Source organism: Rhamphochromis longiceps, linkage group LG10 (assembly GCF_057381845.1).
Source record: "Rhamphochromis longiceps isolate RC_006_pf linkage group LG10, R_longiceps_female_GT1.1, whole genome shotgun sequence".
In the NCBI taxonomy this organism is placed as follows: Eukaryota; Metazoa; Chordata; class Actinopteri; order Cichliformes; family Cichlidae; genus Rhamphochromis; species Rhamphochromis longiceps.
The window spans coordinates 24904077-24974082 of NC_140566.1; the positions used below are offsets into that span (position 1 = coordinate 24904077).

Genomic DNA, 70006 nt, shown 5'->3' on the forward strand with positions numbered 1-70006 from the left:
TGTATTCAGAAAACACAGGGGATGGTGGAGGACTTGGAGGCAGTGGAACCTCATGAGGCAGTGGGCTGATACACCTTGAATCACTGTATTCAGAAAACACAGGGGACAGTGGAGGACTTGGAAGCAGTGGTACCTCATGAGGCAGTGGGCTGATACACCTTGAATCACTGTATTCAGAAAACACAGGGGACGGTGGAGGACTTGGAGGCAGTGGAACCTCATGAGGCAGTGGGCTGATACACCTTGAATCAGTGTATTCAGAAAACACAGGGGATGGTGGAGGACTTGGAGGCAGTGGAACCTCATGAGGCAGTGGGCTGATACACCTTGAATCACTGTATTCAGAAAACACAGGGGACAGTGGAGGACTTGGAAGCAGTGGTACCTCATGAGGCAGTGGGCTGATACACCTTGAATCACTGTATTCAGAAAACACAGGGGACGGTGGAGGACTTGGAGGCAGTGGAACCTCATGAGGCAGTGGGCTGATACACCTTGAATCAGTGTATTCAGCAAACACAGGGGACGGTGGAGGACTTGGAGGCAGTGGTACCTCATGAGGCAGTGGGCTGATACACCTTGAATCACTGTATTCAGCAAACACAGAGGACAGTGGAGGACTTGGAGGCAGTGGAACCTCATGAGGCAGTGGGCTGATACACCTTGAATCACTGTATTCAGCAAACACAGGGGACGGTGGAGGACTTGGAGGCAGTGGTACCTCATGAGGCAGTGGGCTGATACACCTTGAATCACTGTATTCAGCAAACACAGGGGACGGTGGAGGACTTGGAAGCAGTGGAATATTAGCCAGGAGGCTGAGAGGCATCAAATCAGACCTCTTGTGTTTTAGAGAATGAGGTGAAGCATATTTCTTTTCAAACGGTGGATGACATGGAGGCAGTGGAACATCATGAAGCGTCAGCCTAATGAGCTTAAGCATTAACTCTTCCTCTTCATCACCTACAGACCACACTGTTGAACTTGGATTCTTTCCACAGGGACCAAATGCTTCAACAGGTGGAGGACTTGGAGGGAGTGGAACCTCATGAGGCAGAGGGCTGACACACTTTGGATTCATGTATTCAGCACACACAGGGGATGGTGGAGGACTTGGAGGCAGTGGAATATTAGCCAGGACACTGAGAGGCATCAAATAAGACCTCTCGTGTTCAAGGAAACGAAGGGAAGCATACTTCTTTTCAGAAGGTGGAGGACGCGGAGGCAATGGAACATCATAAGGCAGCCCGCTGATACACTTTTGATCAGTATTGTCATCATTTACAGGGGATGATGGAGGACTTGGAGGCAGGGAAAGATCCCACGTCATCAGCCTCATACGTTTAGGAGGCGGTAAGATCCCCACATCCTGGAAGCAGTACTTGCTGCACACATAACAAGAAAAGTCAGCAGCTGATTATTTTTGCAACATATGATGGAAACAGATGTTTTAATGTCCTTTTTTTTTTAAATTGAAAAGCAAACATACCTGTCACTGCTGACATCTGAGCTGCTTTGTGAGTTAAACCTCTTAAGATGTGGATTTTCCTTTAAAAAGTTACATATTATTATTGTTGTTGTATTTTTCATTAAGAATTCACATGATTTAATGTTTAGAAACAGACACAGTGAAGAGTAACTTACCACAGCTCGAGCCATTTTAGGCGTCTGTCAGGAGAAAGATCCACACAGGATTTGGTTTCTCTGTGTAACATTACAGGACAGTTGCCATACATTTTCAAGTCAGTTTCAACAATGTATATCCAATCAAACTGTATCATTACAGCATTGTTTAGGTGATTAAATACGAAAGAAATGAAGATAAAAACAGGAACAGCTGGCAATCAAGGTAAAACAACCTTATGATCAGGTCTTAATCATTATTGTTTAAAAGTAAATCTTTCAATCCTTACTTCAGTGACTTGTTTGAAGTTTCTGTGCTTGCTGTCGCAGTTTTGTGTCAAATAGTTGTAGTTTTTGAACAAAGTTTGCAAAGACTCCAATGTTGTGTCTGTTCAGAACCAGTGTAATGAGGAGACTGAGTGCAGGTTTGGAATTGTCAGTTACAGAAGAATGCAGCAATGTTTGAATTTGAATTTGTTATTCTTATTGTTTTAACAACAATAACTACCAGGATCATGCCATAGCAACACAGTGATGCCCAATCAAATGTCAGATACAAGGGATCTGACATTACACATCCAACAGGACAGTAAAGCAATGGGCATCAATGCAACAAGTCAGGCCTTAAAAAATACCTGAGTTATATAACAGCACACTGACAGTGTCTCATACAAATGATACTCTGATCAGGAAGTGATTTTTTTTTTCTTTTTTAAATTAAATAATCTTTCATTTAAAAACATAATAATTTTTGAGCAGTGTATTTAAATTTCTAATAATAATGTAATTTTAAAAATTACATTATTATTTTAATTTTTGCATTTTTGATTATTTTTTCTCCTTCAGTACTTTTTTCATATTTCACTTTGCTCTCACTCATGCTTGGTTATATTTATGTGCATGTCATCTGTATATGGTAAAGTGCTTTGTTACGTCCTACAGAGCAGGAGCTTTTCTGGGGGCTTGTCTTCTCCTGTTTTTTTGCTTATTTGTTGGCTTGTTTTGTTTTTTCCTATAAGCTACAGTCCAATTAGCCCGTCTTGAATCAGTGGAAGCTTGAGAAGTGACAAAACCCCATCCTTCACCTCTGTCTCAGCCAGTGGAAGCTGGTAGAAATCATGCTGGACGTTAGAGAGAACGAGAACCCCCCAATGCATTGCAATGTTTTGCTTATCCTCAGAAAATGTCTTTGGAAAAATTTAATAAAAATTATTTTAATTATATCTTCTAATCCTTTTCCATGGCAGATAGGTTGAATTCTCAGTCAACAGGTACAAAGAATTTAAGGGAGATGCTGATTTTTTGCGGACTAGGTCACTTCATGGAATGTACAGATGAGTGTGAATGAAATATAATAGTTTTGTAAATTGTATTTTACATTTAAACACATGAAAAAACAGAAAAGTGCTGAGGGATACTCTGATATTCATGAGAAGTGAGAAAATGTACGTGTATTGAAGAAAATGAAAAACTATATTAAGAAAACCTGGACAAAACAAAGAAATGAACAACTAAAAAAAAGAGTGCTGGCTCAATATAGATGAGATTACATAACTTCTGGGGAATAAAAGGATGTGGTTTCAACTACAGTGTTCTGTGGTCTAAGTAATGTTGTGAGAGTGAGTTTGAAGAAATTATGTGCAAGTAAAATCTTCACCCATTAAACTCTGCTGTTCTATTTCTTTTCTTTCTCAGTTACTTCCTTCAACCCAACAAGTGACAGATGACAGATGTTTTCCTTCATGAACTTGAAAGAAAAAAAATGTGGTAATTTTTTTATTCCACTGATAAACAAAAACTGACATGAAGAGCTGTCACTGATGGTTGATGCCATTTAAGTCTTTAAAGAATTAGTTATCAACTGGAATATCTATTTTTATACAGGAAAAGCACACTTTACCAAAATGTACTTAAGGCCATGTTGCACTAAAGATGGAAAAAACAGGCAAATGTAAAACACACTGTCAGTTTATCATTACTGTTTGTATCTAATATGAAACCTTCACACTGTTAGTTAATAGAAATGCTTTTGGCCCCATCATGTGGTCAGTGCTGATCACTGCATTAAATGCAAATCAAGCTTCATCTTGTCTCAAATTGTTCTTTCCCTGTACTATCCAACATTATAGATGTCGACATATTGACACAGAGAAATTGATAATAATAAAGTAATACAAATAAAGAAAATGTTTAAAAAAAAGAAGAAGAAGACGAAAAAATCAACTTGTGTATTAAGGAAAAGGCAGCATTATTCTGTTTATCTCTTGTGCTTGCTTTTGTTGTAATGTTTTTTATGGTAAAACACACAAACACAGCATGAGGAAAACAAAATCTTTATTGTACTTCAAAAATGGGACATAATGACAAATGTCACTTTTCAAATGTCTTTTTTATACATATCAACAAATATTCTTATTACTGCTGCATTTGTGTCACATAGAATATTTTAAAATGTTACTTAGTCAATTAGAGCTATTTCCACAATGAAACAGGCTAATGTGTAAAGTCATTACAAGCTGCCTCATGTGCCCTTCATGTTTTTTGTATTGTTGCTTGATAAGAATATGTGAGCATTTACTATTATGGATCATCTACTATGATTCGTAATAGTGAACAAACAAGCCATTGTTATGCATGGTACCGATACTGTAGTTGCACACTGACCTCTGTGCAACGGCAGCAGTTGTTTAGCAGTTTAGCAGCTCAGTGACCACACGACCTTGTGGTTTCTAAGGTTGTGACAATCAACGCAGTGAAGACCAGCTATGATGCTTGAGGCACAGCTCACATCTTCTCAACAAAACACAATGTAAGCAAAGCACCAACACTATTGAAAAAAGGCTTTGTTTAATCCGAAATTTTGATTGGGGCTTTTACAATATTGTCAATATTGTTGTTGTTATTTACTTGATATATGTCAGTATGCTTAAAAAAGGTGAATGAAGATGAGCCCAGAGAAAAGAAGGCAATACCTTTCTTATTACATGAAGAATACCTCTTCATGTAATAAGAAAGTAACATCAATTGCAGATGTCTTACTTTGATAGGAATCATCATTGTAGAGTTTCAGCTAAGTTGAGGTCAGATATAATGTTTTGCGCAAAAGTTAAAGTTTTCCTGTGACTTGAGTGATGTTTTCTTTGTATAGAAGTTTAGAGTTAAAAATGTTATCTGCAGCAACATCTGAAAGAAGTAACACAAGGAATGTAAATGTGGTGTAGTCACATACTGTTACTATTGCATTTATCTGGGACTCTCCACCATTTGTCCTTAGAAATGAAGAAGCTTCTCGAATGCTTTTTTATGTCCTGCAATGTACATTTGTCAATATAATCTGCATCACAAAAGTTTGTGAAAAGAAGCAAAAGGAAGTATCAGTTAACAGCCTGGTGTGAAAACCACATTAGATTAAAGTCACAACTCTTTCTTTTTTTAGTGTGTCGGCTAAAGACACACTGACATGTATGTTCTGAAGTACTGCGTGGGAGACAGCACGAACCTGTGATCTTCATCTCAGGATTTAGGTCAAAAGATAGAGAAAAGTCTGTTCACACACATTTATGTATAAACATTTGCTACCACAGGAGTGAAACAAAAATCACATGTAAAATGTGACAGCTGCAACTGATGGCTTGTCTTTTTTCTCAGCAGCTTCAGAAAATCAGCCATTTCTGTGCACATAGTTACAGATTTGTCTCCACATTTACAAATCATTTACTTTTAAATCTGAGTGAATTTCACAAGATCTTGCAGATCACGTGCTCTGCATTTTCCTGCTTTTAGTTAACTGTAAAAACTTTGGCTCCACCATGTGATGAGTGCTGATACTATGCGTTTTTACATTTACTACTAAAGGTTACAGCTTTTACTAGATCATCACAGAATTATCACTAATCACCAAATAATACATGTAAAGGAAAACACCGATTCTTGTTTAATGTAAGGGTTATTATAGCGTTGTCCCTTTCTACATTATGCTTGACTTAAACGTAATGGTTTGTATGATTGAGATACATACAGAGAATAAATGTAACACTTTGAGACAGATTTATGTAAAACATGAGGAGAGCACAGATTTTATTGTAGTTAAAAATTGGCATGGGATCACAAAACCTGACAAATATTACTGGAAATCTAAATGTTGGTCAACAAGCTTCAAAGCATTTATTATCATTGCATTTGAAAAGACAATGAATTTTAATTGCATCACCAGGTTGCCGACCAAACACACATTGTTATACTTGTCTCACAAAGTCCATTTACTGACTTTTTCATACATGTCAAGCATATAACATAAATTATTGATGAATTTATGTCACTTTACACAAGCTATTCATATCAATCACACTTTTCATTAAAATACTGCTTAGAAGAACTGCCTGCAGGGGAGTTTGTGCCCTTCATGTTTTTGTATTGCTTGATGTCTCTGTTGGTTCTCAGTCATCCAAAACACAAGCCGAGCAACAAAGCATATGCTGTGCAGTACAGAGAACTCTACATTGGAGAAGCCGCATAGCCACTCGACAAATACGTGACACAACATAGAAGAGCCACCACGACAGGTCAAGACTCAGCTGTACCTCTGCACCTAAAGGACAAAGTCACTCTTTCAGGGATACCAATGTTCATATTTTGGACTGAAAAGACAGATGGTTGGTTTGAAAGAGGAGCAAAAGAGACCATCTATGTCCACTGTGAACGACCACCTTTGAACAGAGCGAGCAGCTTATGACACCAACTGTCAGCTACCCACAATGCAGTCCTGAGATCCCTCAATAGGTCACATGATAGGGTAAAGGTCTTTCAGTGGTTTCATCCAAAACCTCTGATGGTAATGGCCCACGCCTTTTTACACACTATGGCTAATGTCATGTCGCAGATGATTAATAGTGGGTCAATGATCACCTCCTAAGGGTTAGATAACTGGGACTTTCCACCTGATGAGAGGTAAAACGTCTTCAAAAAAATTTAAAGCTTCTTTTCATGATCTTAGATCTCTTAAGTCTCTGATTAACAGCTGTGAACAAACAAGCCAGTGTTTTATGCATTATACAGTTTTCCTTTCTCGATGACGTCTGTGCAGTTTAGGTAATGTCACATGGTTTAGAGGTTTAGCAGCTCAGTGAATACAGGATATAGTTTGTGGTTTTAATGTCATGACAACACAGAAAAAAGTAACCATGATGCTTCACTGTGTTTTTATCTCAAACAAAAGGCACAGCTCACGTCTGCTGAACACAACACAAGGAAAGCACCATCACTGACCAAAGCCTTTTATTCAATCTCCAAGGCTAAATGTAAAATGTTGGTTGGAACTTTTACAGGGTTGTTGTAGTTTATTTAAATTATGTTAAATAAAATGTAGTTCGAATATTAAGTATTAAGTATTTAATTTAATTTAATTTAATATCTCATTATATTAAATGCCTTCTAAATTCCTTTTTTATCCCTTTATGTTTTCTTCAAAATTAAAGTAATCCAGTGAGTACTTGTAAAATATGTTTCCCTTTACATTAACTGCACAGCTGGAACTGCTAAACTGGCATAGTTTTATTAGCTACTTGACCAAAAGTCAACGTTAACTTTCATCTTGATTTGAAATAGGTGGTGTTTCTCTTGTTTCTCTTCCATCCTGCTTCAGTCTAACATCTGAGTAGACAACATCCTCTTCAGCATCATCTGAAAGAAGTAGAAAGAGAAATCTGTGTCTTGTGTAATCAAAGGAGATTAATATTGTACATCAAAAACCTGTAGCAAGAAAGTTTTCACAAACATTCACCATGACACAATATTTGTAGCTTTGGCTCTGTACATTACCACAGTGGATTTTAAATCAAACAAAAAACTGTGATTGAAATAAAGCATTTAGTTTTAATTACCTTTAATTTAAGGCATTAGGCCCAAAATTGGATAATTATTAGGGGTGGCAATTTAACGCGATAATTGTGATTAATTAATTAGAAAAAAAAGGGGGGAAACGTATTTATTCACACTTTGCATTTCAAGCAAAGAGGAACTTTTGTTAATGTTGGATTTCCTGGTATACCAATTACACTGATACACACATCAGAGCTACGAGGAATCAGAAGAAAGCATGTTGCTAGGACTGATCGGAGGCAAATTTCATTTCAAAAGACTACCTGACAGAAGCCTTGAAAAAAGCGTGGTTTTGTGCAAACTGTGCAAAAACCTTATGGTACCATCTAAATGCAAAATATGTTGCAGCGAGCACAGAAACTGTGGGAGCTGCTAGCTCCAGCAGTGTCAGTTTGAGTATCAACAATTTAACCTTAACTTGATGAAATGACTGGCTTCAGGACCAAAATTAGCAAGTCAACATCAGACAAACTTACAAGTTCTCTCGCAAAATGGCTTGCTCTGGACTGTAGACCACTATCAGTGGTAGAAGATAGGGGGTTAGAAAATTTGCTACAGTTAGCATCAGGTGATCTAACTTTCCAGCTACTTTTACTTGAAGACTATTTCAAGTAAAATTCAACAGCTTCATGACACTGAAAATCAAACAAAATTAGATGCATTACAGACAGCCCTGCTAATGTGGAAGAACTACACCAGGAGCAAACAAGACTGGGGCAACAGAAAGAGCCACTTATACAGGATGTTTCCACACGGTGGAATTCAACAGTGGATATGGTTTCTTGTCTACTAAAAAATCAAGAGGTTGTTTTTGCTGCTTTGGACAAACAAAAGCACAAGCTAGTGATTTTAACTCCATCAGAGCTGGTAAACCACAGTCCTTGAGCCATGCAGGTAAATAAAACTATTTAACTTATTGTTACTGTTTCTTCAAAAAGATCCATAGTTAACAGTTATTGTGTAGATTAATAATTACTTTCTTGAGCTGTCTACTACAGATTTGTGACTGAGCTTCTTGGAGGTGAGACATATGTCTCATGTTCAGTGGTTTTACCTGCTTTCTGCCACCTGCATCACACCGTGGAGGTCTCCAATTATGACTCAAACTACATGGTGAAATTTAAGACTGCCTTCACAAAGGACCTATCCCAACGTGTAGCTACACTCAACCATCAGTGGCTCAAGATAGCTACTGTTTTTGACCCACGCTTTAAGGATTTCAAGTGTGTTGCGAGGGGAGAGTGAGAAGAGGTTTGAACCAGCCTTGAGGCCCTGCTGCAGGAATAGTGTAAAGATGCCACCACAAAGGAGCCAGCAAAGACAAAGTGCCTCCTCCTCTCTTCATTGTCTTTAGACTCTGATTCAGATGAAGAAGCCCTGAGTAACAGGGCCCTGAGTCTGTACAGAGCAGAATCCACCATCAGCGACAGAAAGACTGCCTGCTGCAGTGGTGGTCAGTCAAGCAGGGACCCACCCACAGCTGTCTGTCCTGGCCCACAAGTATCCTGCCACTTCTGTCCCATGTGAGAGACTGTTCTCACTTGCAGGTCACACGTTTCTACCTTATTTTTTTAAGAAGAAAAACTGCACTTTATCTTGAAATTTTTATTATTATTATTATTTAAAGACAATACCACTTTGAAAATGTATGTAAAGGACTTAAAATAGCACTTTCTTTTTAAGTCTGCCCAATTTTGGCCAGGGATATTATTTTTTGTTTCTCTGTTTTGAATTTAAATGCAGTTTAAACCCTATTTTTTCTTTCCAGAAATTAAAAGAGGTGGAGTTTACAATGTTAATGTCCATGTCTATTATTTGATTTGGTCACCTAATAAAACCCCTTTAAATGAAAAAGTATGCCGCCTTGGGGCAAATTTTCTTGTGCAATTAAATGCGATTAATCAAGATTAATTACAAAGCCTCTAATCAATGAATTACACAATAGATGGAAAAGTAGCATCATGACCAAGTTCTGTTTCTATTTTATTTCTGGAAAAATGAAGCAGACATCATATCTAAAGTCATAACAAAGCTCTAAATTTGTATTTTATAGCTTTTTGATGTAATTTTAAATATAATGCTCAAGTAGATGTCAGTATAAGTAAAGGAGGCCATCATTCTGTGGAAAAAGCACAGAAATAAACCAGAGAGATGGCAAAACATTTAGGAGTGGCCAAACAACTTTGTACATTCTTAAAAATGTACAAGGTTGAGCTGCAGTTGCCATCTCAAATATACCATTCTTCTTCTATCCAAGAGATATTCTCTGACCCCCACCTTGATCCCAACTGTGATGTGTCACTCCAAAGAACACGTCCCTGCTCTAGAGTTCAATGGTGGTGTGCTTTACACAACTGCTTGCAACACTTTGCATCAACACTTTGCACTGGGGCTTGGAAACCCATTCCATGAAGCTCTCTATGCACTTTTCCTGAGCTAAGCTAAAGGCCATGGGTTGAAGGCAGTCTTACTGCAAGACTGAAGTATAAAACTGATCCTTACACTTTAAATCATTTTAGTTTTCTAGTAAATTTTGGTTCTCTGAAAACGAGAGACTGGAAAAAAAAAAAACCTCCACTGGCCAGTGGTACCCTCAGCGTCAAGGTAGATAGACCTATGTTCTAACTTTCCAAACACGTCACTTTGTTCTCAAAAGTTATGATTTTTTTTGTAGATACACGAAAGATATCAATTGCTTTATTCTCGAGTTATCACAATGATAAACCCACCTGCCCACTGCTTGTCAGGATGACAACAATAACCCATCAGCCTTTTACAGCTGAGGAGAAAATGACTGTAATTACTAAACATTTAATAAAAAGTTTTGTAAAACTCATTGAATTAAAGGTGAAAATCAGCATTTCAATCACATATTGATTATTTTACTAAAATTTTACTAAAATCCCTTGTGGTCCTGTACAGAAGCAATACAAATAATGGCGCTTACTGTAAAGGTTTTATAACAATTTGACATACATTCATGTGTGATACTCACTGAGATAAAATTGATAGCAGCAATATAGTTAATTTAAAATATTACCTTCATTAACAGTCATAGTGCCAGTCTTTTGGAATTTCCGGACACCAAGAAACACAGCCAGAATGAGTAGAATGGCAATGCTTCCTACCACAGCCACAGTCACGACACAGTGGTCAGAAATATTACCTAGAAATTGAATACATTAAGAAGAATGTACTGAGATAATGGGGATATAATGGCCTCAAGTCACTTGCAATTTATGCTTCAGTATCTATAAGGTAATTGGTCTATAGACATATAAGATTGATTTTTTTTAACTCAAATAAATAACTTAATTAGAACAATGCCTATGAATACATAAACTAAACAAAATAATTAAAAATATAAAATAAATGAATATCTAAGTAGAACATTTTTTTATATTACCTGTACATCTTATAAGGTGGATGATGGTTTGTTGTCTGCTTATATTGTTCTGGACAATACACATTAGCTTTCCCAGCAGTTGACCATGTAAGCTGATGGTAACATTTGAAATGTTGTGGTTTTCTGAAATGTTGGGTTGGGTTTTTATCAACAAGTTATCATCTAATAAGAAGATGAACTCTACGTCATCTCCTTCAGAGGAGCAGCTGACTTTCCTTTGTTCTGGCGACGAACACACCTGAGATACAGCTGGTTTTGACACAGGAGCTGAAAGACAAACATGTGGTCACATATGTATGCAGTACGAATTGCAATTTAACATCCACTGCCAGCTCTGCAAACTATCATATATGTCTTCAGAAACTCTGTTTTTAGTGGTACCTGGTAAGTTATTCTAGTTTTTACAAAACTGAATTTTGCAAAAAAAAATAATTATCTTTGAGAGACTTTGTCAGCATAGATAACTTTTAAAAACAGATCTATGCTACTTTTGAAAAATGTTACAGGTTATTTATGTCTTTGATTATCCAAAGATATATTTTAGCTTTACAACACATTTAACATGTTCATTTCTATTACATATATTTTACATTACCTGTACAGCTTGTAAGGTGGGTGATATTTTGTTTTCTGCTGACATTGTTTTGAGCAACACATGTCAGGTTTTCCATCAGTTGACCAGGTAAGTTAATGGTAACATTTGAAACGCTGTTGTTTTCTGTACCGTTGGCTGTAGTCTGTATCAACAACTTATCATCCAAAGACAAAATGAACTCTACTTCATCTCCTTCAGAGAAACAGCTGACTGTCATCTGGTTTGGTGACAAACACATCTGCATAACAGCTGGTTCTGACACAGGAGCTGAAAAAAACAAACGCATAGTCACATATAGACACAGTATCAACTGCAATATGACATTCACTGCTACTCTAAGGAGTGTAAATACATATCAATACAGGCTTTATGTAAGTGCTTACTCATAGCTTACTTATATAAAATGTGTGCATAAAATGAATGATAATTTTATAACTCACTTACTAATATATAACCAGCAATAAGAACAACGATAAATGCAGTCTATAAACTGTTCATGTAACTACCTGCTTTTTAAATTTCTGGTTTTAGCTCTAAACCACATTTTGACATGTACATTGTTATTACACAGATGTTATTCAATAAGTCAATAAGTTGTTGGTCTTACCGAGTATATGTAGATGGATGTTAACTGTGTGCAATAACACACCGTCAGTAGAACTGTATGTTTCCATGCTGTACTCTCCAGAGTCATGTTTTGTTGCTTTGTTGAGCTTCAATGTTCCATTTGTGGAGACTGTAGTACGATTCTTGTATTTTTCATTGAGACTAATTAATGTATCATTTATTAAGGTTAAAATTTTTTCTGTACTCTTTTTCAAGCTTGTCTTCATATGTGGTTTAGTAGGTATGTAAAAAACGAGTGGTTCTCCTAAAACTCCAAAACACGTCTGGGGTCCAGGTTCAGTTAGATTGCATTCTGAAGACCCTGGTAAGAAAATGAATAAACAAATGTATACAAAGAGGGAAATTAATAACTATCATGTAATTGTACTAAACAGAAATCCATAAACTTTGTATCTATGTAGCCGATTAATAGTTACTGACAAAATCCATGTGTATGGAATTTGAGCAATAGTATTAATGACACTGTTGTCTGATGTACTGTTGTACAGCACTATATCAAAGAGAAATGTTCTCTCATCAGACAAAACATTTAAATGCTTTAACCTCGTAGGACATATGTGGACATCATTCAACATTTGGGTTGTCTAGACCAAAATGCTGAATTTTACTCTACAAGGCCTGATATCCACTTACGAGGACATTAGACTGCCACTGAACTATTAAAATTTAAAACGAAGGTCCTCATCTGTGGATCTCATTTTTGTCAAAAAAAAAAAAAATCAGGTAAAAAATAAAAATCTGGTAATTCTTTGTTTTTACATTCATCGGGTCCCAATCAGCCCAAATAGCAAAGAGAAATTAAAAATGCATGCCATGAAAGAGTTCTTAGGAGGTTAATAATGACTTAACATTGTAGATTTGTTTTGTTCTTCTACGTACTGTTTAATAGTTGAAGTGTACCTTGTGCCACAGCGGTCATTGCTGGAGCTGCGATGATCATGTAGATCAAAATCATCTTCTGTTTGGACAGAATCAGATTATTTTGCATGTGTAGTGTACTATCAAACGTGTGGATTATCTACATATTGGATAAATAGAAACTATTCTTACTTTGGAAAATAATGCAACAACTATTGACATACTAGACATTTGCATGCTTTTTAACTAATGTCGCCATAACAACAGTCACTCACCACATTTAAAAGAAGATCACTTCTTACTCTCTGGCATGTGAATTCACCACTGGCACCTGGATGGTATATTTCTGGTCTTTTTTCCCTTTCATGAAGAAAATCGAGGAAGACATTATTTGCCTTCAGCACAACCAGACGACTAGACTCAACGTAAATATTAAATAAACTTGTTTTTATATAGCACTTTTCCACTTGAGCACTCAAAGAACTTTACAACATGTTTCATACACACACAATTTTTACTATCTTACAGTTGCACACACATTCCAACTCTGACAAACACACTGGGAGAAACTTGGGGTTCGGTATCTTGTCCAAGGATACTCTGCAGACTGGAGCATTCACCAATGTTCCAATTAGGAGATGGCCTGTGCTACAGCTAATCCCGTGAGAGCAGTTACCAAGCTTTATGTCACATTCAATGGGTGTTCATGTTAGCCCACAATGAATTAACAGGAGTCACTCTCTGACATTAATCAACAATGCTGCTTCTTGCTTTTGTTTGTGCACTTTTTATTTGCATGTACCAAGACAAGAATGCACATGAACATGATGATGAGAACTGGATGATTAACGGTGATGGGGTTAGTTGTCTTATTGAAACATTTCATACCAAGAAATAGGGCCAAAACCAGAAGTAGAATGGAAATGCTTGTCACCGCAACCACATTCACAACAGAGAGGTGAGAAACTGTATCTAGAAGATATAAAAAACAACATTAATAAGGAACTGAGATAATGCACTCTCATTTAGAGGGCTACACGACCTCAAGCCCAAGATGCATACTTGAATTTGGTGCATAATACTGTAAACTTCTATAACCTAAAAATGCAAGCTAGATCATTTTCTTTCTTTTTTTCTGTAAAATGAATCAAAGCACACACTTATACCAAATAGCTACAACAAAATACACAAAACAAAAAAATATATATTTTAAAAGATATTCAGATAAAATAAAATGTCATGACTCTATCTGTACAGCTTCTAAGGCGGATGACTCTTTGTTCTCTGCTGACATTGTTTTGAACAATACATGTCAACATTCCCATCAGCTGACCATGTAAGCTGGTGGCAATGTTTAAAACGTTGTGTTTGTCTGTTTTCTTGGGTCTGGTCTGTATCAATGAGTTATCATGCAACAACAAAGTGAACTCTACTTCATCTCATTCAGAGAAGCAGCTCACTGTCTTCTGTTCTGGTGACAAACACGTCTGTGATATAGCCGGTTTTGACACAGGGGCTGAAAAACAGATATATAGTCTCTTGAAAATGTGATACCAATTGGAAACTGTTGGCTATATATTTATTTCATTTGTATTTAATTTCCAGTAAAAGAAACTCTTAAACAAATTACTACTTTAGAGACATTAGCTAATAAACCTAACAAAGTAGGTTTGAGAGGTGTCTAAGGTAAAAAGACCATACAACACAGCAGTCGTATATGTCATCAATGCCAACCTTTTTTGTGCCACGGACCGGCTTATGTCCGACAGCCTTTAATTCAAAATCCTGCTCCTCACATACAAGGTCTTAAATAATCAGGCCCCATCTTATCTTAACGACCTTGTAGTACCATATCACCCTATTAGAGCACTTCGCTCTCGCTCTGCAGGCCTACTTGTTGTTCCTAGAGTATTTAAAAGTAGAATGGGAGGGAGAGTCTTCAGTTTTCAGGCCCCTCTTCTGTGGAACCAGCTTCCAGTTTGGATTCGGGAGACAGACACTATTGCTACTTTCAAGATTAGGCTTAAAACTTTCCTTTTTGCTAAAGCATATAGTTAGGGCTGGACCAGGTGACCTTGAATCCTCCCTTAGTTATGCTGCAATAGACGTTGGCTGCCGGGGATTCCCATGATGCATTGAGTTTTTCCTTTCCAGTCACCTTTCTCACTCACTATGTATTAACAGACCTCTCTGTATTGAATCATATCTGTTATTAACCTCTGTCTCTCTTCCACAGCATGTCTTTTATCCTGTCTTCCTTCTCTCACCCCAACCGGTCGCAGCAGATGGCCGTCCCTTCCTGAGCCTGGTTCTGCCGGAGGTTTCTTCCTGTTAAAAGGGAGTTTTTCCTTCCCACTGTCGCCAAAGTGCTTGCTCATAGGGGGTCATATGATTGTTGGGTTTTTCTCTGTATCTATGAAGAGACTTTTGTTGTGATTTGGCGCTATATAAATTGAATTGAATTGAAAGGTATGGAGAGAAAAGATCCAAACAATGCTACCTTGTCAGATCTTTCTGCTCAGAGTCTGTGTTTGATTGCATATTATTTTTTGATTTGAAATCTAATGTTGTGGTGTACCAACAAAATTACAAAAAACTGTCATTTTCTAACAAATTATGAACCAAACTATTTGTGGTTATACTTTCAGCAACATTACCTTCTAGCATTTACCTTCTGAAATTCCTACATCACATACAATATGCCCGCGGCAGGATATTAATGACAATATAAATAAAAAATAAATAAATATAAACTAAAATTGGTGTCTTCTGAAACTGTACTTGAAAGACTCCTATCAATTGTGAATTATAGTTTAAAAACCTACATTAATGAAATATTGTACATTTATTATTCTACCTATGCAGTGACAACAAAATTCTTAAAATACATTGAACCAACAATGCATCAGCTATGTGTTGTGCAGTAAGAGTTGTCTTATGCCCTAGGAGTATAAGAGGGGGTTCATGTCCTGCATGTACACTCAGCAACATAGTCTGCATTAACAAAGTCTGTTAAAAGAAACAAACAGGAAGTTTCACAGTAGACAAAAAACAATGCATGATAGAATCTATTTAAGCCACAACTTGTTCCATTCTCACTGTCCTCACACAGTAGCAAACTAGGGTGTGTATTTTTAACTACATAGATACAAAACAACACGAGAGCTACACAGAATGAAAGAGATGTGGTTACAGTACGTTATATGGAATACTTTTTAGCACGCAAGTTCCTTATGTGGTGGACAGACTGTCAGGGTAGGCACTGGCGATACTGACTTTTAGCTTTGAAGCAACGCTATTTACAAGTCTAGTATCTAAAGGGGGAAAAAACACCATTATCAAAAGGGGAAATAGAGGGTAAATTCACAAAAATGCCCTTGTTTGATTATTACAAGATCAGGCTCTATGATAGCTAGTATATATGTGGCCCCAGGACACCCTAGTTGTCAACTGTTGGTAGACAAACTGGACTACACTGGGAAAAGTAAACCTAAACAAATACTGGAACATGAAGCCTGGACATGGAACACTTAAACGTAAATACCTGAACATAATGCACGAAGAACAGACAACACGATATGAAGAAGAGACAACCCGATAGTGAACAAGGGTAAACTCACATAACAAATACACAGAGGGGTGACAAGGGAAGTGGAAACACATGGGCAACACAGCAGAAATGAATTAGGGGAGACGAGACAGGAGGAAACAAAACTGAACACACTGAACATAGGGCATGACGCTGTCAAAGTAAAACTAGAAACACTAAGACACAAACTAAAATACCCAGTGACAGGGGGCCGGAAAAAAAGGCATGCACAGGGGAACAAGACAGGCTGGGGAGACAATGGGAGGAAACACAGAGAGGTAAACACATTAAAGAGGATGAGACATGGAAGGAGGGAGAGAAATAGGGAGAGAGAAAAGACGGGCTTGGGAGAACATACATAAATGCACATGACAGACATGGAATGAGTATAATGAGACAATGAAAAAGTTTCCTCTACTCCACTGAGAGTGCTTGTGGCCTGGCCTTAGGTCTTTGAGCCAGGCTGGGCCCAACATGAAAATGGCAAGCCCTACTCTAAGCCTTCAGTCACAGAAGAGAATGTCGGTCTTCAGTGCTTTGTGCACCTGTCAGGGGCAGAGGCCCATGTGGTCAGTGCTTGTATGGCCAGCAAACAGGAGCCCAAAAGTTTGTTAGTCCACCAGGAAAACACCCGGCATGCCAGTTCGGCCCTGAATGTCAATAAACTGTTCAGAATCAATCTATCGTAAGTCTAAAATCAGCTAACTGAGAGTAAACAGAAATCAAAACTTGACTGCTCGCGTTCATAGAATTATAAATACACTGTCTTGTCAGTAAATGTAGAAAGCATGTGCAAGTAGGACCTGTGATATGCCCACAGTGGAGCATTACTAAATGAATTCAGACCATAAACTTACAAAACTATGTGGCATGAAGTACCATTAAAGCTTTTTTCTCCCAAGTCATGCATAGTACATCAAAGTTTGGTAGAACATGCTAACAGGAAGTTTCACATTAGACATGAAAACCGTAGACGTGTTTGTGTGCTTAAACCACAACTTGTTCCATTTTCACTATCTCTGCTTCAGAAACAGGAATGACTTGGGTGTTTATTTTTATCTCTGAAGATACAATACAGCACAGATCTACTAAGTTTGAATGACTAAAAAAAATTAAAAAGCATGTGCAGAGTTTACTTTTGAACATTAACGCTCCTTATGTTATGGGCAGTTAGACTAGGGATGCAAACATAAGAACACAACAGTAAAAGGAAGCAAAGTGCTGTAAATTCACAAGAATGCCTTTTATTAATACAACATCAGCCTGTCATCTAGCAACATGTAGAATCCCCGTTTTTTCAAGTATAAAAAAACTCTTTTTGTTTCAAAAATACAAATGAAGGTTTAGCAAATTTATAGAAGCTACATACATGCATACGTGGAAAAAGAACTTCCTTGCAAAAACAGATCTTATAACAAAGAAGTAATTTCTTGAAACATTTGGTAATTTTCAGTTTACAAATTAGAATTAACCAAATAAGGATTTGGGATAAAGTTTATAAAGGTTTTATTCTTTTACTAATTCTTTTTACTAATTATTTTGATCATTTCATTTGTTTGAAACAGAAGCTTTACAGAATATTAACAGTTGTGAACATTAACTATTTCAGCTGTTATTGAGGACAGGAGCTGTTTCTGTCCATAGCTGTGTTGTGTGAAGTTATGTGCAAGCTGGAAGTGTCAAAGATTACACTGTTTGTTGCAAATGAATATTGTAAATTGATTGTAATATCCTAATACATGTCCACAACAATAAACATTATTCATCCTTGTTACCCATTTTAGTTGTTTAAATTGCTAAATTTTAGAGTAATTACCAATAACAAAACAAAATTTAGAAAAAAAAACAAAAAACACCCATGCATCTTCTTAACTACTTAAACACTTCAGGGTCAGGGCTGGATCCTTTCCCAGCTGATTTTCCCAAGTTGGTTTTATTTCATTTGTTATTTCTGATCACTCTAACATCTGTGTAGATAACATCACTGCCAAAGTTACCTAGAGGGGAAATAAACAAAAAAGTGTATTGTGCTTTGGATGAAGCTATGTTGTTTAAAAAGAAAAAAAAATCCCAGCAAGGCTTTAAATACTTTACTTACCTTCATCAACTGTTGTTGGTCTTGTTTTCTTGGAAAAACGTTTTACAACCACAATCAAAACTACAATAAAAAACAGCATGATGACACTGGTTATCACAGCCACTGTCAATGTTGTAACAGAACCTAGAATGCAAAAGCAAATGTCAAACAATATTGAATATCATGACGAATTTTGAAATACCAAAATGCTTCTTAAATATTTCCAATTAGTAGCTTTTCCTATCCATTTCTTCAACATACAGTAACATCTGAAGTCACAGGAGATGTGTACTAACTTTTTCCCGCAAGAATTCACAAGCGACAACCAAAACCATATGGTAAATGATTTATTTTACTGCATATAAATTCAAATCCAATTTCCCTTTGAAAGAAAATATGTAGTGTTGTCTCAGAAAATCTTACGTTTAAATACTCTACCACTGCAGGCTGCCAGGGGAATAACGATTTCATCTCTGCTGACATTATTCCAAACTTCGCACATAAAGTTTCCAGTCAGCTTTCCATCTAAGATGATGGTAACATTTGGAAACTCGGCTGTCCAAATGGTTAGGGACTGGTTGTGGTCATTGCTTTGTATAAGTATCTGACCATCCAAACTCAAAATTAATTGTACTCCATCTCCCTCAGAGAAGCAGCTGATCTTCATCTGTTCTGGTGACAAACATGTCTGAGACAATGTTGGCTTTGACACTGGAGCTGGAAGACATGTAATCATATTTTGTAAGCAGTGTACAACACAAACATAACGCATATCGTATAAGTTAATGTGCACTGTATTTTTTAAGTCACAAAAAAGATTTATAGGAAAATATCAAGTATTAAGAAAAATATACATTTAATTTATCTCACATTTGGGGAAATCTTTTTTTAAAACAGCAATGTAAGTTATAATAATAATAATAATAATAATAATAATAATAATAATAATAATAATAATAATAATAATAATAACAATAAGCAAATATGAATAACATTCTAGGGTTGAAAATTTGAATTTCCAGATTTAATTTAGTTATATGTATACAGCATCAAATCACAATAGCAGTTGCCTCAAGGTGCTTTATATTGTAAGGTAAAGACAATAATATAATAATGCAAAGATATGTTACAATTAGTGCCATAAGGGTTTTGTCTTGACTTCATTTTTGCAGAATATCGAGATTCTGATGTTCAGTTGAGAGGGACTCTGTATTTTGTTACTTAAGTTCTAGTTTTTAGTTCTTGTTTAATTTAGTTCTCTTAGGCTTTCCTGGGAACTCACGTTGTGTCCTCCCTGTGAGTTCCCAGTGTGTTGTCTATCATGTCTGTTTATGAATGTCACGTTCGGTGTGGCTATGACAGTCTCTTGTCCGGTGTGTGTTATGTTTAATTTTGCTTCCTCTGTCTTGTTATTTCTTGTTATGTCTAGTTTGCTCCAATTGTGTTCCCATGTGTCTTCACTTCTCTGTATCATCCTTCTCTGTATTATAATGGCTCAGTCTCCCTTGTGTCTTGTCGGATCATTAAGTCACTTTCTCCCTGTCTTCTAGCATCTGTCTTCCTGTTTTCTAGCAGCTCTAGTTATAGTTTTCCAGTTTATTTTTCTTAGTGGTTTTCTAGCTCCCTTTGCTTTTGTTTGATTGCCTAAGTTTCGTTCTGGACATCAGCCTTAATAAATTTGGTTCGTGAGTCTGCATTTTGGGTCGTTTATTTCACTACTCACAATCTGTGTTTCCGCAGATCATGACAAGTTTAAAGTCTTAAAACCTTTAAAAAGTTTCAAGGGTTTCTTGTTCACCAATTCACAAAATAAAATGCATTATTTGCTATTGTTTGTTTCGGTTGGAAGCATGCATAGATTTTTTACCTAAACTTCATTAATCTTTAAAGTTCAAGTTTATTGAATTTGTTGACAGTAAAAAGACAAAGGATTTCGACAGTTTGATTTAATCACATAAAATACCCCCTTTTTTATTCCTTGACAGGGATCAAATGCCAAAAGAATACCAGTAGTATTCTCTCTTGCCTCTGGCATTGACACTTTTTTGCATCAAGAATTAATTAAGATTTACATTTCTTGTCAATAACATGAACTAATACTCTCTAAAAGACAGAACTCAAATATGAACCTGCAGCCTTTGCTCCCCCCATATTCAGTATAACAGACCATTCTCAAATTTTGATTTAGTATTCAGGTTTTCTCTCAAATATTGTTTTACTGTATCCTGCATATATATTTAGGTTACTTTTTAAATCTGTGCAGTGAAGTGTAAAGCAGTAAAGTATTTTTGCTTTTGCAGATTTGAAGATTAAAGCAATAACGAATTTTAATCGAATTAAGATTTAATCTAGTCATATATATATATATTCACACACACACACACGCACATATATATATATATATATATATATATATATATATATATATATATATATATATTCAATTAAAAAATTAAAAATGACTATACAATTAATGTACTAGGTTTACAATATCTGCTTTTTTATCTTTTAATAAAACAAAGCCATTCATGTAAATTAATAATAATGATTAACTTGAGTTTGAAGCAAACAAAAGAATAAAATAAAAACCTACCATGTATTTTTAGACATACATTCGCTTTTTTCAGTAACTTTCCATTAGAGTCATGTTCTTCCAACTGGTAATATCCAGAGTGTTTCTTCATGGCTTTGCCCAGTTTCAGTGTTCCATTATTGATCCTATTTGGTTGATTTACATATTCATGATCTAAAAACACAGTCTCATGATTGTCAGTTTTTAAAACCCTGTGTTTGTTATCCTTCACGATTACAATTGAAGTATCAGTTTTATATGACACATGAAAAATTAGCGACTGTCCTACGGCTCCAAAACAACAATGGGTTCCAGGAGATTCCGAGAAAATGCATTCAACTGATCCTAAAAGAAACAAAAACACAAAAAATTTTCTATGTAAGGATTGTATGGATTAAAACGAAACTGATTCTATAAAAAAAAACCTGGTACAAATTTACAAATTCAATCAGTATTTCTGTATTGAAAACAGAGTACAATATACCTTTTGCCAGGGCTGTTGTTGCCAGAATTGCGATGTTGATGTAAATGAAAATCATTGTTTCTGTAACACAGAGGTCAACTTTTAGAATCATGTCACATTTTTTTGGAAGGTATGCCTGCCCTAGTTTATTCTACAGATTCTACTTCAACTTATTCTATTGATCACTTTGAGAATAAAGTGAAAATTTCTAGATTAAAGTCAAAATTCTATTTTGAGAAAAAAGATAAAATGTGGAGACTAAGACAAACTGCTACGCCTGCTATATCCTCTATAAAATGCCTTGTGTAGATGAGTTAGTAAAATCCTACTTCATAATCTGTTTTTGGTCATAAAATTATTTCTCTTTTAGCACATAACCAAAGTGTGGTGATAAGTATGACAGAAAGAGGAAAAAACACACAAACGTGGAAGAGTTGAATGAATTTATAACAAATTAAATGCCTCCCAATGGACAGATGCAGGAATATCGATGACTGCAACCTCATGCAATGAAGAGGATGTACGTTGTATCACAATACACTATAAGACGGCTGATCAATTTGTTTCACTAATTCATCTGCACAAGGCATTTTGTAGAATGTATATAGCAGTCATGGCATTTTGTCCTGAAACACCTGTAATCACCAAATTTGACTTTTTTTCTCAAAATAGAATTTCAACTTTGATCTTGAAATTCAACTTTATTCTCAAAATGATCAATAATATTAGTTTATTCTTAACAAATGCCCTAATTGTTCTTTGTATTATTTAAACATTTGCCACACTGCATAAAAGGTTGATTTCACAAATTAAAAGTTATACAGTCTCTATGAAATAGTATACATGGATTATTATTTATAATTTAATTAAATAAATTTTTACAGATTTTTAGTTAGTTTTAATCAATATCAGACTGCATGGATTAAAATTATAAGCTTTCACTTACCGCATTCAAAAGGGGATGTTTTCTATATGGCAGTGTAAGACTGCACTGTGAATGTTTTACAAGCAGAAGGCTGATCATTACAGATGGGCGGATCAATCTAAATATCAATAGTATTGATACCAATGCTGGTATTGGTATTGGATTGATAGTAGCATGATAGAATCAATACTTTGTTTCTATCCTCTAAGTTCAGTATGTTGCCAACCTAACTGCGTAAATTATTTATGGGGAAATACAAAGAAATATTGTATGTGTAAACCTCGTTGTACTGAATGTGATCTCAATTTGATTTATAGAAGAGTTGTTTAGAAATAGGCACATTTATATTTTAGGTTTCCACAAAACCCAGTTTCAAAAGTATAACCAATTATTGTGAATAGTAAAAGTCACTGTGATTTAGTGATCATTAAAATGTGTTCAGAATTTGCTAATCGATCATGAATCAACTCATAGGTCATAACACACTGCTCTCCTCTACATTAACTTTTTTTCTAAGTTAAAAGTGTTGTTTTTGGCATTGTGTGGGGAATACTGGCCCCACATTTAGTTGGTATCTGATCGATACCAAAATTTAAAGTTATCCTCTTTTCTTCTTCTCTGATAAGAATTAAGGAAGGAGCTTTTGCACTGGTTCCCACAACTGTACAGTACAAATTGGTCATACATGCTTTAGTTTTTAGCCCCTTTTGTCAGACCACAAAAGGTGGCTATATTTGCTATGTGTCTATTTAGGAAAGCTGCAAAGCCGAACCTCACTCAATCATGTTTGTGGTGCTGGTGTTTTCTGCCATTATCAGACCAAAAGTATGGCTTCACATTTGGTTAATTATACTAACAGGGTTTTCAAAAGTTTTATGCTCCTTTTGTTTTGTTTATTTGTTCTGTTCTTGTTGTTGGAGGTTTTTTTTATCTATTTTTTTTTTTTTGTGTGCGCTCAGGGGGACCGATATTGTTCTAAGCCAGGTAGCTTTAACTAGTAGTTCAACAATTCAGGTCCTTAGGAGAAACAAGATATAGACGGTTATTGTGACAATCTTGATCTAAGAACAACACAAACATATAAATTATTTGACTTTTTGTGAATGCTGTATTTTTATGCATGAAATTATTTTTAGCTTTCACACAATCTAAAAGGATCCAGAAAGCTACAGTTTTATTTTATTTTATAGATATTTCTTTCATTTATTTATTTATTTTCACAAATTGTGATACTAGATTAGTGAAGTTATACAATGTTATGTATTTTCTTTGGTGACACTGGTGTATTTTTGTTTTACCTTTTAATTTTCATAAGGGCTGGCATTTCTGATGACCATATTTGTTTCTAAAGAACAGCTTGCTTATTGATGCTATTATTGTGACCTTTATTTTATTAAAATCCCCTCTGGATTCAAAATGTTTGATAAAAATTGTGGAGTGTGGGCATTACAGTTTTCCTCTTCTTCTCCAAAAGGCAGTGTGAGTGTTTGGGGCTTGCCAGCAAAAGACAAAAAAAACATCACTCATATAATTGTTCAAGTTTCTCACCGACAACAAAGGCAATAACAAATTAAGCCAAGTGTGAGACTGACAGTTAAAAACCACAGCTCTTTTTCTGTTTCCGTCACTGTCTCATCTGTAGCTTTTAATGTGAAACTCTCAGGGGAAACTTCTGAGTGGGGAAACCATACGGCATAGGGCCGTGGGTTGGACTCGAACCCAGGCCGAGTCCAACCCACAGGCTGTGTGTGTCTCTGTCTATCTGTTATTCTGCTGTGACGGATACGTGTATGCTGCCTCTTTCCCAAAGTCAGATATAGGTTACACCTCCTGCAACACTTCATTGGATAAGCAGCTGAAAAAATGGACGTCCTCCAGAACTCTTTATCAAAGAAAAAAAACAAGTTGTTAATGCAATCCCACAACTGTCAATAATTTCCGCCATTTATTCTCAATCTTTTGTCTCAATCTAATGTTGACATTCCTTACACCTCACTGCATATAACGTACTGATTACCACATATAGCAATCAGAGTCCTTTCTATTTCAGCTTGATTAAACAAAAGCTAACTTGTTTTACATGTGTCAAACAGGTGAAAATGCTCTGGTTGCTTAAATTTGTGTTTTTGTTTATGGGCCACTTTGCAACCAACTTATCCACATTATTCAGAGATTGACATGTTGCTTATTATTTAGTTTCTATCATTTTCCTCATTACATTCTAAGTCAGAACACTCAAAATTGCTCAGTACTCTTTGTTTTGTTCAGCTTTCATCAGTCTCTGGGTTCTTGCAGTTCTGCTTCAGTTTCTCGTCTCTCAGGGTTTTCCATAATTCTCTCCAGCGATGTAACTGGACTATCATTTCTTTTTAAAATGCAGCCTAGAAGCAAAAATAAGAACAGAAAACAATGTTCACATAAACAATGAAGGACTGGCTGAAACTGGGAGTAATAGAGTTAAGATGATAGTAAGATGATAGTAGTTGCAGATATCCATTGCCTGCACCACAAAGTCATTCCGGTGTTATTATTGTAGGGTCTACCTTACAATATAGAGCCTTGAGGCAACTGTTGTTGTGATTTGGCAATGTATAAATTACACTGAATTGAATTGAAATTAAATTGAATTGAATTGGTGATGAGGTCATCCAGTCATGTTTGGTATTTTAACTGGCAAACTGTCAGGTCTGCGTAACCAAAAACTGTTAAATTTTGCAACGAATATAATCATTGTAATGACTGGTTCCTCAATCCCTGTAATCGCCTTCCAGTTAGCAATAGAGAGAGCAAACAAGAGGGAGTGCAGTAGCAGAAAGCAGAAGAGGAGGTACAAGACAGCAAACCAGCGATACCTGAGTAGGAGCGTGTTATTTGTTTTTGTCTTAGTGACTGTATGGAATACCACAGCAGGATACCAGTGAGGTTAAACAAAAACAAATATATGCGTAACAATAAGAGAGACCACTGAGAGAATGTGCACAAGGAGACAAATTAGAGCATTGCTAACAAATATTAGCAAACAAGTAAAACCTGTGCAACTGAAACAACATAAGGTATTTTCTCAGGGAAATGTAACACGAGCAGTTTTCTTTCAGACATGTCTTCACACAACCTGCCTGAGGGTTTACACTTAATTCTTTAAATTTTTCAAATGTAAGGATCAGACATTTAATTTTAACTGTCAGACTGAACTATAATTAGTATTTTTCTATAGTCAGTGTTACAGAGTATAGCATGGTGGAAAAGGATGGAGAGAATCCCCCACTAAGCTTTTGGGTTGGCATTACTTTAGATTGTGTTTTGTATTAATTGCATGCTTTGGTGTTTCTTTGTGTTTGATGTGAGGTGTGGGCCACACCCATGTGGGAGTGGAGATTCTACTCTAGTCCAGCTGCCAGCTATTTGGAGTTGAATACAGGGAGCAGCTGATTGGGGAGGATTGGAGCCCTTCTCTATAAAGGGGAGAGGAAACAGGAAGTAGGTGTTGTTGTTGGGTTTTTTTTAGTAGGACACTGGTGTAGCAGGGAAGCCTCGAAGCTCCAGGATGAAGTGTGCACGTTTTAACGGAAAAGATTTTTAACCTGGCCTGGTTTTGCTTTTAAAATAAACTGAGGATGTTGGAGGGAGGACTCATTCTTATTGGGATGTGAGTGGATGTGCTGGAAGGCAGGAAAACAAACACTGGACTGGAGACTCTCTGTGCCCCTGACAAGGAAACTGGACCAGTGTTGGGGAAGTTCCAGCTCCCAGGATGTGATGTGGAGACCCAGCCTCGAATGAAGTCGGGCCTGAAAAGGTGGGTGGCAAGCCTTTTTGAGGAAGATGCAGGATTGATACGTTTTGGCTGCTTGTTCTTCCAAGTGACCACCTTTCCCCTGTTTGTAACCAGGCTAACAACCCTGACCGCGGTGGCTTTGGGCCTTGGATTCCTGGCCAGAGTTGTGTCTTCAGCCAGTAGTTTTACCCGGAGAAAGAACAAATAAATCTTGTGTAACCCATTACAGTGTGCGTGTGGTGGTTCGTTACTGGTCAATATTAGAGCTACTACTTTCTTGTACGGAGGCCATTTTGGGCCTTACGTAACATTGCACAATTTTAAAATATAAAGGGCTTTAGTCCCTATACTGAGTAACTAAGATTAAACAGGCAGGACAGGTTCAGTATTATAATTGATATTGTAGCTGCACCTTCATGACTGACATGACACCAGTGCTTCACCAGACTCTTGCTTCTCACACTTAGCATATTATAAAGTTATAACTGACATTGTTAAATCATGTCATAACGTTAAATTTGTTTAATAATGTTAATGATTATTATTAATCTTATTTTCTTAGTTTAAGCTAGGGCATTATGTCCCTACTGTATTTCAGAGTATTTGCGTCACTTAATTATGAACATGCAGTGTAATGCACACTGTGAAAAGCTAGAGGGGGCAGTTTTCAAATTGACTTCACTACGTTAGAGCAAATTCTGTTTTTGTTTTCTTTTATTTTTGGTCTTCTCAGTCTCATTGGCATGACAGCATTTTCATTCTTTCCAACCTGCTGTGGAATAATAATGCAGCATTAGTTTATATTAACTGTAATGGAGCTACAACATTATGATTTACAAATAGCAGAGAGAACATTTATATTTTACACCTCAGTGAATTTTAGATTAGTAAAAGAAAAGATTTGGACATATTTAGGATCTCTCAGGGATGCCTGCCTGAATTATATTTAAGTCAGTGGCTCAGTCACAATTTTAAGACATTCCAGGGCTTCTTCAGCACTGCTGAGCTGTAGTGTGTCAACCACAGCGCTTGAGGCTGACTGATTAGCCTTATCTCACCAATCCAATTGCAGCTTTGAGTGAGAGAAGTGTCAAGACAGACAACAGGTTAAAAAAGTCATGAACTATAGCTCTATCAAATGCTCGAGAAAACCATTGTAGCATTTATGACATTATATTTTAGATAAACATGCATATAAACATATGGCACATAGGATATAACTACCTTTCAAAGTGTTTTCACTACCCAGCCTACATTCGAGCAACAATGCTATTAGTCACTGGTGTTCCAATATTAGAGCCCATAATGATAGGAATGGCTGATTGCACATCTAGATCTAGATTAACTTTTAGTAACAGCCATCTTGTTTTGCTTCCTAAATTTAGCCTCCCTTATATTGCTCTGCATACTGGAAACTCAACCCTGCTTGATGTGCCTGGCTCCAGGGTGCACTCTCGCAGCAACAGCTCGGGTTTCTTGCCCAGAGCTGTGCAGCTGACACGGCCACGCCTATATGTGTGTGTTTGTCCTATGAAACGCACACAAGGTTCTCCTTATTATCCTATAGAATAAAGACCGGTTTGTTAGGCAATCCACACCCTGTGTGGCAATAACTCCACTAGGCGCTGATTTCTGCACTGCACCCACTCCTCCTACTGCAGCTAAGGCAAAACTATACCCTAGCCACAATGATACAGTTACTTATGTATACTCCTTGTCCAAATCTCAGTTATATTATATACAAGTATGTTATTAAATGTGTATGTTCACGTATACAGTGAAAAGTTAACTGGAAAAAAAAATACACAGATGTGTCATTATGATAACATTAGTCACTCCTGGAAACACAGCAGCTTGTGAAAGTCACAGTTTAAAAATATATAAATAAAAGTTTAGAAGGTTATTTTGAACAGTACAAAAGAGGTAATAGGAGCCAGGATCTGTGTGTGTTTGGGTGGAGTACATGTAAGCACAATGCTGTTTCAGGAAGACAGAAGAGTCAGCAGCTTAGAAAAAGGGTTATAATTATTTGACTATGAGAGATTATGCTGAAACCATTGGTTTTCTGGGGCAGTGGGGACGTTTCCAGCAAATTGTCTTCTTCTCGCTCGTTGCCACCATTATGCCAAATGGATTTGGTGCTTTCACTCTCGTTTTTCTGACTGATACACCGAGTCATCACTGCCTGGTATCTGGTATCAACCTCACTGAAGACTGGCGTAAAAGTGTCATCCCAATCAAAGTAAGTGACTGCGAGAGCCCCAACTCTGTGATACAGCACATCAAAGAAAACATTTAAACTACTGATGCAGTTTTTCAGTGATAATTGAGTTTGCTTCAAATATTTTTCCAATAATGTAACTCAAAACATTTGTATTTATTCGAACACATTTATGCTTATTTCAAAACAAAAAAAACATGCTTGGGAGAAGTAGAAAACTACTTTTGGGAACTAAATGAGTTTTTATGTTGCTGGTAGTTGAAAGTTTAAAAAAAGCAGTGTAAACAATACATTTAAACTAAAAACCATTAAATCTTTATGAAATGCAATAAAATATTGCAAAACAGAAATAGGAAAAAGCACAAAGTTCAAGTTTCCTGGTTGTCAGAAGATCCACATTTCCAAGAAATAGAAACCGGTAATTGTGTATTTTGTGAAACAGAAGAGGAGGATTTGGACCATCTATTCTTTTTGTGCAATTTTATACAAATATTTTGGTTGGAAAAAGCACAAGGGAAGTGTTTCTGGGGAGACAATAACCCGATGTACCAGTTGCAGGAACCCAAAAAATAATAGGTGTGTTTTGTCATGATTCATATAATAGTGATGATGGATTTTTAGGCTAATAGTTAGGCTAACACACTTTCCTCTCATCTTTTCTTTCCTTACAAAACCATAGATCCTCCACTTCTTGGGCTATTTTGGTTCCTGCAACTGGTCCGTCAGGTTATTGTCTCCCCAGAAACACTTCCCTTGTGCTTTTGGAAATCTGTTTTTTCCTATTCCTGTTTTAGTTATTCCTATTTCTGTTTTCGTTTGTACTATTTCCGTTGTATTTTGTGTGTTTTCGCAGCATTTTTGTTATTGCTGGTGTTTTTTTAAGTTGCAGTCCATTTGGCCTCTCAGGGCCACCGTATAGGCCCATTGTTGCCTCAATATTACATATTTTTGTAAACACTATGACATCCTACTGAGTTTTTCTTAAATGTCTCAATACTAATAACCCTAAAACTGTTTGTATCCTTGTGACTATGAGGAGGTGGATGGGAAACAGGAGCTGAGCAGATGCAGCAGATACAGGTTGGATGTGGTCAGAAATCTCTCTGCTCAGGGATACATTCCTGGCAGGGATGTCAACCTTACAGACCTGGAGGAGGAGGGCTGTGTAGATGGGTGGAGCTATAGCAAAGACATCTATGAATCCACTATAGTTTCTGAGGTATGGTCAATCCTTCTTCTACATCTACTTATTTTTCATGTAGTATTTTTTAGCAGCATCAGCTGTTTTTTCTTGATGTTGCAGATATATCATTAAGTCCTTAGTCTATGTGGCTCCTTTCCTCCTACCTTATCCAAGACAGGGGATTTCAGCCCATCCATTTATTCAACAGTTAGGACAGAACACACCTGTGAACATACAGTAGGTGCAGTCAGTCAACATAGGAACATGATATAAATTCCTCTAGAAAACTCTTTCTCTACTGTTATCAACATGGCTTATTTCTCATTATCTTGTTGTAATCTTGTTGACCTTTGAGTCTTCAGCTTGTCATTATTTTGTCAGTGCTTAAAGTTCAAGGTGCTCTTTGGGGATTCGTTTCTGCACACCAGGAAAGACGCACCCTTTTTCTTTCTACTTAGAGTGAAAAGACATTTGAATACACCCAGCAACAGTCAGCACAAATCACACTGACTTTAACATTGTTATTTCCTGCATGCACATATTCAGTCATTCAACTGTTAATATCTCATTTTCCAGTTTGACTTGGTGTGCAGTAACCAATGGAAGCAGCCGTTCACATCTACTGTTTTCTTCGTGGGAGGACTCCTTGGATCGTTCTTGTCAGGCCAGCTGTCAGACAGGTACTGACATGAGATTCATGTGAAAGAGACCAAACACCACACCATTCTTTAAAGGTTCAGGAAAGGCTTCCGTGTTTCGATATTAAGATTGTCTTTATTGTAAAAAGAAATAAAAATGAAAATCATTTAAAAAGATCATGTTACAGTATACACTTATAATAGTCAGTAATATAAAAGACATGTATTATGCCGCTGAAAATGCTACATCCAGACGAACTTTTCTGTGATTTTAATTGATGATGGAGTTGTATTTTTACCAGTATAATAAGAAATAGAGTGGTAGAACACAGTTATTATTTTGAGATATGTACTTATTTATTTTCAATTTGTGCTCCTTCCATCCAGATTTTTAGATGCAATTCACACAACTGTATAGGAAGTACAACACTTTTTATGCATGTATATGTTTACTAATATATTTATCTTCTCTGTCTAGATATGGCAGAAAACCCGTTCTTTTTGCAGCTTTGGCACTACAGACAGTTTTCACCTTTGCTCAAGTCTTTTCTGGTTCATGGATTATGTTCCTCATCATCCTCTTCATCAACGGTTTGGGACAGATGTCCAACTTTGTGGCTGCTCTTGTGTTGGGTAGGATGGAACATTTATTTAGCTATGATGCAAAACTAAGGGCCAGATTTATAAGAGGGTGTCATGGTCCTGTGTCAGTGACCCAGTGTTTTTGAGTTTTGTGCTTTTAGTTTTTGATTTCTTGCTCACTTTAGCTCCTCAGCCCTTTAGTATTTCTTGAGTTCTCATTTCAGGTTTTGTTATGTGGCTTCCCTGTGTTCTGCGTTTCCTGTTTTACTTTTAAGGTCTGTGTCTCTTGTCTCGTCATGTTAATTAGGATCAGCTGTGCCTCCCTCCTGTTTGCTGTCCCTTTTTCCTTTTGTGTGTGTATTTATAGTGTGGGGTTGTCTTTGCTCACTGTCGGACCGTCTGTGTTACTCGGTGTATCTCTGTGGCTCTCTGCTCTACATTCTCTGTGTCATCCCTGCTCATCATCCCGTGTAGTTATGGTTTCAGGTTAGTTTTGGTAGCTCCCCATTCTGCATTTCCTGTTTTTTGCCACTACTGTAAATAAAGCTCACTCGCATCTCAGCCTGTACCTGCATCTTGGGTCCTTACTCTCACACACCACATGACTGCTGCCGCAGCCGTGACAGTGGGACAAATTGTAATGACACCACAATCCTAAAAAGTGCCAATGGGAGCGTTAGGTTCTACTGCTGATCTACTAACATCATGCCAATTAATAAATGATGCAGTTTGAAAGATGCATTTTGATGCAATCTAACACAAGGAGCATAAACTAGGGAGCCAAGAATAGAAAACACCAGAGGAATGTCTAAGTGCAGGTTTTACACGTGTGCTTTGTACAGCAAAAAGAGCAGCAGATGTTTTGATATAAGTGCAAAATTAGTCAGAAACTGAAGTCAGGTGACAGCTCAAATGGAGTGAAGGAGTCATTCAGAAGACAGCTGCTTTATTGCAGATCATTCTGCTGTAACTCTCACAGCTAACCTGTCAGGTGTCACATCACTCACATATTTCTGAGTAGTTTCTGCAGCCTCTATGCTTTTATTCAGTTTCTTAATGCACACTGTGTGCGTTTAGTCTGTGTGCCATATATACCCAATGGCAAGGTGCATTTAATCCTCACAAAAATCACTCTGAAACACATTTTGACAAGTCTTTACTGGCAAGCCCCCGCTGCCTCCAGCACTTTCAGTCTTTCCAGGGGTCTCAGCACACTTTTACATAAAATAACAGGCAGTGATTGGCAAATTTGCTGCAGATGCGTGAACCCTCTCAGTGGACAGTGCTTCTAGAAGCACTCTGTCTCACGTGTCCCTTTGCAGCTGAGCCACAAACCACACCTCACTGCCATAAACAAATTCAGATGTTAAAAAAATATACATGAAAGCGTATTTATTGTGGGGTGGCACTCTGCATGGTGATGATAACATACAAACAGAGTTTTTTGTGCAATCTTCAGTTTGTTTCCTTTTTTTGTTTTGTTTTTTGGAACACATAAGTTTTTATTCATCATTACCCCCTCTTTTTTTGCAGGTTCTGAGGTCTTAACTGGCAAAGTGCGTGTCCTTTACTCATCTTTGTCTAGGCTTTGCTATTGGATACATGATACTTCCACTCTTAGCATACTTTTTAAGGGACTGGAAATCACTGTCATTGGCTTTATCTTTGCCTTGTGTGGCCTACGTCCCCTTTTGGTGGTAGGTGGCACTAGCTCTAGCATATCTATCTCTCTACATATCTTTATATAGCATTCCCTGTAGGAACTGAATCAAATGTATTGACTTGCTTGAAACTGTGGTGGACATTAGTCAGGGGGGAGTTTCCATAGACTGTGACATACACAGATGATATTGTTATCTAAAGAAAGAATACGGTGTAGGTGCAAGAGAGCCAAGCCAGGTGGAAATATGGACTGCAGGAATGATAGCCAGTAGAAGAATATGTATGTGAACGAGAGGGATGCAGTTGGAATGGTGAAGATGCAAAGAGAGGGTAGTGAGGCCTGCTGTAATGTAAGGTTTTGACACAGTAGTGTTTACAGAAAGACATGAGGCCAAAATGAAGATGGCAGATTTTTCAGTTACTAGAAGCAGACAAGATTAGATATAAATATTTCCTAGGGACAGCTCAATATTTGGAGAGAAAAAGAGGCAAGGTTCAGGTTGATATGGTTTGAAGATGGACAGAGGAGAGATAGCTGATACACTGGGAAAAGGATGTTAAACATGGAGATGGCAGACAGGAGAAGAAGAAAATCACAGATAAGGTTTATGGATGTAGTGAACGAGGAAATGCATGGGTCAGTGTGATAGAAGAGGATCTTAAGGATAAGGTGTGACAGATGAAGATGATCCTCTGTCACAACCCCTAAAGGGAGCAGCTGAAACAAAAAGAACAAACTGTTCCCACTAACAAGTTTATTGACCTTATTTCACTGTCTTTTTTGCTTTGTCTCCAAAATCCCTCTGATTAAGTCTGCATCCTTCTGTTTGTGTTAAATATTAAGCCAGGCTTATGCCAGAGTCTCCCCGGTGGTTGCTTTCTCGAGGCAGAGTTGAGGAAGCCGAGGCCATTATAAGAACTGCTGCTAAGTGGAACAAAGTTCAAGCTCCGAGGATCATCTTTGAAGACTGTGGTGTAAGTGAACTTTCACTTAAACATTACTGGATTAACCCAAGATGCAGAACACAGTTGTTATCATTTGAAAACAAGTTCAAGTTTTACAAATAAATAAATATATTAATATATATATATATATTTTTTAATATATTTGACATTTGACTGATATTATTAGTATAAAAATGCATGAAAAAAAAGAAATCTTAAACATTTTTGTGTTTTAATATTTTTTGAAAAAGCCCTGCTCACACAGTCAAACTAATTTTATGTGTCTTCCAGACAGAAAAGATGCAGACACACTCCAAGGAGCATTACAATGTCTTTGACCTGCTGAGGCAGAGCAGCATCAGAGCCACAACACTCATCCTCTGCTTTGTGTTGTGAGTAAACAGTGAAGACAGTGTGGTACATAGCGACTTAATGAGACATCCTCAGATTGAGAAAATAATGAAACAACGAGAAAATTAACAAACAAGGAATTTGCCGGATTCCTCATGGAAATCAAAAGGAGAATTAGCAGATAAACAGCTAAAATGACCTGTCTCTTAACTAAAAATGATTTTTTACTAAAAGAAAATTCATTTTTCTTTTGGTTTTTCATGTATTTCTGTTTCCATAATATAAGATCTGCGATAGACAAAATGATTACGATTTGCATTTGAAAAAAATGCATGCATGCAGAAAAATCTTTGGAAAGTTCACTTAGATGAAAAAAACGCTTTCATTTCCCTTTGATTTTCCCAGGTTCACTATGATTGTTGGCTACTATAGCCTGTCTTTCAATACAGCACAACTCCATGAAAACCCCTACATCAGTTGCTTCATCTCAGCAGTTGTAGAGATTCCAGCATACATTTCCAGCTGGATGGCTCTGCTATACCTTCCACGACGCCTGTCTGTGATCCTTACGTTGGTCTTCGGAGCCGTGCCACTCTACCTGATTCAACTTGTTCCAGATGGTAAAATTTCTTAAAAGCAAGCTGCAAGAATTCACATTAGAACAATTGATGAGTCATATATAAGTTACTTATTGCTTAAAGTGCCCATACTATAATTATTCCTTTTCCTTTGATGAGTGATACACACTACTGTGATTTTTTTAAAATTTATTTATTATGTGCTTTCAAGGACCCAGACTTTCTTGTTGGTTTTTTTGTATTTTGTCTTGGTCTTCTAAATTTCAGTCATTGTAATTGTCCATTTTAGGGAAAAAATGTTGTTAAGCCACTGTTAAGCATTGATTTATGAATCATTCAAGCATAACAGGGCACCTAGCTCAAAGCATGAAACACTGTCGTGTCTACCTACAACTCATAACAAAGAACCTAAAGTATTGCTTTAGGCATTCGTTACTAGCAGCCTGCCATTGAAACGTGTAATTTGTTCTCATTTCTTCAGTGGAATCTATAAAAATGTCAAAGATAACAGTTTGACAAGGATGAAATTATATTTTTACAACAACAAGATGCAAAGAGTGATGTTTGCTGAAAATGCAGCATAAACTGGGATGGTGTGCAATGTATGGCTGTCAAAAAAAACATTCCTAAGGAGGGTAAACAAAAAGGCTGAGATATACCAAAATCCTCAAGAACTGGAACAAAAATCATTTTTAAAACTTTTGGTTTAAAAGTACCTATTATCTGAAGGACAACAGCTTCAACTTTTAGCATGCCAATATAGTAAAAATATACCTATATAGAAAAACACGCATTGGCTTCCTTACAGCCTGGACCCCAACATTATTGAAACGGTCTGGGATCGTCTTGACAGAGAACTGAACAAAAGGCAGGAAACAGACAAAGATGTGCTATCTGGAACCAAATATTGACTTTAACCTCCTTTGTACTATACAAAGAAACCTATATTCCCATATGGGTTTGCACATGTTCTAATAAATCACTGCACCTGCTTCCCATCTTCCAGGTAACATCTAAAGAAAAAGGGGACCAAAAGTCCCAAAAAATTATTTTTGGAAAGCACTGTAGCTATTTTGCACATAAAAGTTCTTCCAGTTACAAATTATAAAGCCTCTGGCAAAGATAGTTATTCTTTCATACATATAAAACACTGAACCTTTCTTTGCCTGACGTAACTGATCTATCATCAGTTATCTGCATGCAGTGATGTGTCTGCAGAGCAGCTGTTTGGCAACATTTTCTTCAAAGAACAAGAAATTGACTCAATCCAAATGCAACAGCTGCCTTAGAGCCTGCTAAAATTTTCGCATTAGAGCCCCTTCTGCTAACTCTAAAATGTCTCAAAGCATTACAAAAGTTTAGGATTACTTTTTTTTTTGTAATGTAATGTATCCTGGAAAAAGGTAGCTTCCTGTATCTTTAGTTCTAGCCTTGTCCATGGCTATTGTTGTTTACATTAGCATTAGTACTGACTGGGGGATGATTATTACAGTATCTTTCGGCCCAGAGAATGCATGAATGCATTTCTTTCTGACTTTCTGCTGGAATCCACAGTCTCTTCTGGTTCATTGTGTATCAGGAAACTACAGGTGTATGTTAAGGGCAGATAGCTTTCAGGAGACTATGCCAAAGTTGCCTTTGATGAGCTGACAAATCACAAATCAGGCTTTTCTGGAGGTGGGGCCCTTAAAGGGACAGAGGTTGAAAAGAGGATGGAAAAAAACCCAAAGCATCAGTGTGCATTGTGCGAAATGTGATACGTTATTTAACATTGTAGGATGTGAACCAACAAAAATATGAACATGTAAATAATCATAATAGAAGAATAGAATTTGTTTTTGTGATCTTTTCGTGTTACTAGGCAGGAAGTGACTATATGATAGGTATATGCAGAATTACCATCTTATATAAAACAAGTTTCACAGACTTGATTAGAGTTTTGTCTCTTACTGTTTACTTATATCTACAAACTAAACAAATGTATTATTCTTTAGATCTATCAAATCTGGCTCTTGCACTGGAAATGCTGGGTAAGTATTCAATCACGACCGGTTCCTCCCTGATGTTCGCCTACACCGCAGAGCTTTACCCAACAGTGCTCAGAAACACAGCAACGGGGATAAGCAATACTGTTTCCAGAATTGGAAGTTGCATTGCCCCTTTATTGTTAAGTCTGGGTGAGTGCATTGATTAATATTCATTTAGCATTAGTACTAACTGTTTCTGACTGTCTGTTTTACCTCATTTGATTAAATTTCTATATTTTATAAATGCACACTCATAAAGGAGTTTTCTCTCATCCTAACTTCCCCCTCTGTGTCTTCAGGTATGTATTATAAGTATCTACCTTATATTATATTGGGGAGTCTGGCTGTTGTGGCTGCCTTTGCACCTCTTTTCCTTCCAGAGAGTTTTAAGAAACCTCTTCTTGAAACTATTGAACAAATGCAAAGACGAGAAAGGTAAGCTACTTTCATTCACAGTTTATTTTACTTTCTATGAAGTAATAAAGGCAATTGTAATTTTACATTCTTATACAGCAAGTTCTTTAAACATGGTACACAGTATGCAGAAAAGTATGTTGTCAGGCGAGTATCTGTCATTTAGGGAGTTAGTGAAAGTGACTGAGTAGAAGTGAAGTAGAAGTTTCAGGGTGACTCTAAATGTATCATCATGTTCAATTTAACTTTAAATGTTGGGTATGTAAATTTAAAAAATCATTGACTATCACTGACTATCATTGACCTGAACACGACAGGAAGGTTAAGAAGTGAGATTGCTATTTATTTCCAAGTGAACTTTACTGCCACCAAGTGGCCAAATGTTTTGTTTTGGGGTTTTTTTTTGCAGATTGAATGAAAGCCCTTAGCCAATAGTACAAAAAATAAGTGTTCACATCTTATAAGTAATAATGATAATGAAGTTTATCGCTGAAAATAAAACTCGTGTTTGTCTTTCCTCTTTAAAACAGGGTGAAGTGCCCATGTCTTACAAGAAATATGACGCCTGTACCTGTGGTACCAATGGACAGTTCACTATGACTATTTGTTTGTCCTGGTCTAGACAGATGTTGTTGTTGTTTACAGTCTTTTATATTTACATTTTGTTTGGCTTTGTTGTCTGTTAAATGACTGAAAGCTGTATTATATATAAATAGTCTCATAACAAAGATAAACCTATAATTTTCTTTTTTTTGTCTTATTTAACCAATAAATCCTCAATAGATGGTTAATAATAAATGCTGTCTTGCACAAGTTGGAAGTTTTCCCATATTTCTTGGAAACCTATTATGCAAGTGATGGTCAAAGATTATCTTTCAACATCTGAGCATTTTGTTATTGCCTTTGTAATCTATAACCCAGTGGTGACTATAAAAAGTCAAATTTGGAGTTGATACCTTTAAGAATGCACACTACATAAAAGCTCTGCAGAGTTTCTGGAGTCCTCACTTTCAGAGTAGCACTTGTTTATTTATGCAACTTTTTCTTTAAAGAGTATTTTTTACTTTCACAATAGATGAAGAAGTGATTTAAAAGACAGAATTCCAAGAGTATGCAGGATTATGATGAAGTCACAGCATTTCTTGGTCACTGGGGACATTTCCAGCAAAGTGTTTTCTTCCTACTTTGTGCCAGCGTGTTGCCAAATGGATTTGGTTCTTTTTCCCTCATCTTCCTGACTGACATTCCCAGACACCACTGCCTGGTTCCTGATATTAACTTGACAGAAGACTGGCATCAAGCTATCATTCCAATGGAGGTAAAGAAGTATATTAATTAAAAGAAACAAGAAGAGCTGCATGTAATCTTTACAACACCAGTACAGATAAGTTGTGTCAGTGTTGCAATCAAATCGTCTAAATCTAATATTTTCTTCAAAGGTATTTAATGTATTTAGTCTGAAATGTCAGTATGAAATTTGAGTCGTGAATTACATAACCACAAGACCAAGAAAAACTTCACATAAAGCAAAAATTTAGGTGAAAAAGAAATAGTATTTTCACTCTGCAGCTTTGATACACAAACTGGAACATCATTATAAAAGTCTGGCTTGTGCAAGATAACTTCTCGACAATGCGTTCTGTAACTAAGTCGTTATGACAGATGAGTCATGATAACAAAATTTGAATCATTTAAGGTGGGGCGAAATCTGCTTTGGATTTGTATGACAGTCAGTGGCAAAGGAAATGCTGCATGGCTGGAAGGAATGATAGTTCCCACTAAAAGTCTGTGAATGTCACTCAGTCATTCAGCCAGCACAGCATAAACGAAAGCTACATTTGAAATAGCTTCCTTCTTTAGAAACAGAGTTAGTCAAATGCAATACCAGCCCAATACCAACACTTTAAAAGGCATATACAGTAACACACAATTATATATTATTTATAATCACACTCAGACCCATTTAATGGGCAGGACAGTTAAAGCGAATTCACAATTACTTGTAATTACCTACTTTTTTTCTAAGACAACATGTTGTATGTTTGAATTAAATGTTAATGTTGGAGGATGTGCAAATTTTTTAAATGTGTGTGTCTGATATTTACTTTAATGATCATATTTGCAGCTTTGTAGATGTATTTTCTTTGCATTCTGCAAAGCCAGCTTTAGCTTTAAGCTCAATAAAGTAGAATGGCCATATTTTATGATAGGGTATATATTTATATGTGTGAAGGGTTATTATGAGCACTAAGTGGTCAAAATACTGTCATGGTTTGGGGTTTTATGATTTTGGACTTTGCATTCTTGTTTATTTTTAACCATTCTTTATTTTAGCTTTAGTTTTGAGTTGTGTTTTTTAGAGTTCTTACAGGTTTTAAGATTATCTTTACAAGAGTAATGCCTCTGTGTCTAATCTTTAGTTGTTGAAACTTTGTGATCTTGTTTCTGTTGGTTTTTTGAATTGTATTGTGATCGCTTGTGTTTTACTTTGATCTGGCCCTTCCAGTGTACCCCTGTCTCTTTTAGGTAATTCCCCCCTAGGTTACTTCCTGTTTTATTTTGAAAGTATTTTGTTTCTTGTTTAGTTTCGTTTTTTTTCCTCTTTTGTCAATAACCTAATTCTCCTGTTATCCAGTTCTACATTTCAGTATTTGTTTGTTTGTTTCTGTTTGCTTGCTTTTTTGTTTGTTTTGTTGTTGTTGCAGTTACTTTAGATTTGTTTTTCTTTATCTTTCTAGAGCATGCTATTTCCTTTATAGTATGGTATTCAACACAATTTCACAGAAAAGTAAATAAATTAATGCATTTATTTACCTGCAAGATGGTGAATGGGAAGCTGGAGCTGAGCAGATGTCGGAGATACAGGCTGGATGTGGTCAAAAATCTTTCAGCTCAGGGATATATTCCAGGCCAGGATGTTAATCTTACTAACCTGGAGCAAGAGGGGTGTGTTGATGGGTGGAGCTATAGCAAAGACATCTATAAATCCACTATAGTCTCTGAGGTAAGTGTGTAATACAGACGATATTTGAACAATGATTGACAATTGAAAATTAAGATCTGACGAGGCATAAACAGCACCTGAAGTCTTTGTATTGTTTTATTCAATTTTTTATGCCTGGACGTTTCAGTTTGACCTGGTGTGCAGTGAAGAGTGGAAGCAGCCGTTTACTTCCACAGTTTACTTCATGGGAGTTTTAGTTGGATCCTTTTTTTCAGGACAGCTGTCAGACAGGTAAAGTTAAAAAATAATACTTGTTTCCCCCTTTTAAGCAGCACAAACTGTATATTGATCTTTTAAATTCTTTCTAGCTATCATTACATATTAATACTTTATAATATGGCTTCCTGTAATTAGACTTAATTTCAATTTATTTTATTTGAAATTAAAATGTACTTATATTTACCTACAAATACTTAAAGTTAGGTACACTAGAATACGTACAATTCTTACAAACAGTAATAAGTACTGTAATTTTACAAAATACAATTTAATTTTGTGGAAAAACAAACAATATTTATTCATTGTTTATTTCTTTTTCTTTTTTTCCCTGCAAAACCACAACTTGTTATCGCCTTATTCTAGTGTACATACATTTAAGACTGTAAGTCAATGTAATTCTTAAAAATATATATATTTTTTAAATATTTTAATTATTATAATTTCAAATAAAATGTGTTTAAATTCAATTTAATTACAGGCGAATTAGACTCTTATATAGTTAATAGTTTCAGGCCGTATTATAAAGTGTTTTTAATTTCTACAATTGCTCTGTTTAGCATGTAATAAAAGTCCTCATTACATTTTTACTTTATTGCAGAGTATTATATTGCTATTACCAATAAACACACAAGTATACTTTTTAATAAATACTTTATAATAAATACTTTATGATACGCAGTATGTCTTATTTGTTTTTTTACACTTATTTCATCTTTTGACTTTTCGTTGTAGATTTGGAAGAAAGCCAGTTCTGTTTCTGACCATGGCACTTCAGACTCTTTTCACTTTTGTTCAAATCTTCTCATCATCTTGGACAGTGTTCTGCATCCTCCTGTTCATCAGTGGTTTGGGACAAATCTCTAACTATGTTTCTGCTTTTGTGCTCGGTAAAGGCATATTTTTGGTTCTTTGGTTACTGCAACAATGTGTCCAATAACCTCCATTACCTCAAAACTTCTGTTGGCTTTCTCTGTGTGTGCAGGCACTGAAATCTTCACTGGCAATGTGCGGGTCCTTTTCTCATCCATGGGTGTATGTCTTGCCTTTGCCTTTGGCTTTATGATGCTTCCTCTCTTTGCCTACTTTTTAAGGGACTGGACATATCTCCTGTTAGGTATATCTCTCCCTGGCCTTCTCTACCTTCCTCTTTGGTGGTAGGTTGTTCTTGAAAAAAATAAAGCTGCGTTTGTGTTAAGTTTATCTTCTCATGAATTCATTAGACAGGGTGGGCCATTTATGGATACACCACAATAACATGGGAATGGTTGGTGATATTAAAGTCCTGTTTGTGGCACATTAGTATATGTGAGGGGGCAAACTCCTCAAGATGGGTGGTGACCATGGTGGCCATTTAGAAGTCGGCCATCTTGGATACAACTTTTGTTTTTTCAATAGAAAGAGGGTCATGAGACACATCAGACTTATTGGTAATGTCACAAGAAAAACAATGGTGTGCTTGGTTTCAACGTAAGGCAAGGCAAGGCAAATTTATTTGTATAGCACAATTCAACAACAAGGTGATTCAAAGTGCTTTACAGAGACATCAGAAACAAAAACAAATAAAAAGCATGATTTAAAATTGATTAAAACAAGCAAACAAACTAACTAACTAAACACACACATTTCACACCTGTTCGCGCGATCTGAACCCTTATCGTAAGGGGAGCTACCAGTCCTTCTGTGGACGAGCTACTTTCTATTTTAAATTCCCTGAATTTAAAATACTCTCTAGACCCAGTCTAGACCCAGTTGGGGAGCTACCCAGAGCTCTAATCCCACACCTGTTCGCGCGATCTGAACCCTTATCGTAATGGGGAGCTACCAGTCCTTCTGTGGACGAGCTACTTTCTATTTTAAATTCCCTGAATTTAAAATACTCTCTAGACCCAGTCTAGACCCAGTTGGGGAGCTACCCAGAGCTCTAATCCCACACCTGTTCGCGCGATCTGAACCCTTATCGTAAGGGGAGCTACCAGTCCTTCTGTGGACGAGCTACTTTCTATTTTAAATTCCCTGAATTTAAAATACTCTCTAGACCCAGTCTAGACCCAGCTGGGGAGCTACCCAGAGCTCTAAACCCACTTAACAAACAAACAAACAAACAAACAAAACAGTATATAAAATCAAAACAGATAAAATCAGAACAGTAGATAAAATCAGTTTTGAAATTTAAGCTTAACAAACAAACAAAACAGTATATAAAATCAAAACAGATAAAATCAGAAATAGATAAGATCAGTAGTTAGTGTAAGTTTTGAAATTTAAGCTTAAAAGTGTGGATTTGGTGCTTTATTCAAATGCAGCTGAGAATAGGTAAGTCTTCAACCTGGATTTAAATAAACTGAGTGTTTCAGCTGATCTGAGGCTTTCTGGGAGTTTGTTCCAGATATAAGGAGCATAATATAAAAGCTGAATGCAGCTTCTCCATGTCTGGTTCTGACTCTGGGAACTGATAAAAGACCGGATCCAGATGACCTGAGGGATCTGGATGGTTCATACTGGGTCAGGAGGTCACTGATGTATTTTGGTCCTAAACCATTCAGAGCTTTATAGGCCAGCATCAGAACTTTAAAGTCTATCCTCTGACGGACAGGCAGCCAGTGTAAAGACCTCAGAGCTGGACTGATGTGGTCCACTTTTTTGGTCTTAGTGAGGACTCGAGCAGCAGAGTTCTGAATGAGCTGTAGTTGTCTGACTGATTTTTTAGGTAGACCTGTAAAGATGCTGTTACAGTAATCAAGCCTACTAAAAATGAATGCATGGACTAGTTTTTCCAGGTCCTGTTGAGACATCAGATCTTTTATCCTTGAAATATTCTTGAGGTGATAGTAAGCTGATTTTGTTATTGTCTTAATGTGTTTTTCTAAGTTTAGGTCTGCATCCATCACTACACCCAAATTTCTCGCATGGTTTGTGGTTTTTAGATGTATAGATTGAAGTTCTCTGGTGACCTGTAATCGTTTTTCTTTGGCGCCAAAGACTATTACTTCAGTTTTGTTTTTGTTTAGTTGGAGAAAATTGTGGCACAACCAGTCATTGATTTCCTCAATGCATTTACCAAGAGCCTGTACAGGGCCTCGGTCTCCTGGTGACATTGTGATATATATTTGTGTGTCATCTGCATAGCTGTGGTAGTTTATTTTGTTGTTCTTTATAATATGTGCCAGTGGGAGCATGTAAATGTTAAACAGAGGGGGTCCCAAGATGGAACCTTGGGGAACTCCACATGTGATACTTGTCTGCTCGGATGTGAAGTTACCTATTGATACAAAGTATTTCCTGTTTTCTAAGTATGTTTTGAACCAGTTTAGTACAGTTCCTGAAAGACCTGCGCAGTTCTCCAGTCGTTTGAGTAATATGTTGTGGTCAACTGTATCAAATGCTGCACTGAGATCCAGTAAAACTAAGACTGACATTTTTCCACTGTCTGTGTTCAGACATATGTCATTAAACACTTTTGTCAGAGCGGTTTCAGTGCTGTGGTTCTGTCTAAAACCTGACTGGAAGGCATCGTAGCAGTTATTCTGTTTTAAGAAGTAATTGAGCTGTTGAGAAACTGCTTTTTCAATTATCTTACTTTAAAATGGGAAATTTGAGATCGGCCTGTAGTTTTTCATTTGTGTCTTGTCAAGATTGTCCTTTTTCAGTATAGGTTTGATTACAGCAGTTTTTAGTGGTTCTGGAAACACACCTGACATTAAGGAAAAGTTGACGATCTGTAACAGGTCTGACTCTAAAGTCTTTGAGACCTTTTTGAAAAAACGTAACTTTATTCTTTCATGAGTTATTTACAAGTTTCTCTTTGTTCACAGCCATTGACATGCTGTGGGTCCATTCTTCATCAATGGAAACCTCAAGGCCACTGGATATTTGAAATTGCTACATGATGATGTGTTTCCCTCTTTATGCACTGAAGCTGGCACGTTCCCTGAGTTTTTCCAGCAGGATGGTGCACCACCACATTATGGGTGCCAGGTCCGAGCAGTCCTAGATGAACAGTTTCCTGGAAAGTGGATTGGTCGTCGTGGGCCAGTTGAATGGCACCCAAGGTCTCCTGATCTGACCTCCTTAGACTTTTGTCTTTGGGGTCATCTGAAGGCAATTGTCTATGGTGTGAAGATACGAGATGTGCAGCACCTGAAACTACAGATACTGGATGTCTGTGCTGGCATTTCTCCTGCGGTGTTGCTATCAGTGTGTGAAGAGTGGGAGAAGAGGGTTGCATTGACAATCCAACACAATGGGCAGCACATTGAACAAATTTTATAAGTGGTCAGAAACTTGTAAATAACTCATGAAAGAATAAAGTTACGTTGAAACCAAGCACACCATTGTTTTTCTTGTGACATTACCAATAAGGTTGATGTGTCACATGGCCCTCTTCCTATTGAAAAAACAAAATTTGTATCCAAGATGGCCGACTTCTAAATGGCCACCGTGGTCACCACCCATCTTGAGGAGTTTGCCCCCTCACATATACTAATGTGCCACAAACAGGACTTTAATATCACCAACCATTCCCATGTTATTGTGGTGTATCCATATAAATGGCTCATCCTGTACAGTATATAACTTCTGGCCAAGCATCAAAGAGAGTAATAAGCAATACTATAACTTCTGTTCCACCGGATCCAGGCTAAATCTTTTTGTTTCTTTGTGTTGAATACTGATGCAGGTTAATCCCAGAGTCTCCTCGGTGGCTGCTTTCACAGGGAAGAGTGGAGGAAGCAGAGAACATAGTGAAATATGCTGCCAAGAAGAACAAAGTAGAGGCTCCACAGGTCATCTTTGATGATTACGATTCACCAGTAAGTTGGCTTTGAATTAAATCATTCAGGCACGTAAAGAGAATCTGAGGAAGACACATAAATATCTCTCGCACTACGCACGACAATACCCAAATGATCAGAAATATTACTGTTACCAAAAAAGGGATAGAACCCTGGAGCAACAGATATTGCCATATGTACAGATGCTGAGACTGGGATTTTGTGTCTTTTAGGCAGATAAGACTCAGGCTAATGAACGTCACAGTATCTTCAGCCTGCTAAGGACTGCAAACATCAGAAACACATCGATCATTCTCTGCCTTGTGTGGTGAGTAGTAATTCAAAGCACTTATATTTTGGGGATGAATAGAATATCCTATGTGTATCGCTGAATTCCCATAAATGATGAGAGAACAGAAAAAAAGACAGTTTTGTTTAGAAGAGCAGTGTTTTGCTCTAAGCCATATTTATTCACATTATATTTTTACAAGCACTTGCAGCACCATCACCCACTGCAGGCCCATAATCACCAGAGAGCTGGCTGCACTGGCCTTGCAGACACATAATTCCTGCTGGTTTGGCACTCATTGAACACAACTAGCAGTATTCACTGGTGACAAGCGTTTGAAGGTCTTTTTCAATGCAATCCCAATAGTCTCCCAGAAAAGCTCCTTACTGGTAAGTCACTGGGAAGAGTTGGAGTGTAATGCATTGTAACGTAACACATTACAGAGATGTGATTATTGATTTTGGTAGTGAGAAGTGCAGTAGTAATATGATTAATAACAAAAACCTCATCGTTCAATTGCATGAATAGATAATATAAACCCACTACTGCTAATTCCAAGCAGATTCCTTTTCAGATTGCTACCATGTTTTATTTGACATATGTTTACAGGTTCACTCTAAGTACTGGCTACTTTGGCTTATCCCTAAATACATCTCGACTCCATGCCGATCCATTTATCAGCTGTTTCATCTCAGCAGCCGTGGAGGTTCCAGCATACATTACCAGCTGGCTGGCTTTGCAATACCTTCCACGACGACTCGCTGTCGTAAGCATCTTGCTCCTTGGAGGAGTATCACTGTATTTCATTCAACTTGTGCCTCATGGTAAGCAGAAAAAATGCACCATATTGTGTCCATAGGAGTGTCAGAGGTTTTATTTATTTATTTATATGTCTGAGGTTTTTTTCAGGCAAATCTTATCTCAAATACCGACATTAGAAGTAGGTACTGAAGCAAATTAGTATATAGCCTTATACAAATCTTTAATTTTTTTTTCCCTTCAGGTCTATCATATCTGTCTATTACTCTAGAGATGGTGGGAAAATTTGGTATTACCACCGGTACTGCCCTGATGTTTGTATATACAGCAGAACTGTTCCCAACAGTACTCAGGAATACTGCAACAGGAATGTGTACTACTGTATCCAGAGTGGGAAGCTGTATTGCACCATTTTTGTTAAAGCTGAGTGAGTGAAGGAATGTTTCTCAAATCTTCATAAATAAGCATTTTATCAAGTATATCTAGTGGTCTGTGTAGACTACAAATTCCCACACTACATTACGTTGCATAAACACAAGGCCAAGGCCTTTCTCCAATCCTAATTGCTCCCTGTCTTTGTGCAGGTCAGTACTTTAAATATCTGCCTTATATTACACTGGGGACTCTTGCTGTTGTGTCTGCCTTCGCTACTGTGTTCCTACCAGAGAGTTTCGGACGGCCTTTGCCTCAAACTATTGAACAGATGCATAAAAGAGAAAGGTGAGATCAGTTGGAAGAACATATGTAATATTTATTGAATGTGAAACTTGTCATAAAAACTTGACCTCAGACGTAGATCTCAGACTTGTGATAACGTAGTAACTCTGCAACTACAAAAATTGACTCTTAGTGTGTCTTAAAAGCACCAAAATAGCAATAACTAATTTGGCAGTAAACACAAAGATGGTGACACTTTTACAGACGTCCTTTCTGCAAAAACAAAACTGTGTCTTCTTTGTCTTTTGTCCCGCACAGAATGAAATGTCCCTTCATTACTAGAAAAGGACACTCAAAACACGTGAAGATTTTTGAAAGTCGACTATGATTGTTTCCAACACCGATGACTCACGAATATATTGTTTTTACTTCCTGTGTCTCACTGCTATGTTTTTGCTGTTCTTTGCATTGGAGTCAGTAATAACATGGTAATAAAGTTGAAGAAAACGAAGTAATTACACAATTTGAATCCAGACGATGTTGTTTTAACAGTGTGTATGACTGAAGGTAAACTTAATGTAACCAATATTTTTGGAGCAGCAGCTTGAATGTCCTTGTTGGTTAGCAGAACAGGCTGTCAGCAATTTTGCTATGTAATTTGGTTAATCTTGAAACATAAAGCATTATTTTATTACATGTTTGCATTTGTTTAATATGCAATATTTTCAATAGGGCACGTTTGACAAACTCATAATTACTTTATTACTTTATGAACAATTTTCTGTAACTGAAGTCATAATTTATGAAGAATTAGTGAATTTGTTGTTGTGTGTAAAGAGTGAGTACTGAAATAATGATTTAGTAATGACAGAAAATCTATCTCTTCTACCTACCCTTTCTTCATTTATTATGCTACAGCCACAGAAAGCACAACTGTGATTGGAAACTGCAGCATGAACAAAGTTACTGCAACCATGTGCAATAAACTTCATTTCACTTCATTTAAATGGTTGATTTAACCCTTTCATGCATGAATTATAACAACCTCAATCAGGTTTTTTTCTTAAATATTTATATTCATCATCATGAATGAATGAATAATGAAACACGTCATACATCTATAGTAACATTAAACGTTCAGTGGGTGCCAGGGTATGGAGTGACACATCAGTGTCCAATGTAGTGGTTTATGTGCAAGTATACCATCAACACTGACACAAATACAAGAAAACAGCCTTTGAATAGCTGTCCACTGTAGTGACAACTATGCATGAAAGGGTTAAAGACCAGGAACCATTCACATTCAATTGCCTTCAAAGCGACCTTGGTGCATCAGGATGGTGAAATAACAAAAATAAAACAGAGCCAGTCTATTACTTTGTTATTATTTGGTGAATGAATGGGGTTCCTAAATTAGACAGCAATTATTTTCAAACCTTCACCAGTTTGCCTCTGTCAGTGCGCCCCAGGGCAGCTGTGGCTACAGTGTAGCTTGCCATCGCCAGTGTGTGAATGTGTGTGTGAATGGGTGAATGACTGAATGTAGTGTGAAGCGCTTTGGGGTCCTTAGGGACTAGAAAAGCGCTATACAAATGCAGGCCATTTAGTTCACCTGAGAAGGACTGCAGTCAGTCTGAGTCAGATGGTGATTGTTCATGACAGGTTGGCTTGTAGGCCAGCTGTGCATTCACCTTACTCTTGAAAGTGGCCCCCAAAGGCTAAAGGCTGGCTGACACAGTTACTTGTAGTCAGTTCCCAAATATAAAAAAAAAAAAAGAAAAGAAATCAGTGCAATCACCAGAAAACCAAACATGTTTCCTAGTCACAATCAAATTGCTGCCCTATTTTTACTCTAGTGCACAGGTGTCAAACTCCAGGCCTCAAGGGCTGGTGTCCTGCAGGTTTTAGATGTGTCCTTGATCCAACACAGCTGATTTAAATGGCTAAATTAACTCCTCAACATGTCTTGCAATTCTCCAGAGGCCTGGTAATGAACTAATCTTTTGATTCAGGTTCGTTGACCCAGGGTGATATCTAAAACCCGCAGGACACCAGCCCTTGAGGCCTGAAGTTCGACACCCCAGCTCTAGTGTGACTGAGTAATTAGTTAGCCTATAGAACACAGATGTCGAACTCCAGGCCTCGAGGGCCGGTGTCCTGCAGGTTTTAGATGTGTCCTTGATCCAAGACAGCTGATTTAAATGGCTAAATTACCTCCTCAACATGTCTTGAAGTTCTCCAGAAGCCTGTTAATGAACTAATCATTTGATTCAGGTGTGTTGACCCTGGGTGAGATCTAAAACCTCCAGGACACCGGCCCTCGAGCCCTGGAGTTTGACACCCCTGCTATAGAACTTCTTCTGACCTGCAGCACCATGTAATTGGTTGCATCTGATTAACAGCTGAATCCAAAGAAAACATTATTTTTATTACATTAGATTATAATGGTTACTTGTTTGTGTGTTTGTTTTTACAAGTCCCCCTTAAGTTGTGGCCTTGAGCTGATCTACTATTTTCTACTATCAATCTACTACTAGCCGGTCTACTTCCTGGTGTCTTATCATCACAATCAGAATTACTTTGTGGTATCTGGGTATTTTATGGCATACTCATGTATGATGTCATTCAGAGTGGCAGATCATGGTCAGATCATGGTTCATGGTAAGCAATTAATGAATAAACCTTCCATTAAAAATGCATTAAATGCATTATGTATTCCCACTATATTCTAAGCAAATTACTGAATTTCTACAAACTTTCTGCAAGTTACTCTTTCAAGTTTCCTACTGTACATCCTAATGTTGTCAAATTGGTGGTGAGTATAAGCTTCCTTTTATAATATTTTTTTTGCTATAATGTAAAAAAATATTTTCCAGTTTTGTAAGGAAATTACCTCTCTGGTCCCCTTGAACTGATATAATTTTATACATCCAGTGACAACACAGCAATAATTTTACCTACGTCCTTAAAGAGGTCACTTAGTGGAAACGAGTACACAATCTCTGCTCATCCAGTGATTCGAATCAAGTCAGATTTTCACTTTTCTCCTTGTTTATGTAGTCTTTTCTTTCAGGAGCATTTTCCTCTTCTCTCATGTGTGTGAGAGTATAAGGCTTTCTCTGACAGCATCTACAGAGAAGGAAGAAAAAATAAAGTCATAATCAAGCATTTTCTGTTGATTTTCTGTCCTGGACTAAAGAGGAAGTGGAAACACTTGTCAAACAATTATCTGATTCCCACTAAATGTTTTAATATCTGTTATATGGGATTGGCTGACCAGACTGGGCGAATCTGGGTAAATTTGCGAGTTACTAAATGATAGTGACACCAATAAAATATTGTAAACTATGGTGCAATTGTTTTGGTTATCATTTCAGTATATTGCATACACTCACTGTCCACTTCAATAGGTTCAACTGCTCATGAACACATATATCTAAGCAACTCAATGCATTTAGACATATAGACATGGTCAAGATGACAGCAAAGCACAGTCAGTCTTTTATGCAGTGAGCTTTTTATCATAGTTTTTTTTTTTACCTTTTCTGATTAAACACAATTGTAGCTATGACAAATATATTGAGAAATATATATTACATGACGATAATCCCTGATACTAACTGCATGTAGGCAAGATGCAGGGCAGATGAGGGTGTTTTCAATATATGCAAATAGACATTACTTATTAAACAAGCAAGAATCTAATCTTTGCACATTCAGTTTAGCTGTTGTGAAAAATAATCAAAGGGCAAATGTATTTGAGCTTGTGAACTAAATAACACACCAAAAATTAGCAGAGTTGGGTAAAAGAGTAATCTTTCAAATTTAAGCAAACACATTTTTTGAAAAAAAAAATATAATGGCATAAAATTGTGATACAAGAAAAAAGAAATTTAAACTTTATGTTTAAAACTATTAAAAATCGAAAGATTGGCCCCTCTTTATAACACCGGAAAGTAAAACTACCAAACTACAACAATTGTGAATTTAAACTACACTGAAAAAAATAGCAAAATAATATTTTTACCTAATCTCACTCTATAATGAAACTCTTTCTTTACCCGGTAAAGTGCTGCATGTGATCAATGGTCTCAGGCAAAGGCATTCCAAAGCTCTCAGGCAGCAGGAGACTCAGCAACCCTGCTAAGGCTGTAAGGCTTCCCATAAGGATGTAAGGCAGTGAAACGGAATAGCTTCCTGTGGCAACATATCAAAGGAAGTTAAGAAAGTCAAAAGCAACCTTGCCTACAATGGTTACAAAAAAAAAATCCCTTAAATGCTAAGAAACTTGTAAATTTTAACTGAAGGCTGTTGTTTCCTTTCTGATTGCTAATCAAGTCTTCTATTATACTTCAGCTGGTGGTATTTCTTGTTGTTTAGTTCTAGTTGGGACATTTCTAAGTTGCTATGTTCTCCTTGGACGTGTCTGGTTTCCTTGAGGAGTTAGTTTAACTCCAAACTTCAAAATGCCAAGTTATCTGACTCTGAACGTCTAAATGATCAAGCCCTGTGACAGAGTATTTACTAAAATAGATGAAAAGAAATGCATAAACACATCTTCATTTAACGAGAAACTAAGAATAAGCTAGATGTAATGGCAGGATGCTTAGCATATGTTCTCCTCACTTTAAATGTGTTTCTTTTTCATCCTTATGACCAGTGATTAACACAACTTTAAAGAGAGGACAGAAGATCCTTACTTAAGTAAATGAAGAACGGAGCAGTAATGCTTCCTATTCTGGAGGCCATAGAACAGGCACCGAGAGCTGTATTTCTCAGCACAGTTGGGTAGATCTCAGCTGTGAAGGCGTAGACCAAAGAATACGCTGTCGTCACTGCAAACTTCCCTATCATCTCCAGTGCTATCGCCAAAGAGAACAGATCTACAGGGAAAAACACATTAAATTGTTCGAGGTTTGATGTAAGTTATTTGTTCAAACAGCGGTATAGTTTTGCAAAAGATTGAAAATGACTGTACTTAATCAATAAATATGAGAACAACACTCAAAATAGAACATGTGAACATAATATATAATGATATAAAAAAAACTAGTTAAAGATTGCCAGAAATTACAGCTATAATAAATCAGTTTTGAACAAAACATTTAAGTGCCATACGTGTTGGAATAAGCTGAATGAGTAGCAGAAACAACCCTCCCATGGACAATGATGAGGACAAAGTCAGCCGTCTGGAACACCAGCGAAACATAGTCCATGACAAAATGTAGGCTGGTATCTCCACCAGAGCTGACAGGAAACAGTTGAAGTGCACATTCCCATGAAGGTTTGCCGTGTTCAGGGAAACAGCAAAGTAGGCAATGGTCAAGGTGTTCCTGTGAGGATATAAAGTGTCCTTTTTGTATCCTTATTCTGTACATCTCAATAGTATGGCACTACAAAGTAGTCAGAAACATAACGAAACATTGTATCAACAACAGACTTTAGTTTTTTGGTGGTTTGACACTGTAGATCAGGGCTGCCCAATCCCAGTCCTCGAGAGCTACTATCCTGCAGCTTTTAGATGCATCCCTACTCCAACACAGCTGAATCAAATGGTTTGATTACCTCTTCAGCATGCCATCGTGTTTGGCAAAGGCCTGATAACAAGCCATTCATTTGATTCGGGTGTGTGGGAACAAGGATGCATATAAAAGCTGCAGGACGGCAGCTCTCGAGGACCGGGATTGGGCACCCCTGCTGTAGATGTTGTGATGGCAACATCTACAAAACCTCCACTAAAAGTGAGAAGTGGTATAGATGAAAGGCTAAATCTAGTATTTTAGGTGGTGTAACATAAGTTTGTCATAGCTTTGTAGAGCTTCATAATGTTTTAAGAACATCCATTTTAGAATTTTGTTTGACTTTTAAAAGTGCAGATAAACACAGTTAGTGAGTGTCCAAGTGGTTCCTTCAAGTGCTGAAAAACAAAGCCAAGATGAAATTTTCTAGGGTCAGTTGATAATGGCATCAAAAGCCCTGAAGTACTTTACTACTGAAGCATAGAGCTGCCAGCCAGGCAAAAAATAAAATAAAATAAATAGAGCTATATCACGTTATAACGTGAAAAGTTTATTTTTCTAACTATATACTTTTCATGTTTGTACAATATCCTATAAAGTATTACAATATACATAATTATCACGTTATAACAAAAACCTTTCACGTTCGTACAATATAAATATTATATTGTACAAACATGATAATTATGTATGTTGTAATAACGTGATATTATGTTGTTCAAACGTGAAAAGTATTTTGTACTAACGTGATAGTATATTGTACAAACATGAAAAGTATATTGTTAGAACAATAAACTTCTCACGTTATAACATGATATAGCTCTGTTTTTCTTTTGCCTGGGTGGCTGCTCTACGCTTCCGTACTTTACAGTTTTTATGCCTAGAAAGAAACAAAATAAACCTAGAGCTATTTTTTTCCTTTTATATTGATAGGGGACTTAGTTTTATTTTTGTCTTTTTTCAAAAGTTGCCTTAAGCCTCAAAGTTATGGCAGATAAGGAACATGGTTACACTGAGACAGTTTTAAGATGGCTGCAGCTACTGCAACTTCATCCATTGATTTCTGAAGAATGTAGGCTTCAGTCACTTTTGTATTGGCAACATTTTTTCAAGCTACATCTATGTTTTAAACTCGGTTCCCAGCTCTAGGTTCCCAGTTCTGTGCCACATTTCATTTAAGCTAATTAAAGTCACTGAACTGAAATTCTTTTTTTTTTAGTATGTTAACACTAACTAACAGGTATCTTTGTGTGTGCAATGCATCTATAATGTGTATGGATATGCCTTGCTAACCAAGCTAGCTAGCATTGCTAGCTTGTTTAGCACATCAACGTCCAAAAATTGACAATTTTGGCTAAAATAATAAGACTGCAACACATAAAACCACAACTTCAAAGCAGATAGAAACCATTGCAGTCTTTGTCCATTTTTTAGTTTATGGTAAATTGTAAATGGCCTGTATTTGTATAGCGCTTCACCAGTCCCTAAGGACCCCAAAGCGCTTTACACATTCAGTCATCCACCCATTCACACACACATTCACACACTGGTGATGGCAAGCTACGCTGTAGCCACAGCCGCCCATTTATATACAAGGTGACTAGCTAAATATTATAACAGCAAGCCAAACAAGAACCACAACTCAACCTTATCTTGGGTTTCCCCTACAGGAACCCTAAAGCACTCAAAACAAGTTTTTAATAGAAAGAGAAATGAAAAATTTGAGTTTTATAAGTCAGTTATTTGTAATATGCAATGTGTGAATACATATTTATTCCAATTGATATTTTCAGGATATGCATCCTAAAAATATTTTCATATTAATATTTTTAACTTCAGAGGTTAAGAAAAATATAATCTTATCCACTAGCAAAGACTTAACTGTGTAAAGCTAGATTGAATTGTTTCCTGATCAAACAGAAATGCAGCTGCATCTGTTTTCGGACTCAGCAAGGAAGCGTGCACAGGGCGAATACAGGCATACTGTGCAGTTACGCAAAACCTGATTTTGATCTTAGTTGCAGGCTTCACAGCACCCGACAGGTCATTATTTGTTGTTAGTGAAACAGGCTGACATGTGGTTAAAGTGATGCATGAACAGGTTAAAACTTTGTATGTGAATGTGAGCAGTTGTGTGTGTTTATGCCTACATGTGAGTGCTTGAATGTGTGTAGCTGTGTGTGTAGGGTCACGGTACCAAATGTGAGGGTCAGGTGGGACAGCAGGGACTCACCAGATCAGCCACAGCGTGACAGAGATCCAGCGGATGTTTCGAGAACGAAGCAGGTCACAGATGTTGTGGGCCCTTCTCTTCTCAGGCTTAAGTTGTTCCTGCAGGGCATCGATGCATGTGGAATAACAAACACTTAACAAGCAGAGCCATCAGTCTGGAAGTAATGTAACGAGAGAGAAGCTTGTGGGTTCAGGGTCAGATTTTCCATATATATGTATATATATATATATATGTGTGTGTGTGTGTGTGTGTGTGTGTGTGTGTGTGTGTGTGTGTGTGTGTGTGTGTGTGTGTGTGTACAGTATATTCAACTGTGAGGATTTTAATTTAAATGAGCCAATATTTATGTGTATAATAATAAAGTTGGGGGAGGGAATGCATTTATATCCCCTAAACCGCATATTATACTGCCATTTGCAGTAATACCACATTTGTAAGCTAATCATATCCCCATGGATTGCTTGAGACAGATGTTTATAATTTGAAACAGACAGCAGTCAAGTATTCAGCTTTTTATTCCCCCCAAAAAAACAATCCCTCAAAAACCACCATAATCCACTCCCAGTTTCCAGAAATGACACCAAATAAATGCTAACTCTACACATTTTTTAGCAGATCTGTTCACAAAAATTAAAAAAATGTGCATCCATAAAGACATTGGACGTCTATATTGTTCTAGACCTAGTTACAATAAACAGATAGAGAAAAAAAAGCAACATTTTGTAACCCATGCAAAGGGTACATTATCTCTAAGGGGGAGAGATTGCTGCGCAGGATAAAGTTCATGAATGTGGCAATTTGGTTTCTTGAATAGAGTTCAAGAAACCAAAGTTGAAAAAAATAACACAGAGGTCATCTGAATGGAGGAATGCATTGTGGAAAAAAACAGACCCACTTTTTAAAGTTCTTTTGTAGAGTTCAACTGGTAATTTTCCATTATTAAGCATGTGATCTTTTTTTTTTTTTTAACAATGAACACTATTACTGCAATTAACAGTTTGATTTATTTCATGTTTCAATCTCGGAAATCTACCATTTTTTTGGATTTAAGGGTTCTTTTCAGTTTCTTGGTAATGGTGTCTTTCATTTTTAATAGACAGTTGTCTATGAAGTGAATTCAGGTAGACAAAAACCAAGGTAATATTAAGAAACATGTTGTCTTCACAGCTTCTTTCATAAACTTACCTTTATTTGCAGTTACAGGTTTAATCAGTTCTTACACAATAGACACTTTTGTTCAACTGCTGTTAAAGTTTAGGCCTTACAGGTTTAACCATATACTCAACCATTTACCAGCTAACCTATCTAACCTATGCACATTTAGGCTCATAACACATGTATAGCTGTACTCAAGCACAATATAACAGTGCTTGGTGTTCTTTTCAGCACGTTGAAAACTCCTTGTCGATTAAAGTCGACTTCCTTCAATAGTTAAAAGGCACATTATCCAGTGCAAGAGTGCAAGAAGGAAAGGTGTTAAATGAACCTTGACAACATGTCTGTCTGTTAGCCGCCAGATTAACGTTCATTCATGCAGAAAACAGGAAAACAGTAAATGATTACCTCTCAATGCACACTGAGCAGTGAACCTGAAAAGGTTCATGCTTCTTGCCCTTTCACCTAGAAATACTGAAAATTCAGTTGGAACATTAAAAAACATAGTGACATGGTTTAATTGTAGGTGTATGCATTGTAATTTTCCTGGAAAAGAAGAAATATTTACCGTCTTACTATCTTGTTCAGTCATTAATATTATAGTGTCTAAGTGATTTCTGAAAACAAATGAAAAACAGCAATCCTGTCTCCAGTAAAACAGCCTTCTTTCTAAATTATTTGTGTAGTGACAGTAACAGATTTTCAGTTACAGAGAAAACACTGACAGATAAGGCATTTTTGTCTTCCCTAAATATTTTAAAAGAACTGCCGCTTCTCTAGCACTGCACCCAAAAAAAGGTCTCACCTGCAAGAGACTAAAGATGACTGATGGAGGCTCCACCTTGTTCTTCTTAGCAGCGTCTCTGATTATGGCCTCAGCTTCTTCTATCCTTCCCTGAGAGAGTAGCCACCGAGGAGACTCTGGGATAAACCTTTTTCATTAAACAAAAGAGGGGGCAGAAACAGAGGCTCAGTCTTTTCAAACCAAAGAAAGCGCAGTCAGGACATCATGTAAATGTTTTGTCAATATTTTGTACTGGCTTCATTAAAAAGGATCCAAGGGAAAATAATTTGATTACCCTAAAAAAAAATCCTAACACTCCCCAGATGTACAGCTGTGCATTATCAGTTACCGTAACATGTACAGTCACACACACACCTACCTACCACCAGAGAGGCACAAAGAAGAAGCCAGGCAGTGAAATGCCTAAGAGGAGCATCCTCCAGTCCCTGATGAAGAAACCAAAGAACGGCAAAAGCATGTAGCCCCCAGCAAAGAACAGATTCACACCCGCCGTGGTATAAACAGTCCGCACATATGGGCTTAATATCTCCGCTCCTTGGAAAATTATAAATAAATAAAAAACATTCAAATTACAAGTTACATTACATAAAAGTTTTGTATTATAAAAAACATATCTGAAAACTTTTGAATAGAGTACCTAACACAAACGCAGCCACATAGTTGGAAATGTGGCCCACACCAACGACAAAGAACAGGGCGCAGAACGCCGTCCAAGATGGAGAGAAGACCTGGATCAATGTGAATACCGTCTGAATTGCCTGAGTAGCAAACAGAACTATTTTTCTCCCATACCTGAAATTGAAATACAGCAAGACTGAACAAATCAGCATGTTTTATAAAGTGGGAGAGTCAGTCAAATTCACAACAACAATAAGGTCTCATATATTCTTTTTTTCTACGTGTACTTCAATGAGATGACATGTGCACTTAATGACTACCAATACCATATAGACTGACCAATCCCCTGACACTGCATCTCTTTGCTTCTTTTTAATTACAATTTTGTTTTACAGCAACTTTACTGGATAGTTCATCCTCGCCCCAGCCATTAGCTTCCGTCCAGTACAAATGAAATAGTCTGAAATTGTGTGGTTTTCTGAGACATAAGCAAACAATTAATTATTTAAGTTTGCCCCCCCCCCCCCCCAAAAAAAAATCTTACTCTAATGAGTAACAATGGATTTCCCCTTTAACCCAACTTGGCTTCTGAGTTGTGCTGGAAATGTGTTTAGACTTTGTGAGGGATTATGCAAGAGCTGCTTTCAATAAAAACAAAATGCAATGAGTTATGAATCATCTAAATTTGTTCTAAGGCCTGTTTTTCTTTTTTCTTTTTTTTTGCAATACTTGCAATAGTTTGAAAAGAGAGATATCTTGCCTTGCATAGGGTCCTTTCTTGTTTTATTTTTTTTGTTTCATAGTACAGCAGAGCTATAGATAGCTGGTCTCGACTGGAAGCTGACCAGTTTAGTATCAGGACACGTGGTAAAACATTTGTAGCATGTGGTTTGACACTGTTTTGCTAATAAATATAAATTTATGTGTTTTTAAAAAACTAATCTGGATGATTAACATGCGGCTCAAAATTTTATCATTTTGTGATTCACTGATGCTGTGACACGGAGTTGTGGAATGAAAAGTGTATAATTAACTTGAGCATCCTGATTAGCCTACTGTATGCAGTGACTTTTGTTCAACAGCTTAGTTCTGTAGCAATAGATATGAGCTTAAGGGCATTTATTTCTATATCATATCTAACACATATTGTGGTAGGATTAGCTATATTAATATACAGCTGGGCATAAAAGTTTTTTTAAAAAACTATTCCTCAGTAAATACTAGATTAGATGTGCTAGGTCACATTACTCCACATGTGTTCATTCAGTAGATCAATAGTACTCTAGCTCAACTTTGAAGCATAGGACTAGAATTTAAAAATTGATAATAATAAGTAGAATTTAACTGAATTAAGCTATCTTGTCCATAACCTGTCAGAGAGCTGTCCTGAAATGAAAGAACCGGTGAGAACTCCACAGAAGAAGAAAGAAGAAGTCAGTGGTTTCTTCCAGCTTTCATCACAAACCAGGTCCCACTGAAAAAACACATAGAAGATATATACAGTGCAGATCACACTCTATATACAGTGCAGACAACAACAACACACTGTTGTTGTTGTTGTTGTTGTTGTTGTTGTTGTTGTTGTTGTTGTTGTTGTTTTCTCTTCAAGAAAAAACAAACAGCCCAGTGTGTTTCAGATGTTAAACAACAATCTAAAAGCATAAAACAGCATTGTTCCTGTAAACCACACAACCTAGGGCCAGTTTTCCACGAATTAGAGATTTTGTGTTATTTGAGAAAATGTTGCCACATCTTGTTTGACTTTGTGATGAATTCCCATAATAACACGAGTTTAGCTAACACACTTCCTGTATATCACAACATTTAACCTATACGGCTATACACAGTCGCCTAGCTCTACCTCAGCATAAAAGCAGAAGCAGCCTTTTCCGCATTTAGAAAAAAGGTGTGTATATATACCTCCGATATGATTGTAGAAATGTAGATGCTCTGGTCATACTCCCATCCGTCCAAGCAACTTTCTTTCGGCACAGTAGACAGATTCACATCAACGTCGGGCAGCAAGCCTTTTTCAGAGAAACTGAGGATATCAACAAGTTTGTATCTGGAACACCTGCTGCGCACCAACGCGCCACCTTGGCTGCTCTCTTGCTCCAGCGGGATGCTGCTGTTCCTCCACGCGGGGGTGAGGTTGAGTTGCGCGGGTATGAGGCAGTGGTGGGACGGCGTGTCGGCTAGGAACACCGTGGAAAGGCCAGTCAAACCGTTAGGGATGACGGTCAAAGAAAGGAGGAAAAACACCTGCTGCTGGAAACATCCCCACTCTCCGAGGAAAGCCGTTGAAGTTTCATAGTCCGTCATCTTACTGGTTTCTGTCGGCTCAGGGTTCACACAGTGGGCCAGAGTTAAGAAAAATGAAATGGTGACTGGAGTGGGCATTTCTTAAGCAGAGCTTTTGTTTCAACTACTAAACCATCCCTCCCACCTCGCGCCGTTTTAATTGTTGTCCAAGTTCCCCAAATTAACTTGTCTTTAAAGGGGCAATCCGTGATTTAAACTGCATGACGCAATAATACATTGTTAAGCCCCCAAAGGTCTGCTTTTATCTGTACTGAACTAAAAGAGGCATACGTTGTTATTCCTAATATATGTATAGAAACTGTAGCCATATCGATTTTTATTGCATTTTAGTCCACGTGCATTATGACAGCTACAGCATCTCTCATTTCTATTTCCTAATACTCAAAAGCACAAATAAAACATTACTGATTTTAAAATAATTTCAAAGTAATAATGACAGCAAAATACTTGATTCGATTTACACAAGTGTCCTTTTGTATATGCTTTAATTAGCTGCCATGATCTATGCTGATTTACATCAGCCAAAGCTTTTTTCCTGAGGTACAACAATAAAATGTGCATTGGATTTATCTGCTAAGACAGCTGTTTCAAAGAGCAAGCAAATCACTGTGACGGAAAAGTCCATCATTAGGGACAGTCCAGAAAGGACAACGTCTTACCCCTGCACTGGAAGTTGTGTTTCCAAATTCCTTACTTTAGTCTTGCCATACAGAATGCACTCTGGACTCTTTAATTATCGTAATGACACGTATGAGAAATTATCTTTAGTCCAAGGCCAGATAACGATGCGCGGTATTCTCTTTGGTTATAGTTCCCTAAAGTCTTCCCTCCCCAAAGACCAGACACCTTTTTTGTTGTACTGTGTCTTTCTCCTGAATCGAACTGCCACAAAAAGACCATGAAGTCGAACACTCATAATTTCCTAAACATGATTGATTACGTAAGCATTATGACCCTTGTTCAACATTTTAGGTAACAGACTTATAGAAGGTGGATACCACTAGATCAGCAAATACGGTTCCAGCCACCACTCACTTACATTCCAGCTTAAATTGTACACATTGTTCTACATTAGTACCAAAAAACAATGAAGAATGAACACCGTGTATCAGAATGTCTGTCAATTATTAAAATTAAATGAAAAAAAATTACAGCTAGATAGAGGGTAAATGGGGGGGGGGGAGAGCGCATTGCTCTTGTAATTTTCCCTCTGCTCAAAGAGTAGGATAGTCTTACCGCCATATCTAATCTTTATACAAACCATTATCATGAAAGAACTGTCACATGCATGTAATCCCAGCCTCTGCATTTACTGATTGTGTAAAACATGATCTCCTCAATGAAAACCTGCTTGCCGGTAAAGCTTGGGTTAATGATTGTGTACACTGCTTTACGCATTTGTTGTAAAAAAAAAAAAAAAAGACAAGGAATATGCTGTTTTTCACCCAAGCATTAACAAGGAAATCATGCAGGCTGACACTGGAGACACATGCTCTTCATTAACATCGGTGACATTAATTGTTTATGAATTAGATTAGAAAAAGCCAGCAGTATATTTACTATTATACATGATACATGTTTTAAAAGCCTTATTTGATGTTGCATAAGTGTTTGTGTTTTCCAGGCTTTATTAAGTAGAAACATAACTGTTCATTGCAATGTTTCAAATGCATGTTGCTGTTTAATCTATGTGGTCTTTTCAACATGTGTGACCTGAGGAGCTGTAAGTCCCTTTGTTAGAGCTGTTAAGCAAGACTCTTTATTCCACCTGCTGCTGGACTCTCACGTGATTGTTACAACTTGATATGTTTTTAAATGTTGTTATGCACTTAGAAGGAAACTTGTCTGTAGACAGTAAATAATTTCAGCTTTAAATTTTCATCTATAGATGAGTATTTTCACTTTGGGAAACGATTTATCTGTATACTTTTGATCTTTTTTTATGTATACAGGGGAACCCCGACTTACGAATACCCCATGTCACGAAAAATTCAAGTTACGAAGGCGCTGAACGGCAATATTTCTGCCCGTGTAATAAAATCTGCTGGCTCTGATTGGCTAAGCCTACAATCCCCACAATGCCTTCCGAATCATGTGACAACCCCTTGCCTTTCGTAATTGCGCTTCGCTGTTCCACTTGAACGACGTATTGTTGTTCTAGTTAGCAATTAGCCTATAGCCTATCGTTCAGCATCGCCTTACTCAAAAGGCGCGATGGGTGCTTCGACTTACGAAAATTTTCGACTTACGAAAGACCCTCGGGAACGAATTAATTTTTTAAGTCGGGGTTCCACTGTATAATGAATAAAGACCAAACAACCTTTCTTATGTGGCCTGAATTGAGTAAGTGGTTAAGAAATTGAAGACTGGCCCAGCTGGAATATTCATTATTATTTTCTTGTACTTTATTTACTGTCTTCACAATATATTGTTTCACATCTTAGTTTGGTTTCTATGCATGTCAAATATACAGCATTTGGTTCAGAGACAGCCAGTCAAAAGATCCAGTTCAACCCACTGGGGGACTAAACAAAGTGTTTTTCAAAGAACTTCACAGTCAGTAATGATTTGTCCAATAGGATCGTGCAGTCCTATTAAGACTGGCAAGCTGTCTGATGGATGCACATATTATATTGGCTATATTTTCATCCAAACTCAAAGTCTATATCATTGTTAATATTCAGACTCGCTGCTGAAAAATAATAAGGATGTTGGTTCTGTGCCACGGCAAGGATATTGCCGTTCAGCGCCTTCGTAACTTGAATTTTTCGTGACGTAGGGTATTCGCAAGTTTGAGACGAGGTGCTGACTTGTATTCATACAGGTTATACAGCAGTTTTAACAGTCTGACCCGTTAAGGATCAAACTGGGTTGTGTGTGGCCTATGAACAAAGATAGGTTTACTGACCTAATTTCTGAATGCATTGACTCAACAACATGCTGAAAACATTTCTCAGAGTTTTTGTTGCATATTAAAATGCTGTCATGCCTTGGCTGCAGAATCGTTGGCTGCACAACCATAATACACGTCCTATTCAACAACATCTCAAAGGTGCTCTATTGGATTGTGATCTGGTGACACTGGAGGCCACTTGAGTACGGTGAAGCCAGTTTGAAATGATTTGAGCTTTGAGCGTGTTATCCTGCTGGAAGCAGCCACCAGATGATGGATACATTATCGTCATAAAGACAGCAATTCTCTGTAAACCCTGGAGATGTTTGCATGGGAAAATCCCAATAGATCAACGGTTTCTGAAATACTCAGATCAGCCTCTTTGGCACCACCAACCATGCCATGTTCACAGTAAAAGAAAACACTTAGAGTTTGATCATCAGCGGTTTGTCAGTAGTGAGTGTACATTAGATGGATATCAGCAGCTTTAGCTCTAAAATTAATTACGATAATGCAGGTGGTGCAATTCTTAGATGAGCTAAAAACATACAAAATTAATCACTAAAAATTGTTTAAAAAGAAAAAGCACTCTCTGCACGATCTGGGTTTTTGTTCTTAGAGTATAAAGATTTTGCCTGTAGGTTTTGTAATTTTTTTACTTTAATCATTCCTCTTTATTTATTTATAAAGAGGAATTTATTTATTTATTTATATATTTTATGTCTTATTAAAAATGCAATTGAACTTAAGCTGCAATACAGGACCCCAATCAGTCTCCAAACCATGTACATGATGTAAAAGTGGCTAAATATAAAAATCTGTAGTAAATTTACAAAAGCATGATCAATAGGTGCACACAAAAAATCTTTAATCTACATGAAGTCATGTCTGCCTTAACAGAGTTTCTTAAAATAGTCCAGTGAGAGACCTAATTCTTCTTAGCAACATTTAGAGTACAGGCACGTGGACTTCTTGGGAGTATTTAATAGAGTGGAATGTTGTTTAGAGGAAATTTCCACAGTAGTGAGGGGGCTGGGTGAGGGGGCTGGGTAACTATGAAGCTTCTGGTTATTCTTACTTACAGTAAATCAAATCCAATCAAATTACCGCATGAGCTGTCTGTCATTCTTTAATATTCGATTCATTTTCTGCCTTGACTGCTTATAAGAATAGAGGATCAACAAGAAGTTTCACATTGCGATGAAAATTTATCCTTTAGAAAGGAGGTTTAAAACTCAGCACTTAAATTTAAAGTTTAACTCCGTCCCACCAAGAGACCGGCTCACTCTGCCTGACAAAGAGCTCAGCTCTAACACTCTGACACTAAGCTGAAGAGTTTAAGAAGAAAGCCAGCTCTGAAGAATTTTACAAGACTTTGCCTTTTTCCCTTCAGAGCAGGGAGGTATTTTTTGTAATATACTTATATATAAAGAATGGGAGATTATGATGACGATACAGCATTTCTTGGACAGAGCGGTCCTTACTTCTGGACCACATTCTTTCTCCTAAATGTTGTTTTTGTGTCAACCGGATTCAACGGGCTTTACATTGTCTTTGTTGGAGCAGCTCCGAAACACCACTGTTTGATTCCAGACGTCAACCTGACCGAGGAGTGGAGAGATGCCATCATTCCCTTTACGATAGTGGATGGTGAGGAAGTTCAGAGCCAGTGCAGCAGATATAAGATAGACGTGGTTAGAAATCTTTCTGCACAAGGATATATTCCTGGAAGAGAAGTTAACCTGACAACCCTGGAGCAGGAGGGATGTTTAGATGGATGGAATTACAGCAAAGAAATCTACCAATCCACTATAGTCACTGAGGTCAGTATTATATTATTATGATTACTAACATGAAATTCCAGTTTTGAAAGCTTTAAGCTGTCTTTTTATTATGTAATTCGCATCTTTTACAGTGGGACCTTGTTTGTGACAACCAATGGAAAGTTCCATTTGCATCCTCGAGTCTATTTGTGGGATATCTCATTGGGTCCCTAGTCTCAGGACAGCTTTCAGACAGGTACTTTACTCCTAATTATCCTTTTTCTACTTACCCTGAATCCACCCTGTATAATTATACCTACATTGACTTAATTATAAGACATTTTCTGTCATTTACTATATACTACAAGTCTGTTAGTTTCTCTAAATCAAGTCTGTTCATACAGTGCTGATTACAGTAGTGTCTGAAAAATAAATAGCTGGCAAATGACACTGATTTCGGAATAGTTAAAAAAAAAACCTATAGCCACACTATATAGTGGAATTAATGACAGCAGCCCCATCTGCTGTTATAAGAGGGATGGTGCTAACACACGGGCTAATATAGTTTTGTATTTAACATAAATTTTTATTTCCTTATTCAGTTTCTAATGTTTCCAATTTCGGTTCATTTCCAAAGAGGGTTTGTTCATTTAGCTGTGATGTTTGTTTGTTTTTTTAAACCTTAACTGTAGCTATTTGATTGCATTTCCTCACCAAAAGAAAACAAACCACATGCATTTATAAATGCTCTGTATCTGTGAATAAATATCTGCGATATATACGATTCCTTTCTAATCAGGTTTGGAAGGAAGAAGGTTGTTTTTATGTCTCTTGGGGTCCAGTGTCTCTCCGTCCTGCTTCAGTCCTTTTCTCATTCGTGGAGGATGTTCTGCATCATGTACCTCTGGGTTGGAGCCTCTCAGATATCCCTCTACATTTCTGCATTTGTTCTAGGTTTGAAATATAATTTAAACATGTGTTTGGTATGATTCCTCTGTCTGCCTTCAGTAACAAGCTTGTCACTAACGATTTATGATTTCATCTTGGATAGGAACTGAGGTTTTGAGTAAAACTATGCGTGTGCTGTTCACAACTCTCGGAGCCTTCCTTTTCTACTGCATTGGGTACATGACACTTCCTTGGATTGCATACGGCATCAGAGAATGGAGGACTCTGGTTGCAGTTCTGTCAACAACCTCTCTGATAAACTTTCCTCTGTGGTGGTATGTTTTTTATGATATCCAGTGATTTTTATTCCAATATTCATGCATAAATGCAAAGTCAATTACACTGTCAATAACTGTGAAGAAAATAGACTCTAAAACTATGTTGGTTGGGCAGGTTTATCCCAGAGTCTCCTCGATGGCTGATGACTCAGGGGAGAGTCAAAGAGGCCGAGGCCATTGTCAGAGAAGCTGCAAGTAAAAATAAAGTTCAGGCACCACCTGTAATCTTTAAAGAATCTGAGGTGAGGTTCATTCATTGTTATTAATATTAGTATTAATATATGCATTTGTCTAACATTCAGGTCCATATCTAGTATTTTCTAAAAATGGAAAAACAAATTTAGGGTTACATTTCTGGAAATTTGACACACAGAATGAGCCACAACATTAAAACCACTGACAGATGAAACAAATAGCATTTGTCTTCTCATTCCAATGCATTATTTTGCCGGAAAAACCTTGGGTCTTGGCATTCTTGTGCATGTTACTTTAACATGTATCACCCACCTAAATGCTGTTGCAGACCCACTCCCCACATCGTAGCAACACTCTCTGACGGCACCGGCCTCCCTCTGCAGGACAGTGCACCATGCCACACTGCCAAACCTGCTTAGGGGGGTACCACAAAGAGCCCAAAGTGTTGACCCAGATCTGAGTCCGATCAGATATGTGGGATGCAGCGGAACAAGCCAGATCTACAGATGTCCAACCCTGGAACCCAAAGGATCCACCGCTAATGTCCCAGTGCCAGACATCACATTCAGGCCTTCAAGGGTCAGAGCTGTTTTATTGGCATGAGGGGCACCTGCACAATGCTACATAGGTGGTTTCAATGTTGTGGCTGACAGGTGTACGCTGGTAGTTTTAATATTCACAGACTAAATGTAAAAATGTGACTCTAGAGGCCACATTGAATATTTTAGTCATTTACATTTTTTTGCCCCATAATGTTTTATTATAAGTTGCTTTCTTGAATAGAAATCTAGTGCTAGTGTTTGGAATTAAGAATCATTCCTCAGATTACTATAAGATTAAAATACAGTACAATCTCACCCATTCATATCCACATAATGCTTTTTCCTTGGACAAAGCCCACATATAATCTGCTTATGATATACTGACAATAGTCTATGTACAAAAGTAGAAGTTCAAATCACATAAATTATATTCTGTCTCCATTTAACACCCAGGAATTGCCTCTTTTCAAGACATATACCATGCTTGATATTCTGAAATCCAAGAATCTGAGATGTATCACACTGATGTGTCTCCTTTTATGGTACGTTTTATGGTTGCTTTCACCTTTTTCTGACATTTTAGGTTTTTGTAATTCAGCAAAAATAGTCAGTGTGAACAGATGGCTGACTTGACCTTTATATAATAACACAAATATTGGTAAATAATGACACTGTACTTTTCTTTTTGTATTTTCAGGATGGCAATAAACATTGGGTATTTTGGTTTATCGCTGAACACCTCCAACCTCAGTGGCAACCCATTTGTGAACTGTTTTTTGTCTGCTACAACCGAAGTCCCCGCTTACATAGTCTCTACGTGGCTGCTAAAAACATGTCCCAGAAGAGTGCTCCTTTCATTGTTCCTTATCATTGGAGGAGGAGTTCTTCTGCTCATCCAGTTCATCCCTGACAGTAAGGTTTCCCTTCTTACAAAGTAAAGCTCTAATATCATGAAACCAAAAAACAATTAAGTCTCTCTCTATTTCTTCTCTCCTCAGCCCTTCACAATGTTGCTCTGGCATTAGAAATGACTGGAAAGTTTGGCTTCACTATGGCCTTCAGCATCGTGTACATCTACACTGCTGAGATTTACCCCACAGTACTCAGGAATATTGGCATGGGGATGTGCTCCTCAGCTGCACGTGTTGGCAGTATCACAGCACCTTATGTCATTTTTTTAGGTACACAGATGTTAGATATCTCACACAGACACTGCATTGGCTTAGTCATACAATGATATAGCGTAGGTACCTAAAAAACCAGCACAGAAAAACAGCAGTGGTATGTAAAAATATTAAATAGTCAGGTAAAAGTATGTCTTGCAGCATCTCATGTAAACTTGAAGTAAACATAGATTTGTAGATGCTTAACATTTCATGAGGTTATACATTTAGGTATCTAAAAGTATGCCATTTTCTAAAGTTGACTTTTGTTCCTTTATTATTTCTAGGTACGTATAATAAAGTTCTGCCTTATATTTTAATGGGAAGTCTCACAATTGCTTCCTCTGTGGTTAACCTCTTCCTTCCGGAGACCCTTCATAAAGATCTTCCGGAAACCGTGGAGCAGATGCAAAAATGTCAGGGGTGAGGGCAGTTCACGCATCACATGTAGATATGATCAAAGTGCTAAATGTCTCACATGTGGGCTGTAGAACACATCAGAACTTGATTTTAGTATTTGTCAATGCATAATTTCTGAGAACACTTAGATTGATTGACTTCCTGATAAGGTGATGTGCATGTTGTAAAAGGGCAATATATTTTTTTATGCTACATACCTTCAAATGTGAAGAAATAGAAAATAACATTTTTCTCTTTTTTTCACTTTTTTTGTAATTTCAGGCTTTGCAGTGGACCAAAAGAAGAAGAAATGCATAACAAATGCAGCAATAGTTAACCCACCCATACCATGTGAGGCCCATTCTGATGGGCAAGCTCTTTCTCTTTAGTTTATTTGATGTTAAGCGTCTTTTGCGTGAAAGTGACCATCTGAAATCCCAAAATAAAATCCCACAAGCATGCTAAGATTGTGAATTCAAGAATTCCTATAAGTATTTAGACATATTGAAAATAAAAACATTATTCATTTTTTACGGAATTGAATGGTCACAAAATTCAAGTAAAAAATTAACATTTGAACCCTATTAGCGCACAGTTCTGGTTTTGTGTTTTAACAGCTAATACCACATTTAACATCATTGTCTATTTTATTGTTTTTACTGCCAGTGAAAAGTTTGATTTATTGTAATAAAAAGCATCATGCTACCATACTAATAAAGAAAAGGGTACAGTCAGCAGGTCTTAAGCTTAGTTAACATAAAATCTGGAAATGGCTAGCAGTTTGCTTGATTATGTCCAAAGGTAGCAAACTTCACCTGCCAGCATATCTGAAGCTTACTAATTAACTTGTAATATCTTGTTTGTTTAAGAGAAGACAGAGCAAGGAGTTCTGGGATATCCCAACCCCCAATATTGAAATGGGGAGACTTGAAACCATTTAAGTGTTACAAATCTTTGACTGAATCAATGCACAAGATGTTAATAGATTACATGTTTGTTTTACTGTTTTTTCAAATAAATTGTCATTGAATATTTGTTGTTAAATGTTGTTTGTTTATTTTTATGTCTTTTTTAAATATATGCTCTCTATTAATTTGTTGGGCCACTTCAAGCTGTTTTGAAATGAGAAATATAAACCACATATTGATACATACCACTTGTTCTACAATACTGTGATTATGAATTGCTATAAAATGCAGCGAAGAAATCAGAGGTTAACGGGAGATGGAACCAAGCAGTGCTGTTAACAATGGTGTCTCTCTAAGCTGTCATATGCTCCAAGCCTATTTAGTGAATTCTGTCATAACTGTATCAAGATAAATTCCTCTTGAGTTGCTGTCCCACATTAAGCTTTTGAAGCTCTAGCTTTAGCTTTAGCTTTAGCTTTGGAAATGTCTCAGCTGTCATTATGTAAAATGTATTAAAAACCTGTATGAAACACAAATAGAAGAGACCTAAAAAATGACACTTTACATAACTATCTGACCTCCTAGATTAAATGAGCTATATATAAATTCTGAGCTCTAAGTACTAAGAAAACGTTTTGCTTTAAATGTTAAGAAATTTAGTCACAAAATGGACAGCATAAAAATCATGACACCTTCGCAACTGGCCATCAGTATCCTCCTGAACAGATTTTTTTGGCACCTTTTATTTTATGTAATTGAATGATTGCACAAAGTACATTACTGATCTAATAACTAGAAATTCTAACTTAACCCTTTAAGACCTACCATAGAACCAAGTCCGCCAGAGCTTATAGTATATTTTTACATGCTGTGGAGCCATTTTTTGGAGCACTTCAAGTTGCTATACATCAATACAACCATTATAGCCCACATTTTAATAATATGTCTGCATTAAGTGCATAGTAATTACGTAAATTGCAAAAAAAGTTTTGCAAAAAAAAGTTTTAAATCGTTTTTGATTTTTTAACATATATTTCTAGTTAGAGAAATGTAAGAGGCTTATCCCTCAAAACTGTAAATACAAAAAAGTTGCACAAACTAGTTTCCCACCAAAGGAAATTTATTTTAAGTGTCTTCATAGTTTTATTTTTGAGATACACCAATTTTCATATACTGCAGGAAAAACAAAAAAATATATTATAGTGCAAATTTGCAAAATAACAGCATATGCATCAAAATAAAATATTTCCAGCAGTGCAATGTGAGTCCTAAGCATCCCAGAAACGACACAGAAAGTCATAAAGTCAAACATAACTTTTAAAAACACAAGTATAGGCTCATAAGGCCACGATGGTAAAAAACTACATTTCCGCAAAATAATGTCACTTCCGGTTTCGGGCAGGTCATGCCGGACATGTGATAGGAAAACCTCCTGTGTTGTACCAGTGCCAAAGACTTCACGCGTCAAGGACCTCAACAGCTATGGGCCGGTGGCTCTGACATCCCACCTGATGAAGACCGTGGAGCGGCTGGTCCTGGCTCAGCTTCAGCACCTGGTGAGCTCATCACTGGACCCACTT

The 70006-nt window shown here is 37.0% G+C and overlaps 6 protein-coding genes across 6 annotated transcripts in view; 3 read left to right on the forward strand and 3 right to left on the reverse strand.

Moving 5' to 3' along the window:
• The window catches only part of LOC146660985 (uncharacterized), a 1952-nt gene extending 293 nt beyond the window's left edge, over positions 1–1659 (reverse strand). The window contains exons 1-4 of the mRNA XM_085419762.1: positions 1645–1659; positions 1490–1548; positions 411–1385; positions 1–74 (exon numbers count right to left, since the gene is read on the reverse strand). The exon at positions 1–74 is cut by the window's left edge and continues 293 nt beyond it. Coding sequence (XP_085275888.1) covers positions 1–74; positions 411–1385; positions 1490–1548; positions 1645–1659 — 1123 coding nt within the window. The remainder of the gene's footprint in view (positions 75–410; positions 1386–1489; positions 1549–1644) is intronic.
• Positions 1660–5721: 4062 nt separating this feature from the next.
• On the reverse strand, positions 5722–13526 carry LOC146660986 (uncharacterized). Its single transcript, XM_085419738.1, has 8 exons — positions 13513–13526; positions 13262–13400; positions 13029–13086; positions 12109–12429; positions 11502–11768; positions 10907–11173; positions 10541–10666; positions 5722–7302 (listed from the first exon to the last, which is right to left on the reverse strand). The coding sequence occupies exons 1-8, from the start codon at positions 13524–13526 to the stop codon at positions 7202–7204; spliced, it is 1293 nt and encodes a 430-aa protein (XP_085275864.1). The 3' UTR covers positions 5722–7201.
• Positions 13527–21146: 7620 nt separating this feature from the next.
• Positions 21147–37653, forward strand: LOC146660987 (organic cation/carnitine transporter 2-like). The gene is made up of 11 exons (XM_085421087.1): positions 21147–26408; positions 26502–28629; positions 29645–29827; positions 30368–30471; positions 30908–31062; positions 33518–33648; positions 33910–34010; positions 34375–34589; positions 36542–36724; positions 36874–37009; positions 37519–37653. Exons 2-11 carry the CDS (start codon positions 28423–28425, stop codon positions 37586–37588), a joined length of 1485 nt encoding a protein of 494 aa, XP_085277213.1. The 5' UTR covers positions 21147–26408; positions 26502–28422; the 3' UTR covers positions 37589–37653.
• Positions 37654–38099: 446 nt separating this feature from the next.
• Positions 38100–48279, forward strand: LOC146660988 (organic cation/carnitine transporter 2-like). The gene is made up of 11 exons (XM_085421086.1): positions 38100–38306; positions 39810–39992; positions 40120–40223; positions 40944–41098; positions 41194–41365; positions 44887–45019; positions 45214–45308; positions 45879–46093; positions 46273–46455; positions 46613–46748; positions 47004–48279. The coding sequence occupies exons 1-11, from the start codon at positions 38100–38102 to the stop codon at positions 47071–47073; spliced, it is 1653 nt and encodes a 550-aa protein (XP_085277212.1). The 3' UTR covers positions 47074–48279.
• A 7-nt stretch (positions 48280–48286) lies between these two features.
• LOC146660989 (organic cation/carnitine transporter 2-like) lies at positions 48287–59415 on the reverse strand. Its single transcript, XM_085421085.1, has 10 exons — positions 58936–59415; positions 58386–58489; positions 57035–57189; positions 56760–56931; positions 56398–56524; positions 54438–54535; positions 51804–52018; positions 51386–51568; positions 50747–50882; positions 48287–49814 (listed from the first exon to the last, which is right to left on the reverse strand). Exons 1-10 carry the CDS (start codon positions 59413–59415, stop codon positions 49709–49711), a joined length of 1776 nt encoding a protein of 591 aa, XP_085277211.1. The 3' UTR covers positions 48287–49708.
• A 4156-nt stretch (positions 59416–63571) lies between these two features.
• On the forward strand, positions 63572–68047 carry slc22a5 (solute carrier family 22 member 5). Its single transcript, XM_085419668.1, has 10 exons — positions 63572–64053; positions 64146–64249; positions 64793–64947; positions 65045–65216; positions 65335–65461; positions 66410–66498; positions 66654–66868; positions 66955–67137; positions 67407–67542; positions 67801–68047. Exons 1-10 carry the CDS (start codon positions 63664–63666, stop codon positions 67853–67855), a joined length of 1626 nt encoding a protein of 541 aa, XP_085275794.1. The 5' UTR covers positions 63572–63663; the 3' UTR covers positions 67856–68047.
• The last annotated feature ends 1959 nt before the right edge of the window (positions 68048–70006 follow it).

What these genes read in the sequence shown, in the direction of transcription:
- LOC146660986 (XM_085419738.1), bottom strand. An exon ending in CATCCATCTACATATACTCG is followed by an intron (nt 11,769 to 12,108) that starts GTAAGACCAACA and finishes TGTTTTTTTCAG; the next exon opens with CTCCTGTGTCAGAACCAGCT. An exon ending in CACTATGACTGTTAATGAAG is followed by an intron (nt 7,303 to 10,540) that starts GTAATATTTTAA and finishes TACTTCTTTCAG; the next exon opens with ATGATGCTGAAGAGGATGTT.
- LOC146660987 (XM_085421087.1), top strand. Translation starts at nt 28,423, where the DNA reads ATGAGAGATTATGCTGAAACCATTGGTTTTCTGGGGCAGTGGGGACGT. An exon ending in AAAGTGTCATCCCAATCAAA is followed by an intron (nt 28,630 to 29,644) that starts GTAAGTGACTGC and finishes TGTGACTATGAG; the next exon opens with GAGGTGGATGGGAAACAGGA. An exon ending in CTCATCCTCTGCTTTGTGTT is followed by an intron (nt 34,011 to 34,374) that starts GTGAGTAAACAG and finishes TGATTTTCCCAG; the next exon opens with GTTCACTATGATTGTTGGCT.
- LOC146660988 (XM_085421086.1), top strand. Translation starts at nt 38,100, where the DNA reads ATGCAGGATTATGATGAAGTCACAGCATTTCTTGGTCACTGGGGACAT. An exon ending in AATCCACTATAGTCTCTGAG is followed by an intron (nt 39,993 to 40,119) that starts GTAAGTGTGTAA and finishes TGGACGTTTCAG; the next exon opens with TTTGACCTGGTGTGCAGTGA. An exon ending in ACCATTTTTGTTAAAGCTGA is followed by an intron (nt 46,456 to 46,612) that starts GTGAGTGAAGGA and finishes GTCTTTGTGCAG; the next exon opens with GTCAGTACTTTAAATATCTG.
- LOC146660989 (XM_085421085.1), bottom strand. Translation starts at nt 59,415, where the DNA reads ATGCCCACTCCAGTCACCATTTCATTTTTCTTAACTCTGGCCCACTGT. An exon ending in TTTCTACAATCATATCGGAG is followed by an intron (nt 58,490 to 58,935) that starts GTATATATACAC and finishes GTGTTTTTTCAG; the next exon opens with TGGGACCTGGTTTGTGATGA. An exon ending in CACATGCAGCACTTTACCGG is followed by an intron (nt 49,815 to 50,746) that starts GTAAAGAAAGAG and finishes CCTTCTCTGTAG; the next exon opens with ATGCTGTCAGAGAAAGCCTT.
- slc22a5 (XM_085419668.1), top strand. Translation starts at nt 63,664, where the DNA reads ATGGGAGATTATGATGACGATACAGCATTTCTTGGACAGAGCGGTCCT. An exon ending in TCAGGACAGCTTTCAGACAG is followed by an intron (nt 64,250 to 64,792) that starts GTACTTTACTCC and finishes CTTTCTAATCAG; the next exon opens with GTTTGGAAGGAAGAAGGTTG. An exon ending in ATAAACTTTCCTCTGTGGTG is followed by an intron (nt 65,217 to 65,334) that starts GTATGTTTTTTA and finishes TTGGTTGGGCAG; the next exon opens with GTTTATCCCAGAGTCTCCTC.